Source organism: Leptonotus elevatus, chromosome 4 (assembly GCF_054856555.1).
Source record: "Leptonotus elevatus isolate MCC_2025b chromosome 4, RoL_Lele_1.0, whole genome shotgun sequence".
Lineage (NCBI taxonomy): Eukaryota > Metazoa > Chordata > Actinopteri > Syngnathiformes > Syngnathidae > Leptonotus > Leptonotus elevatus.
Window position 1 is genome coordinate 29,047,345 of NC_141242.1, and position 72,089 is coordinate 29,119,433.

Consider the following 72,089-nt stretch of genomic DNA (forward strand, 5'->3'; position numbering starts at 1 on the left):
CACAATGAAATTAATGCTGGAATCATCTTCAAGTTGCTAAAATACACTAATGACAGCAACAAGTTTGAGTCTACAACATTTAGTTAAGGTGTGAGAGCCTAAATGAACTTTGTATTGCTTTAAATGCATTTTCAGCCCGATTGTACACTTCAGGTAAAACTGTCAAAATCTTCAAAATGAGCAAAAGCACAATGAAATTAATGCTGGAATCATCTTCAAGTTGCTAAAATACACTAATGACAGCAAAAAGTTTGAGTCTACAACATTTAGTTAAGGTGTGAGAGCCAAAATGAACTTTGTATTGCTGTAAACGCGTTTTCAGCACCTGATTGTACACTTCAGGTGAAACTGTCAAATTCTTCAAAATGAGCAAAAGCACAATGAAATTAATGCTGGAAAGATCTTCAAGTTGCTAAAATACACTAATGACAGCAACAAGTTTGAGTCTACAACATTTAGTTAAGGTGTGAGAGCCAAAATGAACTTTGTATTTCTTTAAATGCATTTTCAGCCCGATTGGACACTTCAGGTGAAACTGTCAAAATCTTCAAAATGAGCAAAAGCACAATGAAATTAATGCTGGAATCATCTTCAAGTTGCTAAAATACACTAATGACAGTAAAAAGTTTGAGTCTACAACATTTAGTTAAGGTGTGAGAGCCAAAATGAACTTTGTATTGCTTTAAATGCATTTTCAGCCCGAATGTACACTTCAGGTGAAACTGTCAAATTCTTCAAAATGAGCAACAGCACAATGAAATTAATGCTGGAAACATCTTCAAGTTGCTAAAATACACTAATGACAGCAACAAGTTTGAGTCTACAACATTTAGTTAAGGTGTGAGAGCCAAAATTAACTTTTTATTGCTTTAAATGCATTTTCAGCCCGATTGTACACTTCAGGTGAAACTGTCAAAATCTTCAAAATGAGCAAAAGCACAATGAAATTAATGCTGGAATCATCTTCAAGTTTCTAAAATACTCTAATGACAGCAAAAAGTTTGAGTCTACAACATTTAGTTAAGGTGTGAGAGCCAAAATGAACTTTGTATTGCTGTAAACGCGTTTTCAGCACCTGATTGTACACTTCAGGTGAAACTGTCAAAATCTTCAAAATGAGCAAAAGCACAATGAAATTAATGCTGGAATCATCTTCAAGTTGCTAAAATACTCTAATGACAGCAAAAAGTTTGAGTTTACAACATTTAGTTAAGGTGTGAGAGCCTAAATGAACTTTGTATTGCATTAAACGCGTTTTCAACCCCTGATTGTACACTTCAGGTGAAACTGTCAAAATCTTCAAAATGAGCAAAAGCACAATGAAATTAATGCTGGAATCATCTTCAAGTTGCTAAAATACACTAATGACAGCAAAGAGTTTGAGTCTACAACATTTAGTTAAGGTGTGAGAGCCAAAAGGAACTTTTTATTGCTGTAAACGCGTTTTCAGCACCTGAATGTACACTTCAGGTGAAACTGTCAAAATCTTCAAAATGAGCAAAAGCACAATGAAATTAATGCTGGAATCATCTTCAAGTTGCTAAAATACACTATTGACAGCAAAAAGTTTGAGTCTACAACATTTAGTTAAGGTGTGAGAGCAAAAATTAACTTTGTATTGCTTTAAATGCATTTTCAGCCCGATAGTACACTTCAGGTGAAACTGTCAAAATCTTCAAAATGAGCAAAAGCACAATGAAATTAATGCTGGAATCATCTTCAAGTTGCTAAAATACACTAATGACAGCAAAAAGTTTGAGTCTACAACATTTAGTTAAGGTGTGAGAGCAAAAATTAACTTTGTATTGCTTTAAATGCATTTTCAGCCCGATAGTACACTTCAGGTGAAACTGTCAAAATCTTCAAAATGAGCAAAAGCACAATGAAATTAATGCTGGAATCATCTTCAAGTTGCTAAAATACACTAATGACAGCAAAAAGTTTGTGTCTACAACATTTAGTTAAGGTGTGAGAGCCAAAATGAACTTTTTATTGCTGTAAACGCGTTTTCAGCACTTGAATGTACACTTCAGGTGAAACTGTCAAAATCTTCAAAATGAGCAAAAGCACAATGAAATTAATGCTGGAATCATCTTCAAGTTGCTAAAATACACTAATGACAGCAAAAGGTTTGAGTCTACAACATTTAGTTAAGGTGTGAGAGCAAAAATTAACTTTGTATTGCTGTAAACGCGTTTTCAGCACTTGAATGTACACTTCAGGTGAAACTGTCAAAATCTTCAAAATGAGCAAAAGCACAATGAAATTAATGCTGGAATCATCTTCAGGTTGCTAAAATACACTAATGACAGCAAAAAGTTTTAGTCTACAACATTTAGTTAAGGTGTGAGAGCCAAAATGAACTTTGTATTGCTGTAAACACGTTTTCAGCACCTGATTGTACACTTCAGGTGAAAATGTCAAAATCTTCAAAATGAGCAAAAGCACAATGAAATTAATGCTGGAATCATCTTCAAGTTGCTAAAATACACTAATGACAGCAACAAGTTTGAGTCTACAACATTTAGTTAAGGTGTGAGAGCCAAAATTAACTTTGTATTGCTTTAAAATTCATTTTCAGCCCGATTGTACACTTCAGGTGAAACTGTCAAAATCTTCAAAATGAGCAAAAGCACAATGAAATGAATGCTGGAATCATCTTCAAGTTGCTAAAATACACTAATGAAAGCAAAAAGTTTGAGTCTACAACATTTAGTTAAGGTGTGAGAGCCTAAATGAACTTTTCATTGCTTTAAACGCGTTTTCAGCCCTTGATTGTACAATTCAGGTGAAACTGTCAAAATCTTCAAAATGAGCAAAAGCACAATGAAATTAATGCTGGAATCATCTTCAAGTTGCTAAAATACACTAATGACAGCAACAAGTTTGAGTCTACAACATTTAGTTAAGGTGTGAGATTCTAAATTAACTTTGTATTGCTGTAAACGCGTTTTCAGCCCCTGATTGTACACTTCAGGTGAAACTGTCAAAATCATCAAAATGAGCAAAAGCACAATGAAATTAATGCTGGAATCATCTTCAAGTTGCTAAAATACACTAATGACAGTAAAAAGTTTGAGTGTACAACATTTAGTTAAGGTGTTAGAGCCAAAAATGAACGTTGTATTGCTTTAAATGCATTTTCAGCCCGAATGTACACTTCAGGTGAAACTGTCAAATTCTTCAAAATGAGCAAAAGCACAATGAAATTAATGCTGGAAACATCTTCAAGTTGCTAAAATACACTAATGACAGCAAAAAGTTTGAGTCTACAACATTTAGTTAAGGTGTGAGAGCCAAAATGAACTTTGTATTGCTTTAAATGCATTTTCAGCCCGATAGTACACTTCAGGTGAAACTGTCAAAATCTTCAAAATGAGCAAAAGCACAATGAAATTAATGATGGAATCATCTTCAGGTTGCTAAAATACACTAATGACAGCAAAAAGTTTTAGTCTACAACATTTAGTTAAGGTGTGAGAGCCAAAATGAACTTTGTATTGCTGTAAACGCGTTTTCAGCACCTGATTGTACACTTCAGGTGAAACTGTCAAAATCTTCAAAATTAGCAAAAGCACAATGAAATTAATGCTGGAATCATCTTCAATATGCTAAAATACAATAATGACAGCAAAAAGTTTGAGTCTACAACATTTAGTTAAGGTGTGAGAGCCAAAATTAACTTTGTATTGCTTTAAAATTCATTTTCAGCCCGATTATACAATTCAGGTGAAACTGTCAAAATCTTCAAAATGAGCAAAAGCACAATGAAATTAATGCTGGAATCATCTTCAAGTTGCTAAAATACACTAATGACAGAAACAAGTTTGAGTCTACAACATTTAGTTAAGGTGTGAGAGCCTAAATTAACTTTTTATGGCTTTAAATGCATTTTCAGCACCTGATTGTACACTTCAGGTGAAACTGTCAAAATCTTCAAAATGAGCAAAAGCACAATGAAATTAATGCTGGAATCATCTTCAAGTTGCTAAAATACACTAATGACAGCAAAAAGTTTGAGTCTACAATATTTAGTTAAGGTGTGAGAGCCAAAATGAACTTTGTATTGCTTTAAAATTCATTTTCAGCCCGATTGTACACTTCAGGTGAAACTGTCAAAATCTTCAAAATGAGCAAAAGCACAATGAAATTAATGTTGGAATCATCTTCAAGTTGCTAAAATACACTAATGACAGCAAAAAGTTTGAGTCTACAACATTTAGTTGAGGTGTGAGAGCCTAAATGAACTTTGTATTGCTTTAAATGCATTTTCAGCCCGATTGTACACTTCAGGTAAAACTGTCAAAATCTTCAAAATGAGCAAAAGCACAATGAAATTAATGCTGGAATCATCTTCAAGTTGCTAAAATACACTAATGACAGCAACAAGTTTGAGTCTACAACATTTAGTTAAGGTGTGAGAGCCTAAATGAACTTTGTATTGCTTTAAATGCATTTTCAGCCCGATTGTACACTTCAGGTAAAACTGTCAAAATCTTCAAAATGAGCAAAAGCACAATGAAATTAATGCTGGAATCATCTTCAAGTTGCTAAAATACACTAATGACAGCAAAAAGTTTGTGTCTACAACATTTAGTTAAGGTGTGAGAGCCAAAATGAACTTTTTATTGCTGTAAACGCGTTTTCAGCCCTTGATTGTACAATTCAGGTGAAACTGTCAAAATCTTCAAAATGAGCAAAAGCACAATGAAATTAATGCTGGAATCATCTTCAAGTTGCTAAAATACACTAATGACAGCAACAAGTTTGAGTCTACAACATTTAGTTAAGGTGTGAGATTCTAAATTAACTTTGTATTGCTGTAAACGCGTTTTCAGCCCCTGATTGTACACTTCAGGTGAAACTGTCAAAATCATCAAAATGAGCAAAAGCACAATGAAATTAATGCTGGAATCATCTTCGAGTTGCTAAAATACACTAATGACAGTAAAAAGTTTGAGTGTACAACATTTAGTTAAGGTGTTAGAGCCAAAAATGAACGTTGTATTGCTTTAAATGCATTTTCAGCCCGAATGTACACTTCAGGTGAAACTGTCAAATTCTTCAAAATGAGCAAAAGCACAATGAAATTAATGCTGGAAACATCTTCAAGTTGCTAAAATACACTAATGACAGCAAAAAGTTTGAGTCTACAACATTTAGTTAAGGTGTGAGAGCCAAAATGAACTTTGTATTGCTTTAAATGCATTTTCAGCCCGATAGTACACTTCAGGTGAAACTGTCAAAATCTTCAAAATGAGCAAAAGCACAATGAAATTAATGATGGAATCATCTTCAGGTTGCTAAAATACACTAATGACAGCAAAAAGTTTTAGTCTACAACATTTAGTTAAGGTGTGAGAGCCAAAATGAACTTTGTATTGCTGTAAACGCGTTTTCAGCACCTGATTGTACACTTCAGGTGAAACTGTCAAAATCTTCAAAATTAGCAAAAGCACAATGAAATTAATGCTGGAATCATCTTCAATATGCTAAAATACAATAATGACAGCAAAAAGTTTGAGTCTACAACATTTAGTTAAGGTGTGAGAGCCAAAATTAACTTTGTATTGCTTTAAAATTCATTTTCAGCCCGATTATACAATTCAGGTGAAACTGTCAAAATCTTCAAAATGAGCAAAAGCACAATGAAATTAATGCTGGAATCATCTTCAAGTTGCTAAAATACACTAATGACAGAAACAAGTTTGAGTCTACAACATTTAGTTAAGGTGTGAGAGCCTAAATTAACTTTTTATGGCTTTAAATGCATTTTCAGCACCTGATTGTACACTTCAGGTGAAACTGTCAAAATCTTCAAAATGAGCAAAAGCACAATGAAATTAATGCTGGAATCATCTTCAAGTTGCTAAAATACACTAATGACAGCAAAAAGTTTGAGTCTACAATATTTAGTTAAGGTGTGAGAGCCAAAATGAACTTTGTATTGCTTTAAAATTCATTTTCAGCCCGATTGTACACTTCAGGTGAAACTGTCAAAATCTTCAAAATGAGCAAAAGCACAATGAAATTAATGTTGGAATCATCTTCAAGTTGCTAAAATACACTAATGACAGCAAAAAGTTTGAGTCTACAACATTTAGTTGAGGTGTGAGAGCCTAAATGAACTTTGTATTGCTTTAAATGCATTTTCAGCCCGATTGTACACTTCAGGTAAAACTGTCAAAATCTTCAAAATGAGCAAAAGCACAATGAAATTAATGCTGGAATCATCTTCAAGTTGCTAAAATACACTAATGACAGCAACAAGTTTGAGTCTACAACATTTAGTTAAGGTGTGAGAGCCTAAATGAACTTTGTATTGCTTTAAATGCATTTTCAGCCCGATTGTACACTTCAGGTAAAACTGTCAAAATCTTCAAAATGAGCAAAAGCACAATGAAATTAATGCTGGAATCATCTTCAAGTTGCTAAAATACACTAATGACAGCAAAAAGTTTGTGTCTACAACATTTAGTTAAGGTGTGAGAGCCAAAATGAACTTTTTATTGCTGTAAACGCGTTTTCAGCACCTGAATGTACACTTCAGGTGAAACTGTCAAAATCTTCAAAATGAGCAAAAGCACAATGAAATTAATGCTGGAATCATCTTCAAGTTGCTAAAATACACTAATGACAGCATAAGGTTTGAGTCTACAACATTTAGTTAAGGTGTGAGAGCAAAAATTAACTTTGTATTGCTTTAAATGCATTTTCAGCCCGATAGTACACTTCAGGTGAAACTGTCAAAATCTTCAAAATGAGCAAAAGCACAATGAAATTAATGCTGGAATCATCTTCAGGTTGCTAAAATACACTAATGACAGCAAAAAGTTTTAGTCTACAACATTTAGTTAAGGTGTGAGAGCCAAAATGAACTTTGTATTGCTGTAAACACGTTTTCAGCACCTGATTGTACACTTCAGGTGAAAATGTGGAAAATCTTCAAAATGAGCAAAAGCACAATGAAATTAATGCTGGAATCATCTTCAAGTTGCTAAAATACACTAATGACAGCAAAAAGTTTGAGTCTACAACATTTAGTTAAGGTGTGAGAGCCAAAATTAACTTTGTATTGCTGTAAACGCGTTTTCAGCACCTGATTGTACACTTCAGGTGAAACTGTCAAAATCTTCAAAATTAGCAAAAGCACAATGAAATTAATGCTGGAATCATCTTCAATATGCTAAAATACAATAATGACAGCAAAAAGTTTGAGTCTACAACATTTAGTTAAGGTGTGAGAGCCAAAATTAACTTTGTATTGCTTTAAAATTCATTTTCAGCCCGATTATACAATTCAGGTGAAACTGTCAAAATCTTCAAAATGAGCAAAAGCACAATGAAATTAATGCTGGAATCATCTTCAAGTTGCTAAAATACACTAATGACAGAAACAAGTTTGAGTCTACAACATTTAGTTAAGGTGTGAGAGCCTAAATTAACTTTTTATGGCTTTAAATGCATTTTCAGCACCTGATTGTACACTTCAGGTGAAACTGTCAAAATCTTCAAAATGAGCAAAAGCACAATGAAATTAATGCTGGAATCATCTTCAAGTTGCTAAAATACACTAATGACAGCAAAAAGTTTGAGTCTACAATATTTAGTTAAGGTGTGAGAGCCAAAATGAACTTTGTATTGCTTTAAAATTCATTTTCAGCCCGATTGTACACTTCAGGTGAAACTGTCAAAATCTTCAAAATGAGCAAAAGCACAATGAAATTAATGTTGGAATCATCTTCAAGTTGCTAAAATACACTAATGACAGCAAAAAGTTTGAGTCTACAACATTTAGTTGAGGTGTGAGAGCCTAAATGAACTTTGTATTGCTTTAAATGCATTTTCAGCCCGATTGTACACTTCAGGTAAAACTGTCAAAATCTTCAAAATGAGCAAAAGCACAATGAAATTAATGCTGGAATCATCTTCAAGTTGCTAAAATACACTAATGACAGCAACAAGTTTGAGTCTACAACATTTAGTTAAGGTGTGAGAGCCTAAATGAACTTTGTATTGCTTTAAATGCATTTTCAGCCCGATTGTACACTTCAGGTAAAACTGTCAAAATCTTCAAAATGAGCAAAAGCACAATGAAATTAATGCTGGAATCATCTTCAAGTTGCTAAAATACACTAATGACAGCAAAAAGTTTGTGTCTACAACATTTAGTTAAGGTGTGAGAGCCAAAATGAACTTTTTATTGCTGTAAACGCGTTTTCAGCACCTGAATGTACACTTCAGGTGAAACTGTCAAAATCTTCAAAATGAGCAAAAGCACAATGAAATTAATGCTGGAATCATCTTCAAGTTGCTAAAATACACTAATGACAGCATAAGGTTTGAGTCTACAACATTTAGTTAAGGTGTGAGAGCAAAAATTAACTTTGTATTGCTTTAAATGCATTTTCAGCCCGATAGTACACTTCAGGTGAAACTGTCAAAATCTTCAAAATGAGCAAAAGCACAATGAAATTAATGCTGGAATCATCTTCAGGTTGCTAAAATACACTAATGACAGCAAAAAGTTTTAGTCTACAACATTTAGTTAAGGTGTGAGAGCCAAAATGAACTTTGTATTGCTGTAAACACGTTTTCAGCACCTGATTGTACACTTCAGGTGAAAATGTGGAAAATCTTCAAAATGAGCAAAAGCACAATGAAATTAATGCTGGAATCATCTTCAAGTTGCTAAAATACACTAATGACAGCAAAAAGTTTGAGTCTACAACATTTAGTTAAGGTGTGAGAGCCAAAATTAACTTTTTTATTGCTTTAAAATTCATTTTCAGCCCGATTGTACACTTCAGGTGAAACTGTCAAAATCTTCAAAATGAGCAAAAGCACAATGAAATGAATGCTGGAATCATCTTCAAGTTGCTAAAATACACTAATGAAAGCAAAAAGTTTGAGTCTACAACATTTAGTTAAGGTGTGAGAGCCAAAATTAACTTTGTATTGCTTTAAAATTCATTTTCAGCCCGATTGTACACTTCAGGTGAAACTGTCAAAATCTTCAAAATGAGCAAAAGCACAATGAAATTAATGCTGGAATCATCTTCAGGTTGCTAAAATACACTAATGACAGCAAAAAGTTTTAGTCTACAACATTTAGTTAAGGAGTGAGAGCCAAAATGAACTTTGTATTGCTGTAAACGCGTTTTCAGCACCTGATTGTACACTTCAGGTGAAACTGTCAAAATCTACAAAATTAGCAAAAGCACAATGAAATTAATGCTGGAATCATCTTCAAGTTGCTAAAATACACTAATGACAGCAAAAAGTTTGAGTCTACAACATTTAGTTAAGGTGTGAGAGCCAAAATTAACTTTGTATTGCTTTAAATGCATTTTCAGCCCGATAGTACACTTCAGGTGAAACTGTCAAAATCTTCAAAATGAGCAAAAGCACAATGAAATTAATGCTGGAATCATCTTCAGGTTGCTAAAATACACTAATGACAGCAAAAAGTTTTAGTCTACAACATTTAGTTAAGGTGTGAGAGCCAAAATGAACTTTGTATTGCTGTAAACGCGTTTTCAGCACCTGATTGTACAATTCAGGTGAAACTGTCAAAATCTTCAAAATGAGCAAAAGCACAATGAAATTAATGCTGGAATCATCTTCAAGTTGCTAAAATACACTAATGACAGCAAAAAGTTTGAGTCTACAACATTTAGTTAAGGTGTGAGAGCCAAAATTAACTTTGTATTGCTTTAAATGCATTTTCAGCCCGATTGGACACTTCAGGTGAAAGTGTCAAAATCTTCAAAATGAGAAAAAGCACAATGAAATTAATGCTGGAATCATCTTCAATATGCTAAAATACAATAATGACAGCAAAAAGTTTGAGTCTACAACATTTAGTTAAGGTGTGAGAGCCAAAATGAACTTTGTATTGCTTTAAATGCATTATCAGGCCGATTGTACACTTCAGGTGAAACTGTCAAAATCTTCAAAATGAGCAAAAGCACAATGAAATGAATGCTGGAATCATCTTCAAGTTGCTAAAATACACTAATGACAGCAAAAAGTTTGTGTCTACAACATTTAGTTAAGGTGTGAGAGCCAAAAGGAACTTTTTATTGCTGTAAACGCGTTTTCAGCACCTGAATGTACACTTCAGGTGAAACTGTCAAAATCTTCAAAATGAGCAAAAGCACAATGAAATTAATGCTGGAATCATCTTCAAGTTGCTAAAATACACTAATGACAGTAAAAAGTTTGAGTCTACAACATTTAGTTAAGGTGTGAGAGCCAAAATTAACTTTGTATTGCTTTAAAATTCATTTTCAGCCCGATTGTACACTTCAGGTGAAACTGTCAAAATCTTCAAAATGAGCAAAAGCACAATGAAATGAACGCTGGAATCATCTTCAAGTTGCTAAAATACACTAATGACAGCAAAAGGTTTGAGTCTACAACATTTAGTTAAGGTGTGAGAGCCTAAATGAACTTTTCATTGCTTTAAACGCGTTTTCAGCCCGATTGTACACTTCAGGTAAAACTGTCAAAATCTTCAAAATGAGCAAAAGCACAATGAAATAAATGCTGGAATCATCTTCAAGTTGCTAAAATACACTAATGACAGCAAAAAGTTTGTGTCTACAACATTTAGTTAAGGTGTGAGACTCAAAATGAACTTTTTATTGCTGTAAACGCGTTTTCAGCACCTGAATGTACACTTCAGGTGAAACTGTCAAAATCTTCAAAATGAGCAAAAGCACAATGAAATTAATGCTGGAATCATCTTCAAGTTGCTAAAATACACTAATGACAGCAAAAAGTTTGAGTCTACAACATTTAGTTAAGGTGTGAGAGCAAAAATTAACTTTGTATTGCTTTAAATGCATTTTCAGCCCGATAGTACACTTCAGGTGAAACTGTCAAAATCTTCAAAATGAGCAAAAGCACAATGAAATTAATGCTGGAATCATCTTCAGGTTGCTAAAATACACTAATGACAGCAAAAAGTTTTAGTCTACAACATTTAGTTAAGGTGTGAGAGCCAAAATGAACTTTGTATTGCTGTAAACGCGTTTTCAGCACCTGATTGTACAATTCAGGTGAAACTGTCAAAATCTTCAAAATGAGCAAAAGCACAATGAAATTAATGCTGGAATCATCTTCAAGTTGCTAAAATACACTAATGACAGCAAAAAGTTTGAGTCTACAACATTTAGTTAAGGTGTGAGAGCCAAAATTAACTTTGTATTGCTTTAAATGCATTTTCAGCCCGATTGGACACTTCAGGTGAAAGTGTCAAAATCTTCAAAATGAGAAAAAGCACAATGAAATTAATGCTGGAATCATCTTCAATATGCTAAAATACAATAATGACAGCAAAAAGTTTGAGTCTACAACATTTAGTTAAGGTGTGAGAGCCAAAATGAACTTTGTATTGCTTTAAATGCATTATCAGGCCGATTGTACACTTCAGGTGAAACTGTCAAAATCTTCAAAATGAGCAAAAGCACAATGAAATGAATGCTGGAATCATCTTCAAGTTGCTAAAATACACTAATGACAGCAAAAAGTTTGTGTCTACAACATTTAGTTAAGGTGTGAGAGCCAAAAGGAACTTTTTATTGCTGTAAACGCGTTTTCAGCACCTGAATGTACACTTCAGGTGAAACTGTCAAAATCTTCAAAATGAGCAAAAGCACAATGAAATTAATGCTGGAATCATCTTCAAGTTGCTAAAATACACTAATGACAGTAAAAAGTTTGAGTCTACAACATTTAGTTAAGGTGTGAGAGCCAAAATTAACTTTGTATTGCTTTAAAATTCATTTTCAGCCCGATTGTACACTTCAGGTGAAACTGTCAAAATCTTCAAAATGAGCAAAAGCACAATGAAATGAACGCTGGAATCATCTTCAAGTTGCTAAAATACACTAATGACAGCAAAAGGTTTGAGTCTACAACATTTAGTTAAGGTGTGAGAGCCTAAATGAACTTTTCATTGCTTTAAACGCGTTTTCAGCCCGATTGTACACTTCAGGTAAAACTGTCAAAATCTTCAAAATGAGCAAAAGCACAATGAAATAAATGCTGGAATCATCTTCAAGTTGCTAAAATACACTAATGACAGCAAAAAGTTTGTGTCTACAACATTTAGTTAAGGTGTGAGACTCAAAATGAACTTTTTATTGCTGTAAACGCGTTTTCAGCACCTGAATGTACACTTCAGGTGAAACTGTCAAAATCTTCAAAATGAGCAAAAGCACAATGAAATTAATGCTGGAATCATCTTCAAGTTGCTAAAATACACTAATGACAGCAAAAAGTTTGAGTCTACAACATTTAGTTAAGGTGTGAGAGCAAAAATTAACTTTGTATTGCTTTAAATGCATTTTCAGCCCGATAGTACACTTCAGGTGAAACTGTCAAAATCTTCAAAATGAGCAAAAGCACAATGAAATTAATGCTGGAATCATCTTCAGGTTGCTAAAATACACTAATGACAGCAAAAAGTTTTAGTCTACAACATTTAGTTAAGGTGTGAGAGCCAAAATGAACTTTGTATTGCTGTAAACGTGTTTTCAGCACCTGATTGTACACTTCAGGTGAAAATGTCAAAATCTTCAAAATTAGCAAAAGCACAATGAAATTAATGCTGGAATCATCTTCAAGTTGCTAAAATACACTAATGACAGCAAAAAGTTTGAGTCTACAACATTTAGTTAAGGTGTGAGAGCCAAAATTAACTTTGTATTGCTTTAAATGCATTTTCAGCCCGATTGGACACTTCAGGTGAAAGTGTCAAAATCTTCAAAATGAGAAAAAGCACAATGAAATTAATGCTGGAATCATCTTCAATATGCTAAAATACAATAATGACAGCAAAAAGTTTGAGTCTACAACATTTAGTTAAGGTGTGAGAGCCAAAATGAACTTTGTATTGCTTTAAATGCATTATCAGGCCGATTGTACACTTCAGGTGAAACTGTCAAAATCTTCAAAATGAACAAAAGCACAATGAAATGAATGCTGGAATCATCTTCAAGTTGCTAAAATACACTAATGACAGCAAAAAGTTTGAGTCAACAACATTTAGTTAAGGTGTGAGAGCCAAAATGAACTTTGTATTGCTGTAAACGCGTTTTCAGCACCTGATTGTACACTTCAGGTGAAACTGTCAAAATCTTCAAAATGAGCAAAAGCACAATGAAATTAATGCTGGAATCATCTTCAAGTTGCTAAAATACACTAATGACAGCAAAAAGTTTGAGTCTACAACATTTAGTTAAGGTGTGAGAGCCAAAATTAACTTTGTATTGCTTTAAAATTCATTTTCAGCCCGATTGTACACTTCAGGTGAAACTGTCAAAATCTTCAAAATGAGCAAAAGCACAATGAAATGAATGCTGGAATCATCTTCAAGTTGCTAAAATACACTAATGAAAGCAAAAAGTTTGAGTCTACAACATTTAGTTAAGGTGTGAGAGCCTAAATGAACTTTTCATTGCTTTAAACGCGTTTTCAGCCCTTGATTGTACAATTCAGGTGAAACTGTCAAAATCTTCAAAATGAGCAAAAGCACAATGAAATTAATGCTGGAATCATCTTCAAGTTGCTAAAATACACTAATGACAGCAACAAGTTTGAGTCTACAACATTTAGTTAAGGTGTGAGATTCTAAATTAACTTTGTATTGCTGTAAACGCGTTTTCAGCCCCTGATTGTACACTTCAGGTGAAACTGTCAAAATCATCAAAATGAACAAAAGCACAATGAAATTAATGCTGGAATCATCTTCAAGTTGCTAAAATACACTAATGACAGTAAAAAGTTTGAGTCTACAACATTTAGTTAAGGTGTTAGAGCCAAAATGAACGTTGTATTGCTTTAAATGCATTTTCAGCCCGAATGTACACTTCAGGTGAAACTGTCAAATTCTTCAAAATGAGCAAAATCACAATGAAATTAATGCTGGAAACATCTTCAAGTTGCTAAAATACACTAATGACAGCAAAAAGTTTGAGTCTACAACATTTAGTTAAGGTGTGAGAGCCAAAATGAACTTTGTATTGCTTTAAACACGTTTTCAGCCCCTGATTGTACACTTCAGTTGAAACTGTCAAAATCTTCAAAATGAGCAAAAGCACAATGAAATTAATGCTGGAATCATCTTCATTTTGCTAAAATACACTAATGACAGCAAAAAGTTTGAGTCTACAACATTTAGTTAAGGTGTGAGAGCCTAAATTAACTTTGTATTGCTTTAAACACGTTTTCAGCCCCTGATTGTACACTTCAGTTGAAACTGTCAAAATCTTCAAAATGAGCAAAAACACTATGAAATTAATGCTGGAATCATCTTCAAGTTGCTAAAATACACTAATGACAGCAACAAGTTTGAGTCTACAACATTTAGTTAAGGTGTGAGAGCCTAAATGAACTTTGTATTGCTTTAAACACGTTTTCAGGTGATTGTACACTTCAGGTGAAACTGTCAAAATCTTCAAAATGAGCAAAAGCACAATGAAATTAATGCTGGAATCATCTTCAAGTTGCTAAAATACACTAATGACAGCAACAAGTTTGAGTCTACAACATTTAGTTAAGGTGTCAGAGCCTAAATGAACTTTGTATTGCTTTAAACACGTTTTCAGCCCCTGATTGTACACTTCAGGTGAAACTGTCAAAATCTTCAAAATGAGCAAAAGCACAATGAAATGAATGCTAAAAATCATCTTCAAGTTGCTAAAATACACTAATGACAGCAAAAAGTTTGAGTCTACAACATTTAGTTAAGGTGTGAGAGCCTAAATGAACTTTGTATTGCTTTAAATGCATTTTCAGCACGATTGTACACTTCAGGTGAAACTGTCAAAATCTTCAAAATGAGCAAAAGCACAATGAAATTAATGCTGGACTCATCTTCAAGTTGCTAAAATACACTAATGACAGCAAAAAGTTTGAGTCTAAAACATTTTGTTAAGATGTGAGAGCCAAAATGAATTTTTTATTGCTTTAAATGCATTTTCAGCCCGATTGTACACTTCAGGTGAAACTGTCAAAATCTTCAAAATCAACATAAGCACAATGAAATTAAGGCTGGAATCATCTTCAGGATGCTAAAATACACTAATGACAGCAAAAAGTTTGAGTCTACAACATTTAGTTAAGGTGTGAGAGCCAAAATGAAATTTGTATTGCTTTAAATGCATTCTCAGACCGAATGTACACTTCAGGTGAACCTGTCAAAATCTTCAAAATGAGCAAAATTACAATGAAATTAATGCTGGAATCATCTTCAAGTTGCTAAAATACACTAATGACAGCAAAAAGTTTGAGTCTACAACATGTAGTTAAGGTGTGAGAGCCTAAATGAACTTTGTATTGCTTTAAATGCATTTTCAGCCCGATTGTACACTTCATGTAAAACTGTCAAAATCTTCAAAATGAGCAAAAGCACAATGAAATTAATGCTGGAATCATCTTCAAGTTGCTAAAATAAACTAATGAGAGCAAAAAGTTTTAGTCTACAACATTTAGTTAAGGTGTGAGAGCCAAAATGAACTTTGTATTGCTTTAAATGCATTTTTAGCCCAAATGTACACTTCAGGTGAAACAGTCAAAATCTTCAAAATGAGCAAAAGCACAATGAAATTAATGCTGGACTCATCTTCAAGTTGCTAAAATACACTAATGACAGCAAAAAGTTTGAGTCTACAACATTTAGTTAAGGTGTGAGAGCCTAAATGAACTTTGTATTGCTTTAAATGCATTTTCAGCACGATTGTACACTTCAGGTGAAACTGTCAAAATCTTCAAAATGAGCAAAAGCACAATGAAATTAATGCTGGACTCATCTTCAAGTTGCTAAAATACACTAATGACAGCAAAAAGTTTGAGTCTACAACATTTTGTTAAGATGTGAGAGCCAAAATGAATTTTTTATTGCTTTAAATGCATTTTCAGCCCGATTGTACACTTCAGGTGAAACTGTCAAAATCTTCAAAATCAACATAAGCACAATGAAATTAAGGCTGGAACCATCTTCAGGATGCTAAAATACACTAATGACAGCAAAAAGTTTGAGTCTACAACATTTAGTTAAGGTGTGAGAGCCAAAATGAAATTTGTATTGCTTTAAACGCATTCTCAGACCGAATGTACACTTCAGGTGAACCTGTCAAAATCTTCAAAAAGAGCAAAAGCACAATGAAATTAATGCTGGAATCATCTTCAAGTTGCTAAAATACACTAATGACAGCAAAAAGTTTGAGTCTACAACATTTAATTAAGGTGTGAGAGCCTAAATGAACTTTGTATTGCTTTAAACACGTTTTCAGCCCCTGATTGTACACTTCAGTTGAAACTGTCAAAATCTTCAAAATGAGCAAAAGCACAATGAAATTAATGCTGGAATCATCTTCAAGTTGCTAAAATACACTAATGACAGCAAAAAGTTTGAGTCTACAACATTTAGTTAAGGTGTGAGAGCCAAAATGAACTTTGTATTGCTTTAAATGCATTTTCAGCCCGATTGTACTTTTCAGGTGAAACTGTCAAAATCTTCAAAATGGGCAAAAGCACAATGATATTAATGCTGGAATCATCTTCAAGTTGCTAAAATGCACTAGTGACAACAAAAAGTTTGAGTCTACAACATTTAGTTAAGGTGTGAGAGCCTAAATGAACTTTGTATTGCTTTAAACACGTTTTCAGCCCCTGATTGTACACTTCAGTTGAAACTGTCAAAATCTTCAAAATGAGCAAAAGCACAATGAAATTAATGCTGGAATCATCTTCAAGTTGCTAAAATACACTAATGACAGCAACAAGTTTGAGTCTACAACATTTAGTTAAGGTGTCAGAGCCTAAATGAACTTTGTATTGCTTTAAACACGTTTTCAGCCCCTGATTGTACACTTCAGGTGAAACTGTCAAAATCTTCAAAATGAGCAAAAGCACAATGAAATTAATGCTGGAATCATCTTCAAGTTGCTAAAATACACTAATGACAGAAACAAGTTTGAGTCTACAACATTTAGTTAAGGTGTGAGAGCCTAAATTAACTTTTTATGGCTTTAAATGCATTTTCAGCACCTGATTGTACACTTCAGGTGAAACTGTCAAAATCTTCAAAATGAGCAAAAGCACAATGAAATTAATGCTGGAATCATCTTCAAGTTGCTAAAATACACTAATGACAGCAAAAAGTTTGAGTCTACAATATTTAGTTAAGGTGTGAGAGCCAAAATGAACTTTGTATTGCTTTAAAATTCATTTTCAGCCCGATTGTACACTTCAGGTGAAACTGTCAAAATCTTCAAAATGAGCAAAAGCACAATGAAATTAATGTTGGAATCATCTTCAAGTTGCTAAAATACACTAATGACAGCAAAAAGTTTGAGTCTACAACATTTAGTTGAGGTGTGAGAGCCTAAATGAACTTTGTATTGCTTTAAATGCATTTTCAGCCCGATTGTACACTTCAGGTAAAACTGTCAAAATCTTCAAAATGAGCAAAAGCACAATGAAATTAATGCTGGAATCATCTTCAAGTTGCTAAAATACACTAATGACAGCAACAAGTTTGAGTCTACAACATTTAGTTAAGGTGTGAGAGCCTAAATGAACTTTGTATTGCTTTAAATGCATTTTCAGCCCGATTGTACACTTCAGGTAAAACTGTCAAAATCTTCAAAATGAGCAAAAGCACAATGAAATTAATGCTGGAATCATCTTCAAGTTGCTAAAATACACTAATGACAGCAAAAAGTTTGTGTCTACAACATTTAGTTAAGGTGTGAGAGCCAAAATGAACTTTTTATTGCTGTAAACGCGTTTTCAGCACCTGAATGTACACTTCAGGTGAAACTGTCAAAATCTTCAAAATGAGCAAAAGCACAATGAAATTAATGCTGGAATCATCTTCAAGTTGCTAAAATACACTAATGACAGCATAAGGTTTGAGTCTACAACATTTAGTTAAGGTGTGAGAGCAAAAATTAACTTTGTATTGCTTTAAATGCATTTTCAGCCCGATAGTACACTTCAGGTGAAACTGTCAAAATCTTCAAAATGAGCAAAAGCACAATGAAATTAATGCTGGAATCATCTTCAGGTTGCTAAAATACACTAATGACAGCAAAAAGTTTTAGTCTACAACATTTAGTTAAGGTGTGAGAGCCAAAATGAACTTTGTATTGCTGTAAACACGTTTTCAGCACCTGATTGTACACTTCAGGTGAAAATGTGGAAAATCTTCAAAATGAGCAAAAGCACAATGAAATTAATGCTGGAATCATCTTCAAGTTGCTAAAATACACTAATGACAGCAAAAAGTTTGAGTCTACAACATTTAGTTAAGGTGTGAGAGCCAAAATTAACTTTGTATTGCTGTAAACGCGTTTTCAGCACCTGATTGTACACTTCAGGTGAAACTGTCAAAATCTTCAAAATTAGCAAAAGCACAATGAAATTAATGCTGGAATCATCTTCAATATGCTAAAATACAATAATGACAGCAAAAAGTTTGAGTCTACAACATTTAGTTAAGGTGTGAGAGCCAAAATTAACTTTGTATTGCTTTAAAATTCATTTTCAGCCCGATTATACAATTCAGGTGAAACTGTCAAAATCTTCAAAATGAGCAAAAGCACAATGAAATTAATGCTGGAATCATCTTCAAGTTGCTAAAATACACTAATGACAGAAACAAGTTTGAGTCTACAACATTTAGTTAAGGTGTGAGAGCCTAAATTAACTTTTTATGGCTTTAAATGCATTTTCAGCACCTGATTGTACACTTCAGGTGAAACTGTCAAAATCTTCAAAATGAGCAAAAGCACAATGAAATTAATGCTGGAATCATCTTCAAGTTGCTAAAATACACTAATGACAGCAAAAAGTTTGAGTCTACAATATTTAGTTAAGGTGTGAGAGCCAAAATGAACTTTGTATTGCTTTAAAATTCATTTTCAGCCCGATTGTACACTTCAGGTGAAACTGTCAAAATCTTCAAAATGAGCAAAAGCACAATGAAATTAATGTTGGAATCATCTTCAAGTTGCTAAAATACACTAATGACAGCAAAAAGTTTGAGTCTACAACATTTAGTTGAGGTGTGAGAGCCTAAATGAACTTTGTATTGCTTTAAATGCATTTTCAGCCCGATTGTACACTTCAGGTAAAACTGTCAAAATCTTCAAAATGAGCAAAAGCACAATGAAATTAATGCTGGAATCATCTTCAAGTTGCTAAAATACACTAATGACAGCAACAAGTTTGAGTCTACAACATTTAGTTAAGGTGTGAGAGCCTAAATGAACTTTGTATTGCTTTAAATGCATTTTCAGCCCGATTGTACACTTCAGGTAAAACTGTCAAAATCTTCAAAATGAGCAAAAGCACAATGAAATTAATGCTGGAATCATCTTCAAGTTGCTAAAATACACTAATGACAGCAAAAAGTTTGTGTCTACAACATTTAGTTAAGGTGTGAGAGCCAAAATGAACTTTTTATTGCTGTAAACGCGTTTTCAGCACCTGAATGTACACTTCAGGTGAAACTGTCAAAATCTTCAAAATGAGCAAAAGCACAATGAAATTAATGCTGGAATCATCTTCAAGTTGCTAAAATACACTAATGACAGCATAAGGTTTGAGTCTACAACATTTAGTTAAGGTGTGAGAGCAAAAATTAACTTTGTATTGCTTTAAATGCATTTTCAGCCCGATAGTACACTTCAGGTGAAACTGTCAAAATCTTCAAAATGAGCAAAAGCACAATGAAATTAATGCTGGAATCATCTTCAGGTTGCTAAAATACACTAATGACAGCAAAAAGTTTTAGTCTACAACATTTAGTTAAGGTGTGAGAGCCAAAATGAACTTTGTATTGCTGTAAACACGTTTTCAGCACCTGATTGTACACTTCAGGTGAAAATGTGGAAAATCTTCAAAATGAGCAAAAGCACAATGAAATTAATGCTGGAATCATCTTCAAGTTGCTAAAATACACTAATGACAGCAAAAAGTTTGAGTCTACAACATTTAGTTAAGGTGTGAGAGCCAAAATTAACTTTTTTATTGCTTTAAAATTCATTTTCAGCCCGATTGTACACTTCAGGTGAAACTGTCAAAATCTTCAAAATGAGCAAAAGCACAATGAAATGAATGCTGGAATCATCTTCAAGTTGCTAAAATACACTAATGAAAGCAAAAAGTTTGAGTCTACAACATTTAGTTAAGGTGTGAGAGCCTAAATGAACTTTTCATTGCTTTAAACGCGTTTTCAGCCCTTGATTGTACAATTCAGGTGAAACTGTCAAAATCTTCAAAATGAGCAAAAGCACAATGAAATTAATGCTGGAATCATCTTCAAGTTGCTAAAATACACTAATGACAGCAACAAGTTTGAGTCTACAACATTTAGTTAAGGTGTGAGATTCTAAATTAACTTTGTATTGCTGTAAACGCGTTTTCAGCCCCTGATTGTACACTTCAGGTGAAACTGTCAAAATCATCAAAATGAGCAAAAGCACAATGAAATTAATGCTGGAATCATCTTCAAGTTGCTAAAATACACTAATGACAGTAAAAAGTTTGAGTCTACAACATTTAGTTAAGGTGTGAGAGCCAAAATTAACTTTGTATTGCTTTAAAATTCATTTTCAGCCCGATTGTACACTTCAGGTGAAACTGTCAAAATCTTCAAAATGAGCAAAAGCACAATGAAATTAATGCTGGAATCATCTTCAGGTTGCTAAAATACACTAATGACAGCAAAAAGTTTTAGTCTACAACATTTAGTTAAGGAGTGAGAGCCAAAATGAACTTTGTATTGCTGTAAACGCGTTTTCAGCACCTGATTGTACACTTCAGGTGAAACTGTCAAAATCTACAAAATTAGCAAAAGCACAATGAAATTAATGCTGGAATCATCTTCAAGTTGCTAAAATACACTAATGACAGCAAAAAGTTTGAGTCTACAACATTTAGTTAAGGTGTGAGAGCCAAAATTAACTTTGTATTGCTTTAAATGCATTTTCAGCCCGATAGTACACTTCAGGTGAAACTGTCAAAATCTTCAAAATGAGCAAAAGCACAATGAAATTAATGCTGGAATCATCTTCAGGTTGCTAAAATACACTAATGACAGCAAAAAGTTTTAGTCTACAACATTTAGTTAAGGTGTGAGAGCCAAAATGAACTTTGTATTGCTGTAAACGCGTTTTCAGCACCTGATTGTACAATTCAGGTGAAACTGTCAAAATCTTCAAAATGAGCAAAAGCACAATGAAATTAATGCTGGAATCATCTTCAAGTTGCTAAAATACACTAATGACAGCAAAAAGTTTGAGTCTACAACATTTAGTTAAGGTGTGAGAGCCAAAATTAACTTTGTATTGCTTTAAATGCATTTTCAGCCCGATTGGACACTTCAGGTGAAAGTGTCAAAATCTTCAAAATGAGAAAAAGCACAATGAAATTAATGCTGGAATCATCTTCAATATGCTAAAATACAATAATGACAGCAAAAAGTTTGAGTCTACAACATTTAGTTAAGGTGTGAGAGCCAAAATGAACTTTGTATTGCTTTAAATGCATTATCAGGCCGATTGTACACTTCAGGTGAAACTGTCAAAATCTTCAAAATGAGCAAAAGCACAATGAAATGAATGCTGGAATCATCTTCAAGTTGCTAAAATACACTAATGACAGCAAAAAGTTTGTGTCTACAACATTTAGTTAAGGTGTGAGAGCCAAAAGGAACTTTTTATTGCTGTAAACGCGTTTTCAGCACCTGAATGTACACTTCAGGTGAAACTGTCAAAATCTTCAAAATGAGCAAAAGCACAATGAAATTAATGCTGGAATCATCTTCAAGTTGCTAAAATACACTAATGACAGTAAAAAGTTTGAGTCTACAACATTTAGTTAAGGTGTGAGAGCCAAAATTAACTTTGTATTGCTTTAAAATTCATTTTCAGCCCGATTGTACACTTCAGGTGAAACTGTCAAAATCTTCAAAATGAGCAAAAGCACAATGAAATGAACGCTGGAATCATCTTCAAGTTGCTAAAATACACTAATGACAGCAAAAGGTTTGAGTCTACAACATTTAGTTAAGGTGTGAGAGCCTAAATGAACTTTTCATTGCTTTAAACGCGTTTTCAGCCCGATTGTACACTTCAGGTAAAACTGTCAAAATCTTCAAAATGAGCAAAAGCACAATGAAATAAATGCTGGAATCATCTTCAAGTTGCTAAAATACACTAATGACAGCAAAAAGTTTGTGTCTACAACATTTAGTTAAGGTGTGAGACTCAAAATGAACTTTTTATTGCTGTAAACGCGTTTTCAGCACCTGAATGTACACTTCAGGTGAAACTGTCAAAATCTTCAAAATGAGCAAAAGCACAATGAAATTAATGCTGGAATCATCTTCAAGTTGCTAAAATACACTAATGACAGCAAAAAGTTTGAGTCTACAACATTTAGTTAAGGTGTGAGAGCAAAAATTAACTTTGTATTGCTTTAAATGCATTTTCAGCCCGATAGTACACTTCAGGTGAAACTGTCAAAATCTTCAAAATGAGCAAAAGCACAATGAAATTAATGCTGGAATCATCTTCAGGTTGCTAAAATACACTAATGACAGCAAAAAGTTTTAGTCTACAACATTTAGTTAAGGTGTGAGAGCCAAAATGAACTTTGTATTGCTGTAAACGTGTTTTCAGCACCTGATTGTACACTTCAGGTGAAAATGTCAAAATCTTCAAAATTAGCAAAAGCACAATGAAATTAATGCTGGAATCATCTTCAAGTTGCTAAAATACACTAATGACAGCAAAAAGTTTGAGTCTACAACATTTAGTTAAGGTGTGAGAGCCAAAATTAACTTTGTATTGCTTTAAATGCATTTTCAGCCCGATTGGACACTTCAGGTGAAAGTGTCAAAATCTTCAAAATGAGAAAAAGCACAATGAAATTAATGCTGGAATCATCTTCAATATGCTAAAATACAATAATGACAGCAAAAAGTTTGAGTCTACAACATTTAGTTAAGGTGTGAGAGCCAAAATGAACTTTGTATTGCTTTAAATGCATTATCAGGCCGATTGTACACTTCAGGTGAAACTGTCAAAATCTTCAAAATGAACAAAAGCACAATGAAATGAATGCTGGAATCATCTTCAAGTTGCTAAAATACACTAATGACAGCAAAAAGTTTGAGTCAACAACATTTAGTTAAGGTGTGAGAGCCAAAATGAACTTTGTATTGCTGTAAACGCTGATTGTACACTTCAGGTGAAACTGTCAAAATCTTCAAAATGAGCAAAAGCACAATGAAATTAATGCTGGAATCATCTTCAAGTTGCTAAAATACACTAATGACAGCAAAAAGTTTGAGTCTACAACATTTAGTTAAGGTGTGAGAGCCAAAATTAACTTTGTATTGCTTTAAAATTCATTTTCAGCCCGATTGTACACTTCAGGTGAAACTGTCAAAATCTTCAAAATGAGCAAAAGCACAATGAAATGAATGCTGGAATCATCTTCAAGTTGCTAAAATACACTAATGAAAGCAAAAAGTTTGAGTCTACAACATTTAGTTAAGGTGTGAGAGCCTAAATGAACTTTTCATTGCTTTAAACGCGTTTTCAGCCCTTGATTGTACAATTCAGGTGAAACTGTCAAAATCTTCAAAATGAGCAAAAGCACAATGAAATTAATGCTGGAATCATCTTCAAGTTGCTAAAATACACTAATGACAGCAACAAGTTTGAGTCTACAACATTTAGTTAAGGTGTGAGATTCTAAATTAACTTTGTATTGCTGTAAACGCGTTTTCAGCCCCTGATTGTACACTTCAGGTGAAACTGTCAAAATCATCAAAATGAACAAAAGCACAATGAAATTAATGCTGGAATCATCTTCAAGTTGCTAAAATACACTAATGACAGTAAAAAGTTTGAGTCTACAACATTTAGTTAAGGTGTTAGAGCCAAAATGAACGTTGTATTGCTTTAAATGCATTTTCAGCCCGAATGTACACTTCAGGTGAAACTGTCAAATTCTTCAAAATGAGCAAAATCACAATGAAATTAATGCTGGAAACATCTTCAAGTTGCTAAAATACACTAATGACAGCAAAAAGTTTGAGTCTACAACATTTAGTTAAGGTGTGAGAGCCAAAATGAACTTTGTATTGCTTTAAACACGTTTTCAGCCCCTGATTGTACACTTCAGTTGAAACTGTCAAAATCTTCAAAATGAGCAAAAGCACAATGAAATTAATGCTGGAATCATCTTCATTTTGCTAAAATACACTAATGACAGCAAAAAGTTTGAGTCTACAACATTTAGTTAAGGTGTGAGAGCCTAAATTAACTTTGTATTGCTTTAAACACGTTTTCAGCCCCTGATTGTACACTTCAGTTGAAACTGTCAAAATCTTCAAAATGAGCAAAAACACTATGAAATTAATGCTGGAATCATCTTCAAGTTGCTAAAATACACTAATGACAGCAACAAGTTTGAGTCTACAACATTTAGTTAAGGTGTGAGAGCCTAAATGAACTTTGTATTGCTTTAAACACGTTTTCAGGTGATTGTACACTTCAGGTGAAACTGTCAAAATCTTCAAAATGAGCAAAAGCACAATGAAATTAATGCTGGAATCATCTTCAAGTTGCTAAAATACACTAATGACAGCAACAAGTTTGAGTCTACAACATTTAGTTAAGGTGTCAGAGCCTAAATGAACTTTGTATTGCTTTAAACACGTTTTCAGCCCCTGATTGTACACTTCAGGTGAAACTGTCAAAATCTTCAAAATGAGCAAAAGCACAATGAAATGAATGCTAAAAATCATCTTCAAGTTGCTAAAATACACTAATGACAGCAAAAAGTTTGAGTCTACAACATTTAGTTAAGGTGTGAGAGCCTAAATGAACTTTGTATTGCTTTAAATGCATTTTCAGCACGATTGTACACTTCAGGTGAAACTGTCAAAATCTTCAAAATGAGCAAAAGCACAATGAAATTAATGCTGGACTCATCTTCAAGTTGCTAAAATACACTAATGACAGCAAAAAGTTTGAGTCTAAAACATTTTGTTAAGATGTGAGAGCCAAAATGAATTTTTTATTGCTTTAAATGCATTTTCAGCCCGATTGTACACTTCAGGTGAAACTGTCAAAATCTTCAAAATCAACATAAGCACAATGAAATTAAGGCTGGAATCATCTTCAGGATGCTAAAATACACTAATGACAGCAAAAAGTTTGAGTCTACAACATTTAGTTAAGGTGTGAGAGCCAAAATGAAATTTGTATTGCTTTAAATGCATTCTCAGACCGAATGTACACTTCAGGTGAACCTGTCAAAATCTTCAAAATGAGCAAAATTACAATGAAATTAATGCTGGAATCATCTTCAAGTTGCTAAAATACACTAATGACAGCAAAAAGTTTGAGTCTACAACATTTAGTTAAGGTGTGAGAGCCTAAATGAACTTTGTATTGCTTTAAATGCATTTTCAGCCCGATTGTACACTTCATGTAAAACTGTCAAAATCTTCAAAATGAGCAAAAGCACAATGAAATTAATGCTGGAATCATCTTCAAGTTGCTAAAATAAACTAATGAGAGCAAAAAGTTTTAGTCTACAACATTTAGTTAAGGTGTGAGAGCCAAAATGAACTTTGTATTGCTTTAAATGCATTTTTAGCCCAAATGTACACTTCAGGTGAAACTGTCAAAATCTTCAAAATGAGCAAAAGCACAATGAAATTAATGCTGGACTCATCTTCAAGTTGCTAAAATACACTAATGACAGCAAAAAGTTTGAGTCTACAACATTTAGTTAAGGTGTGAGAGCCTAAATGAACTTTGTATTGCTTTAAATGCATTTTCAGCACGATTGTACACTTCAGGTGAAACTGTCAAAATCTTCAAAATGAGCAAAAGCACAATGAAATTAATGCTGGACTCATCTTCAAGTTGCTAAAATACACTAATGACAGCAAAAAGTTTGAGTCTACAACATTTTGTTAAGATGTGAGAGCCAAAATGAATTTTTTATTGCTTTAAATGCATTTTCAGCCCGATTGTACACTTCAGGTGAAACTGTCAAAATCTTCAAAATCAACATAAGCACAATGAAATTAAGGCTGGAACCATCTTCAGGATGCTAAAATACACTAATGACAGCAAAAAGTTTGAGTCTACAACATTTAGTTAAGGTGTGAGAGCCAAAATGAAATTTGTATTGCTTTAAACGCATTCTCAGACCGAATGTACACTTCAGGTGAACCTGTCAAAATCTTCAAAAAGAGCAAAAGCACAATGAAATTAATGCTGGAATCATCTTCAAGTTGCTAAAATACACTAATGACAGCAAAAAGTTTGAGTCTACAACATTTAATTAAGGTGTGAGAGCCAAAATGAACTTTGTATTGCTTTAAATGCATTTTCAGCCCGATTGTACTTTTCAGGTGAAACTGTCAAAATCTTCAAAATGGGCAAAAGCACAATGATATTAATGCTGGAATCATCTTCAAGTTGCTAAAATGCACTAGTGACAACAAAAAGTTTGAGTCTACAACATTTAGTTAAGGTGTGAGAGCCTAAATGAACTTTGTATTGCTTTAAACACGTTTTCAGCCCCTGATTGTACACTTCAGTTGAAACTGTCAAAATCTTCAAAATGAGCAAAAGCACAATGAAATTAATGCTGGAATCATCTTCAAGTTGCTAAAATACACTAATGACAGCAACAAGTTTGAGTCTACAACATTTAGTTAAGGTGTCAGAGCCTAAATGAACTTTGTATTGCTTTAAACACGTTTTCAGCCCCTGATTGTACACTTCAGGTGAAACTGTCAAAATCTTCAAAATGAGCAAAAGCACAATGAAATTAATGCTGGAATCATCTTCAAGTTGCTAAAATACTCTAATGACAGCAAAAAGTTTGAGTTTACAACATTTAGTTAAGGTGTGAGAGCCTAAATGAACTTTGTATTGCATTAAACGCGTTTTCAGCCCCTGATTGTACACTTCAGGTGAAACTGTCAAAATCTTCAAAATGAGCAAAAGCACAATGAAATTAATGCTGGAATCATCTTCAAGTTGCTAAAATACACTAATGACAGCAAAGAGTTTGAGTCTACAACATTTAGTTAAGTTGTGAGAGCCAAAAGGAACTTTTTATTGCTGTAAACGCGTTTTCAGCACCTGAATGTACACTTCAGGTGAAACTGTCAAAATCTTCAAAATGAGCAAAAGCACAATGAAATTAATGCTGGAATCATCTTCAAGTTGCTAAAATACACTATTGACAGCAAAAAGTTTGAGTCTACAACATTTAGTTAAGGTGTGAGAGCAAAAATTAACTTTGTATTGCTTTAAATGCATTTTCAGCCCGATAGTACACTTCAGGTGAAACTGTCAAAATCTTCAAAATGAGCAAAAGCACAATGAAATTAATGCTGGAATCATCTTCAAGTTGCTAAAATACACTAATGACAGCAAAAAGTTTGAGTCTACAACATTTAGTTAAGGTGTGAGAGCAAAAATTAACTTTGTATTGCTTTAAATGCATTTTCAGCCCGATAGTACACTTCAGGTGAAACTGTCAAAATCTTCAAAATGAGCAAAAGCACAATGAAATTAATGCTGGAATCATCTTCAAGTTGCTAAAATACACTAATGACAGCAAAAAGTTTGTGTCTACAACATTTAGTTAAGGTGTGAGAGCCAAAATGAACTTTTTATTGCTGTAAACGCGTTTTCAGCACTTGAATGTACACTTCAGGTGAAACTGTCAAAATCTTCAAAATGAGCAAAAGCACAATGAAATTAATGCTGGAATCATCTTCAAGTTGCTAAAATACACTAATGACAGCAAAAGGTTTGAGTCTACAACATTTAGTTAAGGTGTGAGAGCAAAAATTAACTTTGTATTGCTGTAAACGCGTTTTCAGCACTTGAATGTACACTTAAGGTGAAACTGTCAAAATCTTCAAAATGAGCAAAAGCACAATGAAATTAATGCTGGAATCATCTTCAGGTTGCTAAAATACACTAATGACAGCAAAAAGTTTTAGTCTACAACATTTAGTTAAGGTGTGAGAGCCAAAATGAACTTTGTATTGCTGTAAACACGTTTTCAGCACCTGATTGTACACTTCAGGTGAAAATGTCAAAATCTTCAAAATGAGCAAAAGCACAATGAAATTAATGCTGGAATCATCTTCAAGTTGCTAAAATACACTAATGACAGCAACAAGTTTGAGTCTACAACATTTAGTTAAGGTGTGAGAGCCAAAATTAACTTTGTATTGCTTTAAAATTCATTTTCAGCCCGATTGTACACTTCAGGTGAAACTGTCAAAATCTTCAAAATGAGCAAAAGCACAATGAAATGAATGCTGGAATCATCTTCAAGTTGCTAAAATACACTAATGAAAGCAAAAAGTTTGAGTCTACAACATTTAGTTAAGGTGTGAGAGCCTAAATGAACTTTTCATTGCTTTAAACGCGTTTTCAGCCCTTGATTGTACAATTCAGGTGAAACTGTCAAAATCTTCAAAATGAGCAAAAGCACAATGAAATTAATGCTGGAATCATCTTCAAGTTGCTAAAATACACTAATGACAGCAACAAGTTTGAGTCTACAACATTTAGTTAAGGTGTGAGATTCTAAATTAACTTTGTATTGCTGTAAACGCGTTTTCAGCCCCTGATTGTACACTTCAGGTGAAACTGTCAAAATCATCAAAATGAGCAAAAGCACAATGAAATTAATGCTGGAATCATCTTCAAGTTGCTAAAATACACTAATGACAGTAAAAAGTTTGAGTGTACAACATTTAGTTAAGGTGTTAGAGCCAAAAATGAACGTTGTATTGCTTTAAAATTCATTTTCAGCCCGATTGTACACTTCAGGTGAAACTGTCAAAATCTTCAAAATGAGCAAAAGCACAATGAAATTAATGTTGGAATCATCTTCAAGTTGCTAAAATACACTAATGACAGCAAAAAGTTTGAGTCTACAACATTTAGTTGAGGTGTGAGAGCCTAAATGAACTTTGTATTGCTTTAAATGCATTTTCAGCCCGATTGTACACTTCAGGTAAAACTGTCAAAATCTTCAAAATGAGCAAAAGCACAATGAAATTAATGCTGGAATCATCTTCAAGTTGCTAAAATACACTAATGACAGCAACAAGTTTGAGTCTACAACATTTAGTTAAGGTGTGAGAGCCTAAATGAACTTTGTATTGCTTTAAATGCATTTTCAGCCCGATTGTACACTTCAGGTAAAACTGTCAAAATCTTCAAAATGAGCAAAAGCACAATGAAATTAATGCTGGAATCATCTTCAAGTTGCTAAAATACACTAATGACAGCAAAAAGTTTGTGTCTACAACATTTAGTTAAGGTGTGAGAGCCAAAATGAACTTTTTATTGCTGTAAACGCGTTTTCAGCACCTGAATGTACACTTCAGGTGAAACTGTCAAAATCTTCAAAATGAGCAAAAGCACAATGAAATTAATGCTGGAATCATCTTCAAGTTGCTAAAATACACTAATGACAGCAAAAGGTTTGAGTCTACAACATTTAGTTAAGGTGTGAGAGCAAAAATTAACTTTGTATTGCTTTAAATGCATTTTCAGCCCGATAGTACACTTCAGGTGAAACTGTCAAAATCTTCAAAATGAGCAAAAGCACAATGAAATTAATGCTGGAATCATCTTCAGGTTGCTAAAATACACTAATGACAGCAAAAAGTTTTAGTCTACAACATTTAGTTAAGGTGTGAGAGCCAAAATGAACTTTGTATTGCTGTAAACACGTTTTCAGCACCTGATTGTACACTTCAGGTGAAAATGTGGAAAATCTTCAAAATGAGCAAAAGCACAATGAAATTAATGCTGGAATCATCTTCAAGTTGCTAAAATACACTAATGACAGCAAAAAGTTTGAGTCTACAACATTTAGTTAAGGTGTGAGAGCCAAAATTAACTTTTTTATTGCTTTAAAATTCATTTTCAGCCCGATTGTACACTTCAGGTGAAACTGTCAAAATCTTCAAAATGAGCAAAAGCACAATGAAATGAATGCTGGAATCATCTTCAAGTTGCTAAAATACACTAATGAAAGCAAAAAGTTTGAGTCTACAACATTTAGTTAAGGTGTGAGAGCCTAAATGAACTTTTCATTGCTTTAAACGCGTTTTCAGCCCTTGATTGTACAATTCAGGTGAAACTGTCAAAATCTTCAAAATGAGCAAAAGCACAATGAAATTAATGCTGGAATCATCTTCAAGTTGCTAAAATACACTAATGACAGAAAAAGTTTGAGTCTACAACATTTAGTTAAGGTGTGAGAGCCTAAATGAACTTTGTATTGCTTTAAATGCATTTTCAGCACGATTGTACACTTCAGGTGAAACTGTCAAAATCTTCAAAATGAGCAAAAGCACAATGAAATTAATGCTGGACTCATCTTCAAGTTGCTAAAATACACTAATGACAGCAAAAAGTTTGAGTCTAAAACATTTTGTTAAGATGTGAGAGCCAAAATGAATTTTTTATTGCTTTAAATGCATTTTCAGCCCGATTGTACACTTCAGGTGAAACTGTCAAAATCTTCAAAATCAACATAAGCACAATGAAATTAAGGCTGGAATCATCTTCAGGATGCTAAAATACACTAATGACAGCAAAAAGTTTGAGTCTACAACATTTAGTTAAGGTGTGAGAGCCAAAATGAAATTTGTATTGCTTTAAATGCATTCTCAGACCGAATGTACACTTCAGGTGAACCTGTCAAAATCTTCAAAATGAGCAAAATTACAATGAAATTAATGCTGGAATCATCTTCAAGTTGCTAAAATACACTAATGACAGCAAAAAGTTTGAGTCTACAACATTTAGTTAAGGTGTGAGAGCCTAAATGAACTTTGTATTGCTTTAAATGCATTTTCAGCCCGATTGTACACTTCATGTAAAACTGTCAAAATCTTCAAAATGAGCAAAAGCACAATGAAATTAATGCTGGAATCATCTTCAAGTTGCTAAAATAAACTAATGAGAGCAAAAAGTTTTAGTCTACAACATTTAGTTAAGGTGTGAGAGCCAAAATGAACTTTGTATTGCTTTAAATGCATTTTTAGCCCAAATGTACACTTCAGGTGAAACTGTCAAAATCTTCAAAATGAGCAAAAGCACAATGAAATTAATGCTGGACTCATCTTCAAGTTGCTAAAATACACTAATGACAGCAAAAAGTTTGAGTCTACAACATTTAGTTAAGGTGTGAGAGCCTAAATGAACTTTGTATTGCTTTAAATGCATTTTCAGCACGATTGTACACTTCAGGTGAAACTGTCAAAATCTTCAAAATGAGCAAAAGCACAATGAAATTAATGCTGGACTCATCTTCAAGTTGCTAAAATACACTAATGACAGCAAAAAGTTTGAGTCTACAACATTTTGTTAAGATGTGAGAGCCAAAATGAATTTTTTATTGCTTTAAATGCATTTTCAGCCCGATTGTACACTTCAGGTGAAACTGTCAAAATCTTCAAAATCAACATAAGCACAATGAAATTAAGGCTGGAACCATCTTCAGGATGCTAAAATACACTAATGACAGCAAAAAGTTTGAGTCTACAACATTTAGTTAAGGTGTGAGAGCCAAAATGAAATTTGTATTGCTTTAAACGCATTCTCAGACCGAATGTACACTTCAGGTGAACCTGTCAAAATCTTCAAAATGAGCAAAAGCACAATGAAATTAATGCTGGAATCATCTTCAAGTTGCTAAAATACACTAATGACAGCAAAAAGTTTGAGTCTACAACATTTAATTAAGGTGTGAGAGCCAAAATGAACTTTGTATTGCTTTAAATGCATTTTCAGCCCGATTGTACTTTTCAGGTGAAACTGTCAAAATCTTCAAAATGGGCAAAAGCACAATGATATTAATGCTGGAATCATCTTCAAGTTGCTAAAATGCACTAGTGACAACAAAAAGTTTGAGTCTACAACATTTAGTTAAGGTGTGAGAGCCTAAATTAACTTTGTATTGCTTTAAACACGTTTTCAGCCCCTGATTGTACACTTCAGTTGAAACTGTCAAAATCTTCAAAATGAGCAAAAGCACAATGAAATTAATGCTGGAATCATCTTCAAGTTGCTAAAATACACTAATGACAGCAACAAGTTTGAGTCTACAACATTTAGTTAAGGTGTCAGAGCCTAAATGAACTTTGTATTGCTTTAAACACGTTTTCAGCCCCTGATTGTACACTTCAGGTGAAAATGTGGAAAATCTTCAAAATGAGCAAAAGCACAATGAAATTAATGCTGGAATCATCTTCAAGTTGCTAAAATACACTAATGACAGCAAAAAGTTTGAGTCTACAACATTTAGTTAAGGTGTGAGAGCCAAAATTAACTTTGTATTGCTGTAAACGCGTTTTCAGCACCTGATTGTACACTTCAGGTGAAACTGTCAAAATCTTCAAAATTAGCAAAAGCACAATGAAATTAATGCTGGAATCATCTTCAATATGCTAAAATACAATAATGACAGCAAAAAGTTTGAGTCTACAACATTTAGTTAAGGTGTGAGAGCCAAAATTAACTTTGTATTGCTTTAAAATTCATTTTCAGCCCGATTATACAATTCAGGTGAAACTGTCAAAATCTTCAAAATGAGCAAAAGCACAATGAAATTAATGCTGGAATCATCTTCAAGTTGCTAAAATACACTAATGACAGAAACAAGTTTGAGTCTACAACATTTAGTTAAGGTGTGAGAGCCTAAATTAACTTTTTATGGCTTTAAATGCATTTTCAGCACCTGATTGTACACTTCAGGTGAAACTGTCAAAATCTTCAAAATGAGCAAAAGCACAATGAAATTAATGCTGGAATCATCTTCAAGTTGCTAAAATACACTAATGACAGCAAAAAGTTTGAGTCTACAATATTTAGTTAAGGTGTGAGAGCCAAAATGAACTTTGTATTGCTTTAAAATTCATTTTCAGCCCGATTGTACACTTCAGGTGAAACTGTCAAAATCTTCAAAATGAGCAAAAGCACAATGAAATTAATGTTGGAATCATCTTCAAGTTGCTAAAATACACTAATGACAGCAAAAAGTTTGAGTCTACAACATTTAGTTGAGGTGTGAGAGCCTAAATGAACTTTGTATTGCTTTAAATGCATTTTCAGCCCGATTGTACACTTCAGGTAAAACTGTCAAAATCTTCAAAATGAGCAAAAGCACAATGAAATTAATGCTGGAATCATCTTCAAGTTGCTAAAATACACTAATGACAGCAACAAGTTTGAGTCTACAACATTTAGTTAAGGTGTGAGAGCCTAAATGAACTTTGTATTGCTTTAAATGCATTTTCAGCCCGATTGTACACTTCAGGTAAAACTGTCAAAATCTTCAAAATGAGCAAAAGCACAATGAAATTAATGCTGGAATCATCTTCAAGTTGCTAAAATACACTAATGACAGCAAAAAGTTTGTGTCTACAACATTTAGTTAAGGTGTGAGAGCCAAAATGAACTTTTTATTGCTGTAAACGCGTTTTCAGCACCTGAATGTACACTTCAGGTGAAACTGTCAAAATCTTCAAAATGAGCAAAAGCACAATGAAATTAATGCTGGAATCATCTTCAAGTTGCTAAAATACACTAATGACAGCATAAGGTTTGAGTCTACAACATTTAGTTAAGGTGTGAGAGCAAAAATTAACTTTGTATTGCTTTAAATGCATTTTCAGCCCGATAGTACACTTCAGGTGAAACTGTCAAAATCTTCAAAATGAGCAAAAGCACAATGAAATTAATGCTGGAATCATCTTCAGGTTGCTAAAATACACTAATGACAGCAAAAAGTTTTAGTCTACAACATTTAGTTAAGGTGTGAGAGCCAAAATGAACTTTGTATTGCTGTAAACACGTTTTCAGCACCTGATTGTACACTTCAGGTGAAAATGTGGAAAATCTTCAAAATGAGCAAAAGCACAATGAAATTAATGCTGGAATCATCTTCAAGTTGCTAAAATACACGAATGACAGCAAAAAGTTTGAGTCTACAACATTTAGTTAAGGTGTGAGAGCCAAAATTAACTTTTTTATTGCTTTAAAATTCATTTTCAGCCCGATTGTACACTTCAGGTGAAACTGTCAAAATCTTCAAAATGAGCAAAAGCACAATGAAATGAATGCTGGAATCATCTTCAAGTTGCTAAAATACACTAATGAAAGCAAAAAGTTTGAGTCTACAACATTTAGTTAAGGTGTGAGAGCCTAAATGAACTTTTCATTGCTTTAAACGCGTTTTCAGCCCTTGATTGTACAATTCAGGTGAAACTGTCAAAATCTTCAAAATGAGCAAAAGCACAATGAAATTAATGCTGGAATCATCTTCAAGTTGCTAAAATACACTAATGACAGCAACAAGTTTGAGTCTACAACATTTAGTTAAGGTGTGAGATTCTAAATTAACTTTGTATTGCTGTAAACGCGTTTTCAGCCCCTGATTGTACACTTCAGGTGAAACTGTCAAAATCATCAAAATGAGCAAAAGCACAATGAAATTAATGCTGGAATCATCTTCAAGTTGCTAAAATACACTAATGACAGTAAAAAGTTTGAGTCTACAACATTTAGTTAAGGTGTGAGAGCCAAAATTAACTTTGTATTGCTTTAAAATTCATTTTCAGCCCGATTGTACACTTCAGGTGAAACTGTCAAAATCTTCAAAATGAGCAAAAGCACAATGAAATTAATGCTGGAATCATCTTCAGGTTGCTAAAATACACTAATGACAGCAAAAAGTTTTAGTCTACAACATTTAGTTAAGGAGTGAGAGCCAAAATGAACTTTGTATTGCTGTAAACGCGTTTTCAGCACCTGATTGTACACTTCAGGTGAAACTGTCAAAATCTACAAAATTAGCAAAAGCACAATGAAATTAATGCTGGAATCATCTTCAAGTTGCTAAAATACACTAATGACAGCAAAAAGTTTGAGTCTACAACATTTAGTTAAGGTGTGAGAGCCAAAATTAACTTTGTATTGCTTTAAATGCATTTTCAGCCCGATAGTACACTTCAGGTGAAACTGTCAAAATCTTCAAAATGAGCAAAAGCACAATGAAATTAATGCTGGAATCATCTTCAGGTTGCTAAAATACACTAATGACAGCAAAAAGTTTTAGTCTACAACATTTAGTTAAGGTGTGAGAGCCAAAATGAACTTTGTATTGCTGTAAACGCGTTTTCAGCACCTGATTGTACAATTCAGGTGAAACTGTCAAAATCTTCAAAATGAGCAAAAGCACAATGAAATTAATGCTGGAATCATCTTCAAGTTGCTAAAATACACTAATGACAGCAAAAAGTTTGAGTCTACAACATTTAGTTAAGGTGTGAGAGCCAAAATTAACTTTGTATTGCTTTAAATGCATTTTCAGCCCGATTGGACACTTCAGGTGAAAGTGTCAAAATCTTCAAAATGAGAAAAAGCACAATGAAATTAATGCTGGAATCATCTTCAATATGCTAAAATACAATAATGACAGCAAAAAGTTTGAGTCTACAACATTTAGTTAAGGTGTGAGAGCCAAAATGAACTTTGTATTGCTTTAAATGCATTATCAGGCCGATTGTACACTTCAGGTGAAACTGTCAAAATCTTCAAAATGAGCAAAAGCACAATGAAATGAATGCTGGAATCATCTTCAAGTTGCTAAAATACACTAATGACAGCAAAAAGTTTGTGTCTACAACATTTAGTTAAGGTGTGAGAGCCAAAAGGAACTTTTTATTGCTGTAAACGCGTTTTCAGCACCTGAATGTACACTTCAGGTGAAACTGTCAAAATCTTCAAAATGAGCAAAAGCACAATGAAATTAATGCTGGAATCATCTTCAAGTTGCTAAAATACACTAATGACAGTAAAAAGTTTGAGTCTACAACATTTAGTTAAGGTGTGAGAGCCAAAATTAACTTTGTATTGCTTTAAAATTCATTTTCAGCCCGATTGTACACTTCAGGTGAAACTGTCAAAATCTTCAAAATGAGCAAAAGCACAATGAAATGAACGCTGGAATCATCTTCAAGTTGCTAAAATACACTAATGACAGCAAAAGGTTTGAGTCTACAACATTTAGTTAAGGTGTGAGAGCCTAAATGAACTTTTCATTGCTTTAAACGCGTTTTCAGCCCGATTGTACACTTCAGGTAAAACTGTCAAAATCTTCAAAATGAGCAAAAGCACAATGAAATAAATGCTGGAATCATCTTCAAGTTGCTAAAATACACTAATGACAGCAAAAAGTTTGTGTCTACAACATTTAGTTAAGGTGTGAGACTCAAAATGAACTTTTTATTGCTGTAAACGCGTTTTCAGCACCTGAATGTACACTTCAGGTGAAACTGTCAAAATCTTCAAAATGAGCAAAAGCACAATGAAATTAATGCTGGAATCATCTTCAAGTTGCTAAAATACACTAATGACAGCAAAAAGTTTGAGTCTACAACATTTAGTTAAGGTGTGAGAGCAAAAATTAACTTTGTATTGCTTTAAATGCATTTTCAGCCCGATAGTACACTTCAGGTGAAACTGTCAAAATCTTCAAAATGAGCAAAAGCACAATGAAATTAATGCTGGAATCATCTTCAGGTTGCTAAAATACACTAATGACAGCAAAAAGTTTTAGTCTACAACATTTAGTTAAGGTGTGAGAGCCAAAATGAACTTTGTATTGCTGTAAACGTGTTTTCAGCACCTGATTGTACACTTCAGGTGAAAATGTCAAAATCTTCAAAATTAGCAAAAGCACAATGAAATTAATGCTGGAATCATCTTCAAGTTGCTAAAATACACTAATGACAGCAAAAAGTTTGAGTCTACAACATTTAGTTAAGGTGTGAGAGCCAAAATTAACTTTGTATTGCTTTAAATGCATTTTCAGCCCGATTGGACACTTCAGGTGAAAGTGTCAAAATCTTCAAAATGAGAAAAAGCACAATGAAATTAATGCTGGAATCATCTTCAATATGCTAAAATACAATAATGACAGCAAAAAGTTTGAGTCTACAACATTTAGTTAAGGTGTGAGAGCCAAAATGAACTTTGTATTGCTTTAAATGCATTATCAGGCCGATTGTACACTTCAGGTGAAACTGTCAAAATCTTCAAAATGAACAAAAGCACAATGAAATGAATGCTGGAATCATCTTCAAGTTGCTAAAATACACTAATGACAGCAAAAAGTTTGAGTCAACAACATTTAGTTAAGGTGTGAGAGCCAAAATGAACTTTGTATTGCTGTAAACGCTGATTGTACACTTCAGGTGAAACTGTCAAAATCTTCAAAATGAGCAAAAGCACAATGAAATTAATGCTGGAATCATCTTCAAGTTGCTAAAATACACTAATGACAGCAAAAAGTTTGAGTCTACAACATTTAGTTAAGGTGTGAGAGCCAAAATTAACTTTGTATTGCTTTAAAATTCATTTTCAGCCCGATTGTACACTTCAGGTGAAACTGTCAAAATCTTCAAAATGAGCAAAAGCACAATGAAATGAATGCTGGAATCATCTTCAAGTTGCTAAAATACACTAATGAAAGCAAAAAGTTTGAGTCTACAACATTTAGTTAAGGTGTGAGAGCCTAAATGAACTTTTCATTGCTTTAAACGCGTTTTCAGCCCTTGATTGTACAATTCAGGTGAAACTGTCAAAATCTTCAAAATGAGCAAAAGCACAATGAAATTAATGCTGGAATCATCTTCAAGTTGCTAAAATACACTAATGACAGCAACAAGTTTGAGTCTACAACATTTAGTTAAGGTGTGAGATTCTAAATTAACTTTGTATTGCTGTAAACGCGTTTTCAGCCCCTGATTGTACACTTCAGGTGAAACTGTCAAAATCATCAAAATGAACAAAAGCACAATGAAATTAATGCTGGAATCATCTTCAAGTTGCTAAAATACACTAATGACAGTAAAAAGTTTGAGTCTACAACATTTAGTTAAGGTGTTAGAGCCAAAATGAACGTTGTATTGCTTTAAATGCATTTTCAGCCCGAATGTACACTTCAGGTGAAACTGTCAAATTCTTCAAAATGAGCAAAATCACAATGAAATTAATGCTGGAAACATCTTCAAGTTGCTAAAATACACTAATGACAGCAAAAAGTTTGAGTCTACAACATTTAGTTAAGGTGTGAGAGCCAAAATGAACTTTGTATTGCTTTAAACACGTTTTCAGCCCCTGATTGTACACTTCAGTTGAAACTGTCAAAATCTTCAAAATGAGCAAAAGCACAATGAAATTAATGCTGGAATCATCTTCATTTTGCTAAAATACACTAATGACAGCAAAAAGTTTGAGTCTACAACATTTAGTTAAGGTGTGAGAGCCTAAATTAACTTTGTATTGCTTTAAACACGTTTTCAGCCCCTGATTGTACACTTCAGTTGAAACTGTCAAAATCTTCAAAATGAGCAAAAACACTATGAAATTAATGCTGGAATCATCTTCAAGTTGCTAAAATACACTAATGACAGCAACAAGTTTGAGTCTACAACATTTAGTTAAGGTGTGAGAGCCTAAATGAACTTTGTATTGCTTTAAACACGTTTTCAGGTGATTGTACACTTCAGGTGAAACTGTCAAAATCTTCAAAATGAGCAAAAGCACAATGAAATTAATGCTGGAATCATCTTCAAGTTGCTAAAATACACTAATGACAGCAACAAGTTTGAGTCTACAACATTTAGTTAAGGTGTCAGAGCCTAAATGAACTTTGTATTGCTTTAAACACGTTTTCAGCCCCTGATTGTACACTTCAGGTGAAACTGTCAAAATCTTCAAAATGAGCAAAAGCACAATGAAATGAATGCTAAAAATCATCTTCAAGTTGCTAAAATACACTAATGACAGCAAAAAGTTTGAGTCTACAACATTTAGTTAAGGTGTGAGAGCCTAAATGAACTTTGTATTGCTTTAAATGCATTTTCAGCACGATTGTACACTTCAGGTGAAACTGTCAAAATCTTCAAAATGAGCAAAAGCACAATGAAATTAATGCTGGACTCATCTTCAAGTTGCTAAAATACACTAATGACAGCAAAAAGTTTGAGTCTAAAACATTTTGTTAAGATGTGAGAGCCAAAATGAATTTTTTATTGCTTTAAATGCATTTTCAGCCCGATTGTACACTTCAGGTGAAACTGTCAAAATCTTCAAAATCAACATAAGCACAATGAAATTAAGGCTGGAATCATCTTCAGGATGCTAAAATACACTAATGACAGCAAAAAGTTTGAGTCTACAACATTTAGTTAAGGTGTGAGAGCCAAAATGAAATTTGTATTGCTTTAAATGCATTCTCAGACCGAATGTACACTTCAGGTGAACCTGTCAAAATCTTCAAAATGAGCAAAATTACAATGAAATTAATGCTGGAATCATCTTCAAGTTGCTAAAATACACTAATGACAGCAAAAAGTTTGAGTCTACAACATTTAGTTAAGGTGTGAGAGCCTAAATGAACTTTGTATTGCTTTAAATGCATTTTCAGCCCGATTGTACACTTCATGTAAAACTGTCAAAATCTTCAAAATGAGCAAAAGCACAATGAAATTAATGCTGGAATCATCTTCAAGTTGCTAAAATAAACTAATGAGAGCAAAAAGTTTTAGTCTACAACATTTAGTTAAGGTGTGAGAGCCAAAATGAACTTTGTATTGCTTTAAATGCATTTTTAGCCCAAATGTACACTTCAGGTGAAACTGTCAAAATCTTCAAAATGAGCAAAAGCACAATGAAATTAATGCTGGACTCATCTTCAAGTTGCTAAAATACACTAATGACAGCAAAAAGTTTGAGTCTACAACATTTAGTTAAGGTGTGAGAGCCTAAATGAACTTTGTATTGCTTTAAATGCATTTTCAGCACGATTGTACACTTCAGGTGAAACTGTCAAAATCTTCAAAATGAGCAAAAGCACAATGAAATTAATGCTGGACTCATCTTCAAGTTGCTAAAATACACTAATGACAGCAAAAAGTTTGAGTCTACAACATTTTGTTAAGATGTGAGAGCCAAAATGAATTTTTTATTGCTTTAAATGCATTTTCAGCCCGATTGTACACTTCAGGTGAAACTGTCAAAATCTTCAAAATCAACATAAGCACAATGAAATTAAGGCTGGAACCATCTTCAGGATGCTAAAATACACTAATGACAGCAAAAAGTTTGAGTCTACAACATTTAGTTAAGGTGTGAGAGCCAAAATGAAATTTGTATTGCTTTAAACGCATTCTCAGACCGAATGTACACTTCAGGTGAACCTGTCAAAATCTTCAAAAAGAGCAAAAGCACAATGAAATTAATGCTGGAATCATCTTCAAGTTGCTAAAATACACTAATGACAGCAAAAAGTTTGAGTCTACAACATTTAATTAAGGTGTGAGAGCCAAAATGAACTTTGTATTGCTTTAAATGCATTTTCAGCCCGATTGTACTTTTCAGGTGAAACTGTCAAAATCTTCAAAATGGGCAAAAGCACAATGATATTAATGCTGGAATCATCTTCAAGTTGCTAAAATGCACTAGTGACAACAAAAAGTTTGAGTCTACAACATTTAGTTAAGGTGTGAGAGCCTAAATGAACTTTGTATTGCTTTAAACACGTTTTCAGCCCCTGATTGTACACTTCAGTTGAAACTGTCAAAATCTTCAAAATGAGCAAAAGCACAATGAAATTAATGCTGGAATCATCTTCAAGTTGCTAAAATACACTAATGACAGCAACAAGTTTGAGTCTACAACATTTAGTTAAGGTGTCAGAGCCTAAATGAACTTTGTATTGCTTTAAACACGTTTTCAGCCCCTGATTGTACACTTCAGGTGAAACTGTCAAAATCTTCAAAATGAGCAAAAGCACAATGAAATTAATGCTGGAATCATCTTCAAGTTGCTAAAATACTCTAATGACAGCAAAAAGTTTGAGTTTACAACATTTAGTTAAGGTGTGAGAGCCTAAATGAACTTTGTATTGCATTAAACGCGTTTTCAGCCCCTGATTGTACACTTCAGGTGAAACTGTCAAAATCTTCAAAATGAGCAAAAGCACAATGAAATTAATGCTGGAATCATCTTCAAGTTGCTAAAATACACTAATGACAGCAAAGAGTTTGAGTCTACAACATTTAGTTAAGTTGTGAGAGCCAAAAGGAACTTTTTATTGCTGTAAACGCGTTTTCAGCACCTGAATGTACACTTCAGGTGAAACTGTCAAAATCTTCAAAATGAGCAAAAGCACAATGAAATTAATGCTGGAATCATCTTCAAGTTGCTAAAATACACTATTGACAGCAAAAAGTTTGAGTCTACAACATTTAGTTAAGGTGTGAGAGCAAAAATTAACTTTGTATTGCTTTAAATGCATTTTCAGCCCGATAGTACACTTCAGGTGAAACTGTCAAAATCTTCAAAATGAGCAAAAGCACAATGAAATTAATGCTGGAATCATCTTCAAGTTGCTAAAATACACTAATGACAGCAAAAAGTTTGAGTCTACAACATTTAGTTAAGGTGTGAGAGCAAAAATTAACTTTGTATTGCTTTAAATGCATTTTCAGCCCGATAGTACACTTCAGGTGAAACTGTCAAAATCTTCAAAATGAGCAAAAGCACAATGAAATTAATGCTGGAATCATCTTCAAGTTGCTAAAATACACTAATGACAGCAAAAAGTTTGTGTCTACAACATTTAGTTAAGGTGTGAGAGCCAAAATGAACTTTTTATTGCTGTAAACGCGTTTTCAGCACTTGAATGTACACTTCAGGTGAAACTGTCAAAATCTTCAAAATGAGCAAAAGCACAATGAAATTAATGCTGGAATCATCTTCAAGTTGCTAAAATACACTAATGACAGCAAAAGGTTTGAGTCTACAACATTTAGTTAAGGTGTGAGAGCAAAAATTAACTTTGTATTGCTGTAAACGCGTTTTCAGCACTTGAATGTACACTTAAGGTGAAACTGTCAAAATCTTCAAAATGAGCAAAAGCACAATGAAATTAATGCTGGAATCATCTTCAGGTTGCTAAAATACACTAATGACAGCAAAAAGTTTTAGTCTACAACATTTAGTTAAGGTGTGAGAGCCAAAATGAACTTTGTATTGCTGTAAACACGTTTTCAGCACCTGATTGTACACTTCAGGTGAAAATGTCAAAATCTTCAAAATGAGCAAAAGCACAATGAAATTAATGCTGGAATCATCTTCAAGTTGCTAAAATACACTAATGACAGCAACAAGTTTGAGTCTACAACATTTAGTTAAGGTGTGAGAGCCAAAATTAACTTTGTATTGCTTTAAAATTCATTTTCAGCCCGATTGTACACTTCAGGTGAAACTGTCAAAATCTTCAAAATGAGCAAAAGCACAATGAAATGAATGCTGGAATCATCTTCAAGTTGCTAAAATACACTAATGAAAGCAAAAAGTTTGAGTCTACAACATTTAGTTAAGGTGTGAGAGCCTAAATGAACTTTTCATTGCTTTAAACGCGTTTTCAGCCCTTGATTGTACAATTCAGGTGAAACTGTCAAAATCTTCAAAATGAGCAAAAGCACAATGAAATTAATGCTGGAATCATCTTCAAGTTGCTAAAATACACTAATGACAGCAACAAGTTTGAGTCTACAACATTTAGTTAAGGTGTGAGATTCTAAATTAACTTTGTATTGCTGTAAACGCGTTTTCAGCCCCTGATTGTACACTTCAGGTGAAACTGTCAAAATCATCAAAATGAGCAAAAGCACAATGAAATTAATGCTGGAATCATCTTCAAGTTGCTAAAATACACTAATGACAGTAAAAAGTTTGAGTGTACAACATTTAGTTAAGGTGTTAGAGCCAAAAATGAACGTTGTATTGCTTTAAAATTCATTTTCAGCCCGATTGTACACTTCAGGTGAAACTGTCAAAATCTTCAAAATGAGCAAAAGCACAATGAAATTAATGTTGGAATCATCTTCAAGTTGCTAAAATACACTAATGACAGCAAAAAGTTTGAGTCTACAACATTTAGTTGAGGTGTGAGAGCCTAAATGAACTTTGTATTGCTTTAAATGCATTTTCAGCCCGATTGTACACTTCAGGTAAAACTGTCAAAATCTTCAAAATGAGCAAAAGCACAATGAAATTAATGCTGGAATCATCTTCAAGTTGCTAAAATACACTAATGACAGCAACAAGTTTGAGTCTACAACATTTAGTTAAGGTGTGAGAGCCTAAATGAACTTTGTATTGCTTTAAATGCATTTTCAGCCCGATTGTACACTTCAGGTAAAACTGTCAAAATCTTCAAAATGAGCAAAAGCACAATGAAATTAATGCTGGAATCATCTTCAAGTTGCTAAAATACACTAATGACAGCAAAAAGTTTGTGTCTACAACATTTAGTTAAGGTGTGAGAGCCAAAATGAACTTTTTATTGCTGTAAACGCGTTTTCAGCACCTGAATGTACACTTCAGGTGAAACTGTCAAAATCTTCAAAATGAGCAAAAGCACAATGAAATTAATGCTGGAATCATCTTCAAGTTGCTAAAATACACTAATGACAGCAAAAGGTTTGAGTCTACAACATTTAGTTAAGGTGTGAGAGCAAAAATTAACTTTGTATTGCTTTAAATGCATTTTCAGCCCGATAGTACACTTCAGGTGAAACTGTCAAAATCTTCAAAATGAGCAAAAGCACAATGAAATTAATGCTGGAATCATCTTCAGGTTGCTAAAATACACTAATGACAGCAAAAAGTTTTAGTCTACAACATTTAGTTAAGGTGTGAGAGCCAAAATGAACTTTGTATTGCTGTAAACACGTTTTCAGCACCTGATTGTACACTTCAGGTGAAAATGTGGAAAATCTTCAAAATGAGCAAAAGCACAATGAAATTAATGCTGGAATCATCTTCAAGTTGCTAAAATACACTAATGACAGCAAAAAGTTTGAGTCTACAACATTTAGTTAAGGTGTGAGAGCCAAAATTAACTTTTTTATTGCTTTAAAATTCATTTTCAGCCCGATTGTACACTTCAGGTGAAACTGTCAAAATCTTCAAAATGAGCAAAAGCACAATGAAATGAATGCTGGAATCATCTTCAAGTTGCTAAAATACACTAATGAAAGCAAAAAGTTTGAGTCTACAACATTTAGTTAAGGTGTGAGAGCCTAAATGAACTTTTCATTGCTTTAAACGCGTTTTCAGCCCTTGATTGTACAATTCAGGTGAAACTGTCAAAATCTTCAAAATGAGCAAAAGCACAATGAAATTAATGCTGGAATCATCTTCAAGTTGCTAAAATACACTAATGACAGAAAAAGTTTGAGTCTACAACATTTAGTTAAGGTGTGAGAGCCTAAATGAACTTTGTATTGCTTTAAATGCATTTTCAGCACGATTGTACACTTCAGGTGAAACTGTCAAAATCTTCAAAATGAGCAAAAGCACAATGAAATTAATGCTGGACTCATCTTCAAGTTGCTAAAATACACTAATGACAGCAAAAAGTTTGAGTCTAAAACATTTTGTTAAGATGTGAGAGCCAAAATGAATTTTTTATTGCTTTAAATGCATTTTCAGCCCGATTGTACACTTCAGGTGAAACTGTCAAAATCTTCAAAATCAACATAAGCACAATGAAATTAAGGCTGGAATCATCTTCAGGATGCTAAAATACACTAATGACAGCAAAAAGTTTGAGTCTACAACATTTAGTTAAGGTGTGAGAGCCAAAATGAAATTTGTATTGCTTTAAATGCATTCTCAGACCGAATGTACACTTCAGGTGAACCTGTCAAAATCTTCAAAATGAGCAAAATTACAATGAAATTAATGCTGGAATCATCTTCAAGTTGCTAAAATACACTAATGACAGCAAAAAGTTTGAGTCTACAACATTTAGTTAAGGTGTGAGAGCCTAAATGAACTTTGTATTGCTTTAAATGCATTTTCAGCCCGATTGTACACTTCATGTAAAACTGTCAAAATCTTCAAAATGAGCAAAAGCACAATGAAATTAATGCTGGAATCATCTTCAAGTTGCTAAAATAAACTAATGAGAGCAAAAAGTTTTAGTCTACAACATTTAGTTAAGGTGTGAGAGCCAAAATGAACTTTGTATTGCTTTAAATGCATTTTTAGCCCAAATGTACACTTCAGGTGAAACTGTCAAAATCTTCAAAATGAGCAAAAGCACAATGAAATTAATGCTGGACTCATCTTCAAGTTGCTAAAATACACTAATGACAGCAAAAAGTTTGAGTCTACAACATTTAGTTAAGGTGTGAGAGCCTAAATGAACTTTGTATTGCTTTAAATGCATTTTCAGCACGATTGTACACTTCAGGTGAAACTGTCAAAATCTTCAAAATGAGCAAAAGCACAATGAAATTAATGCTGGACTCATCTTCAAGTTGCTAAAATACACTAATGACAGCAAAAAGTTTGAGTCTACAACATTTTGTTAAGATGTGAGAGCCAAAATGAATTTTTTATTGCTTTAAATGCATTTTCAGCCCGATTGTACACTTCAGGTGAAACTGTCAAAATCTTCAAAATCAACATAAGCACAATGAAATTAAGGCTGGAACCATCTTCAGGATGCTAAAATACACTAATGACAGCAAAAAGTTTGAGTCTACAACATTTAGTTAAGGTGTGAGAGCCAAAATGAAATTTGTATTGCTTTAAACGCATTCTCAGACCGAATGTACACTTCAGGTGAACCTGTCAAAATCTTCAAAATGAGCAAAAGCACAATGAAATTAATGCTGGAATCATCTTCAAGTTGCTAAAATACACTAATGACAGCAAAAAGTTTGAGTCTACAACATTTAATTAAGGTGTGAGAGCCAAAATGAACTTTGTATTGCTTTAAATGCATTTTCAGCCCGATTGTACTTTTCAGGTGAAACTGTCAAAATCTTCAAAATGGGCAAAAGCACAATGATATTAATGCTGGAATCATCTTCAAGTTGCTAAAATGCACTAGTGACAACAAAAAGTTTGAGTCTACAACATTTAGTTAAGGTGTGAGAGCCTAAATGAACTTTGTATTGCTTTAAACACGTTTTCAGCCCCTGATTGTACACTTCAGTTGAAACTGTCAAAATCTTCAAAATGAGCAAAAGCACAATGAAATTAATGCTGGAATCATCTTCAAGTTGCTAAAATACACTAATGACAGCAACAAGTTTGAGTCTACAACATTTAGTTAAGGTGTCAGAGCCTAAATGAACTTTGTATTGCTTTAAACACGTTTTCAGCCCCTGATTGTACACTTCAGGTGAAAATGTGGAAAATCTTCAAAATGAGCAAAAGCACAATGAAATTAATGCTGGAATCATCTTCAAGTTGCTAAAATACACTAATGACAGCAAAAAGTTTGAGTCTACAACATTTAGTTAAGGTGTGAGAGCCAAAATTAACTTTGTATTGCTGTAAACGCGTTTTCAGCACCTGATTGTACACTTCAGGTGAAACTGTCAAAATCTTCAAAATTAGCAAAAGCACAATGAAATTAATGCTGGAATCATCTTCAATATGCTAAAATACAATAATGACAGCAAAAAGTTTGAGTCTACAACATTTAGTTAAGGTGTGAGAGCCAAAATTAACTTTGTATTGCTTTAAAATTCATTTTCAGCCCGATTATACAATTCAGGTGAAACTGTCAAAATCTTCAAAATGAGCAAAAGCACAATGAAATTAATGCTGGAATCATCTTCAAGTTGCTAAAATACACTAATGACAGAAACAAGTTTGAGTCTACAACATTTAGTTAAGGTGTGAGAGCCTAAATTAACTTTTTATGGCTTTAAATGCATTTTCAGCACCTGATTGTACACTTCAGGTGAAACTGTCAAAATCTTCAAAATGAGCAAAAGCACAATGAAATTAATGCTGGAATCATCTTCAAGTTGCTAAAATACACTAATGACAGCAAAAAGTTTGAGTCTACAATATTTAGTTAAGGTGTGAGAGCCAAAATGAACTTTGTATTGCTTTAAAATTCATTTTCAGCCCGATTGTACACTTCAGGTGAAACTGTCAAAATCTTCAAAATGAGCAAAAGCACAATGAAATTAATGTTGGAATCATCTTCAAGTTGCTAAAATACACTAATGACAGCAAAAAGTTTGAGTCTACAACATTTAGTTGAGGTGTGAGAGCCTAAATGAACTTTGTATTGCTTTAAATGCATTTTCAGCCCGATTGTACACTTCAGGTAAAACTGTCAAAATCTTCAAAATGAGCAAAAGCACAATGAAATTAATGCTGGAATCATCTTCAAGTTGCTAAAATACACTAATGACAGCAACAAGTTTGAGTCTACAACATTTAGTTAAGGTGTGAGAGCCTAAATGAACTTTGTATTGCTTTAAATGCATTTTCAGCCCGATTGTACACTTCAGGTAAAACTGTCAAAATCTTCAAAATGAGCAAAAGCACAATGAAATTAATGCTGGAATCATCTTCAAGTTGCTAAAATACACTAATGACAGCAAAAAGTTTGTGTCTACAACATTTAGTTAAGGTGTGAGAGCCAAAATGAACTTTTTATTGCTGTAAACGCGTTTTCAGCACCTGAATGTACACTTCAGGTGAAACTGTCAAAATCTTCAAAATGAGCAAAAGCACAATGAAATTAATGCTGGAATCATCTTCAAGTTGCTAAAATACACTAATGACAGCATAAGGTTTGAGTCTACAACATTTAGTTAAGGTGTGAGAGCAAAAATTAACTTTGTATTGCTTTAAATGCATTTTCAGCCCGATAGTACACTTCAGGTGAAACTGTCAAAATCTTCAAAATGAGCAAAAGCACAATGAAATTAATGCTGGAATCATCTTCAGGTTGCTAAAATACACTAATGACAGCAAAAAGTTTTAGTCTACAACATTTAGTTAAGGTGTGAGAGCCAAAATGAACTTTGTATTGCTGTAAACACGTTTTCAGCACCTGATTGTACACTTCAGGTGAAAATGTGGAAAATCTTCAAAATGAGCAAAAGCACAATGAAATTAATGCTGGAATCATCTTCAAGTTGCTAAAATACACTAATGACAGCAAAAAGTTTGAGTCTACAACATTTAGTTAAGGTGTGAGAGCCAAAATTAACTTTTTTATTGCTTTAAAATTCATTTTCAGCCCGATTGTACACTTCAGGTGAAACTGTCAAAATCTTCAAAATGAGCAAAAGCACAATGAAATGAATGCTGGAATCATCTTCAAGTTGCTAAAATACACTAATGAAAGCAAAAAGTTTGAGTCTACAACATTTAGTTAAGGTGTGAGAGCCTAAATGAACTTTTCATTGCTTTAAACGCGTTTTCAGCCCTTGATTGTACAATTCAGGTGAAACTGTCAAAATCTTCAAAATGAGCAAAAGCACAATGAAATTAATGCTGGAATCATCTTCAAGTTGCTAAAATACACTAATGACAGCAACAAGTTTGAGTCTACAACATTTAGTTAAGGTGTGAGATTCTAAATTAACTTTGTATTGCTGTAAACGCGTTTTCAGCCCCTGATTGTACACTTCAGGTGAAACTGTCAAAATCATCAAAATGAACAAAAGCACAATGAAATTAATGCTGGAATCATCTTCAAGTTGCTAAAATACACTAATGACAGTAAAAAGTTTGAGTCTACAACATTTAGTTAAGGTGTTAGAGCCAAAATGAACGTTGTATTGCTTTAAATGCATTTTCAGCCCGAATGTACACTTCAGGTGAAACTGTCAAATTCTTCAAAATGAGCAAAATCACAATGAAATTAATGCTGGAAACATCTTCAAGTTGCTAAAATACACTAATGACAGCAAAAAGTTTGAGTCTACAACATTTAGTTAAGGTGTGAGAGCCAAAATGAACTTTGTATTGCTTTAAACACGTTTTCAGCCCCTGATTGTACACTTCAGTTGAAACTGTCAAAATCTTCAAAATGAGCAAAAGCACAATGAAATTAATGCTGGAATCATCTTCATTTTGCTAAAATACACTAATGACAGCAAAAAGTTTGAGTCTACAACATTTAGTTAAGGTGTGAGAGCCTAAATTAACTTTGTATTGCTTTAAACACGTTTTCAGCCCCTGATTGTACACTTCAGTTGAAACTGTCAAAATCTTCAAAATGAGCAAAAACACTATGAAATTAATGCTGGAATCATCTTCAAGTTGCTAAAATACACTAATGACAGCAACAAGTTTGAGTCTACAACATTTAGTTAAGGTGTGAGAGCCTAAATGAACTTTGTATTGCTTTAAACACGTTTTCAGGTGATTGTACACTTCAGGTGAAACTGTCAAAATCTTCAAAATGAGCAAAAGCACAATGAAATTAATGCTGGAATCATCTTCAAGTTGCTAAAATACACTAATGACAGCAACAAGTTTGAGTCTACAACATTTAGTTAAGGTGTCAGAGCCTAAATGAACTTTGTATTGCTTTAAACACGTTTTCAGCCCCTGATTGTACACTTCAGGTGAAACTGTCAAAATCTTCAAAATGAGCAAAAGCACAATGAAATGAATGCTAAAAATCATCTTCAAGTTGCTAAAATACACTAATGACAGCAAAAAGTTTGAGTCTACAACATTTAGTTAAGGTGTGAGAGCCTAAATGAACTTTGTATTGCTTTAAATGCATTTTCAGCACGATTGTACACTTCAGGTGAAACTGTCAAAATCTTCAAAATGAGCAAAAGCACAATGAAATTAATGCTGGACTCATCTTCAAGTTGCTAAAATACACTAATGACAGCAAAAAGTTTGAGTCTAAAACATTTTGTTAAGATGTGAGAGCCAAAATGAATTTTTTATTGCTTTAAATGCATTTTCAGCCCGATTGTACACTTCAGGTGAAACTGTCAAAATCTTCAAAATCAACATAAGCACAATGAAATTAAGGCTGGAATCATCTTCAGGATGCTAAAATACACTAATGACAGCAAAAAGTTTGAGTCTACAACATTTAGTTAAGGTGTGAGAGCCAAAATGAAATTTGTATTGCTTTAAATGCATTCTCAGACCGAATGTACACTTCAGGTGAACCTGTCAAAATCTTCAAAATGAGCAAAATTACAATGAAATTAATGCTGGAATCATCTTCAAGTTGCTAAAATACACTAATGACAGCAAAAAGTTTGAGTCTACAACATTTAGTTAAGGTGTGAGAGCCTAAATGAACTTTGTATTGCTTTAAATGCATTTTCAGCCCGATTGTACACTTCATGTAAAACTGTCAAAATCTTCAAAATGAGCAAAAGCACAATGAAATTAATGCTGGAATCATCTTCAAGTTGCTAAAATAAACTAATGAGAGCAAAAAGTTTTAGTCTACAACATTTAGTTAAGGTGTGAGAGCCAAAATGAACTTTGTATTGCTTTAAATGCATTTTTAGCCCAAATGTACACTTCAGGTGAAACTGTCAAAATCTTCAAAATGAGCAAAAGCACAATGAAATTAATGCTGGACTCATCTTCAAGTTGCTAAAATACACTAATGACAGCAAAAAGTTTGAGTCTACAACATTTAGTTAAGGTGTGAGAGCCTAAATGAACTTTGTATTGCTTTAAATGCATTTTCAGCACGATTGTACACTTCAGGTGAAACTGTCAAAATCTTCAAAATGAGCAAAAGCACAATGAAATTAATGCTGGACTCATCTTCAAGTTGCTAAAATACACTAATGACAGCAAAAAGTTTGAGTCTACAACATTTTGTTAAGATGTGAGAGCCAAAATGAATTTTTTATTGCTTTAAATGCATTTTCAGCCCGATTGTACACTTCAGGTGAAACTGTCAAAATCTTCAAAATCAACATAAGCACAATGAAATTAAGGCTGGAACCATCTTCAGGATGCTAAAATACACTAATGACAGCAAAAAGTTTGAGTCTACAACATTTAGTTAAGGTGTGAGAGCCAAAATGAAATTTGTATTGCTTTAAACGCATTCTCAGACCGAATGTACACTTCAGGTGAACCTGTCAAAATCTTCAAAAAGAGCAAAAGCACAATGAAATTAATGCTGGAATCATCTTCAAGTTGCTAAAATACACTAATGACAGCAAAAAGTTTGAGTCTACAACATTTAATTAAGGTGTGAGAGCCAAAATGAACTTTGTATTGCTTTAAATGCATTTTCAGCCCGATTGTACTTTTCAGGTGAAACTGTCAAAATCTTCAAAATGGGCAAAAGCACAATGATATTAATGCTGGAATCATCTTCAAGTTGCTAAAATGCACTAGTGACAACAAAAAGTTTGAGTCTACAACATTTAGTTAAGGTGTGAGAGCCTAAATGAACTTTGTATTGCTTTAAACACGTTTTCAGCCCCTGATTGTACACTTCAGTTGAAACTGTCAAAATCTTCAAAATGAGCAAAAGCACAATGAAATTAATGCTGGAATCATCTTCAAGTTGCTAAAATACACTAATGACAGCAACAAGTTTGAGTCTACAACATTTAGTTAAGGTGTCAGAGCCTAAATGAACTTTGTATTGCTTTAAACACGTTTTCAGCCCCTGATTGTACACTTCAGGTGAAACTGTCAAAATCTTCAAAATGAGCAAAAGCACAATGAAATTAATGCTGGAATCATCTTCAAGTTGCTAAAATACTCTAATGACAGCAAAAAGTTTGAGTTTACAACATTTAGTTAAGGTGTGAGAGCCTAAATGAACTTTGTATTGCATTAAACGCGTTTTCAGCCCCTGATTGTACACTTCAGGTGAAACTGTCAAAATCTTCAAAATGAGCAAAAGCACAATGAAATTAATGCTGGAATCATCTTCAAGTTGCTAAAATACACTAATGACAGCAAAGAGTTTGAGTCTACAACATTTAGTTAAGTTGTGAGAGCCAAAAGGAACTTTTTATTGCTGTAAACGCGTTTTCAGCACCTGAATGTACACTTCAGGTGAAACTGTCAAAATCTTCAAAATGAGCAAAAGCACAATGAAATTAATGCTGGAATCATCTTCAAGTTGCTAAAATACACTATTGACAGCAAAAAGTTTGAGTCTACAACATTTAGTTAAGGTGTGAGAGCAAAAATTAACTTTGTATTGCTTTAAATGCATTTTCAGCCCGATAGTACACTTCAGGTGAAACTGTCAAAATCTTCAAAATGAGCAAAAGCACAATGAAATTAATGCTGGAATCATCTTCAAGTTGCTAAAATACACTAATGACAGCAAAAAGTTTGAGTCTACAACATTTAGTTAAGGTGTGAGAGCAAAAATTAACTTTGTATTGCTTTAAATGCATTTTCAGCCCGATAGTACACTTCAGGTGAAACTGTCAAAATCTTCAAAATGAGCAAAAGCACAATGAAATTAATGCTGGAATCATCTTCAAGTTGCTAAAATACACTAATGACAGCAAAAAGTTTGTGTCTACAACATTTAGTTAAGGTGTGAGAGCCAAAATGAACTTTTTATTGCTGTAAACGCGTTTTCAGCACTTGAATGTACACTTCAGGTGAAACTGTCAAAATCTTCAAAATGAGCAAAAGCACAATGAAATTAATGCTGGAATCATCTTCAAGTTGCTAAAATACACTAATGACAGCAAAAGGTTTGAGTCTACAACATTTAGTTAAGGTGTGAGAGCAAAAATTAACTTTGTATTGCTGTAAACGCGTTTTCAGCACTTGAATGTACACTTAAGGTGAAACTGTCAAAATCTTCAAAATGAGCAAAAGCACAATGAAATTAATGCTGGAATCATCTTCAGGTTGCTAAAATACACTAATGACAGCAAAAAGTTTTAGTCTACAACATTTAGTTAAGGTGTGAGAGCCAAAATGAACTTTGTATTGCTGTAAACACGTTTTCAGCACCTGATTGTACACTTCAGGTGAAAATGTCAAAATCTTCAAAATGAGCAAAAGCACAATGAAATTAATGCTGGAATCATCTTCAAGTTGCTAAAATACACTAATGACAGCAACAAGTTTGAGTCTACAACATTTAGTTAAGGTGTGAGAGCCAAAATTAACTTTGTATTGCTTTAAAATTCATTTTCAGCCCGATTGTACACTTCAGGTGAAACTGTCAAAATCTTCAAAATGAGCAAAAGCACAATGAAATGAATGCTGGAATCATCTTCAAGTTGCTAAAATACACTAATGAAAGCAAAAAGTTTGAGTCTACAACATTTAGTTAAGGTGTGAGAGCCTAAATGAACTTTTCATTGCTTTAAACGCGTTTTCAGCCCTTGATTGTACAATTCAGGTGAAACTGTCAAAATCTTCAAAATGAGCAAAAGCACAATGAAATTAATGCTGGAATCATCTTCAAGTTGCTAAAATACACTAATGACAGCAACAAGTTTGAGTCTACAACATTTAGTTAAGGTGTGAGATTCTAAATTAACTTTGTATTGCTGTAAACGCGTTTTCAGCCCCTGATTGTACACTTCAGGTGAAACTGTCAAAATCATCAAAATGAGCAAAAGCACAATGAAATTAATGCTGGAATCATCTTCAAGTTGCTAAAATACACTAATGACAGTAAAAAGTTTGAGTGTACAACATTTAGTTAAGGTGTTAGAGCCAAAAATGAACGTTGTATTGCTTTAAAATTCATTTTCAGCCCGATTGTACACTTCAGGTGAAACTGTCAAAATCTTCAAAATGAGCAAAAGCACAATGAAATTAATGTTGGAATCATCTTCAAGTTGCTAAAATACACTAATGACAGCAAAAAGTTTGAGTCTACAACATTTAGTTGAGGTGTGAGAGCCTAAATGAACTTTGTATTGCTTTAAATGCATTTTCAGCCCGATTGTACACTTCAGGTAAAACTGTCAAAATCTTCAAAATGAGCAAAAGCACAATGAAATTAATGCTGGAATCATCTTCAAGTTGCTAAAATACACTAATGACAGCAACAAGTTTGAGTCTACAACATTTAGTTAAGGTGTGAGAGCCTAAATGAACTTTGTATTGCTTTAAATGCATTTTCAGCCCGATTGTACACTTCAGGTAAAACTGTCAAAATCTTCAAAATGAGCAAAAGCACAATGAAATTAATGCTGGAATCATCTTCAAGTTGCTAAAATACACTAATGACAGCAAAAAGTTTGTGTCTACAACATTTAGTTAAGGTGTGAGAGCCAAAATGAACTTTTTATTGCTGTAAACGCGTTTTCAGCACCTGAATGTACACTTCAGGTGAAACTGTCAAAATCTTCAAAATGAGCAAAAGCACAATGAAATTAATGCTGGAATCATCTTCAAGTTGCTAAAATACACTAATGACAGCAAAAGGTTTGAGTCTACAACATTTAGTTAAGGTGTGAGAGCAAAAATTAACTTTGTATTGCTTTAAATGCATTTTCAGCCCGATAGTACACTTCAGGTGAAACTGTCAAAATCTTCAAAATGAGCAAAAGCACAATGAAATTAATGCTGGAATCATCTTCAGGTTGCTAAAATACACTAATGACAGCAAAAAGTTTTAGTCTACAACATTTAGTTAAGGTGTGAGAGCCAAAATGAACTTTGTATTGCTGTAAACACGTTTTCAGCACCTGATTGTACACTTCAGGTGAAAATGTGGAAAATCTTCAAAATGAGCAAAAGCACAATGAAATTAATGCTGGAATCATCTTCAAGTTGCTAAAATACACTAATGACAGCAAAAAGTTTGAGTCTACAACATTTAGTTAAGGTGTGAGAGCCAAAATTAACTTTTTTATTGCTTTAAAATTCATTTTCAGCCCGATTGTACACTTCAGGTGAAACTGTCAAAATCTTCAAAATGAGCAAAAGCACAATGAAATGAATGCTGGAATCATCTTCAAGTTGCTAAAATACACTAATGAAAGCAAAAAGTTTGAGTCTACAACATTTAGTTAAGGTGTGAGAGCCTAAATGAACTTTTCATTGCTTTAAACGCGTTTTCAGCCCTTGATTGTACAATTCAGGTGAAACTGTCAAAATCTTCAAAATGAGCAAAAGCACAATGAAATTAATGCTGGAATCATCTTCAAGTTGCTAAAATACACTAATGACAGAAAAAGTTTGAGTCTACAACATTTAGTTAAGGTGTGAGAGCCTAAATGAACTTTGTATTGCTTTAAATGCATTTTCAGCACGATTGTACACTTCAGGTGAAACTGTCAAAATCTTCAAAATGAGCAAAAGCACAATGAAATTAATGCTGGACTCATCTTCAAGTTGCTAAAATACACTAATGACAGCAAAAAGTTTGAGTCTAAAACATTTTGTTAAGATGTGAGAGCCAAAATGAATTTTTTATTGCTTTAAATGCATTTTCAGCCCGATTGTACACTTCAGGTGAAACTGTCAAAATCTTCAAAATCAACATAAGCACAATGAAATTAAGGCTGGAATCATCTTCAGGATGCTAAAATACACTAATGACAGCAAAAAGTTTGAGTCTACAACATTTAGTTAAGGTGTGAGAGCCAAAATGAAATTTGTATTGCTTTAAATGCATTCTCAGACCGAATGTACACTTCAGGTGAACCTGTCAAAATCTTCAAAATGAGCAAAATTACAATGAAATTAATGCTGGAATCATCTTCAAGTTGCTAAAATACACTAATGACAGCAAAAAGTTTGAGTCTACAACATTTAGTTAAGGTGTGAGAGCCTAAATGAACTTTGTATTGCTTTAAATGCATTTTCAGCCCGATTGTACACTTCATGTAAAACTGTCAAAATCTTCAAAATGAGCAAAAGCACAATGAAATTAATGCTGGAATCATCTTCAAGTTGCTAAAATAAACTAATGAGAGCAAAAAGTTTTAGTCTACAACATTTAGTTAAGGTGTGAGAGCCAAAATGAACTTTGTATTGCTTTAAATGCATTTTTAGCCCAAATGTACACTTCAGGTGAAACTGTCAAAATCTTCAAAATGAGCAAAAGCACAATGAAATTAATGCTGGACTCATCTTCAAGTTGCTAAAATACACTAATGACAGCAAAAAGTTTGAGTCTACAACATTTAGTTAAGGTGTGAGAGCCTAAATGAACTTTGTATTGCTTTAAATGCATTTTCAGCACGATTGTACACTTCAGGTGAAACTGTCAAAATCTTCAAAATGAGCAAAAGCACAATGAAATTAATGCTGGACTCATCTTCAAGTTGCTAAAATACACTAATGACAGCAAAAAGTTTGAGTCTACAACATTTTGTTAAGATGTGAGAGCCAAAATGAATTTTTTATTGCTTTAAATGCATTTTCAGCCCGATTGTACACTTCAGGTGAAACTGTCAAAATCTTCAAAATCAACATAAGCACAATGAAATTAAGGCTGGAACCATCTTCAGGATGCTAAAATACACTAATGACAGCAAAAAGTTTGAGTCTACAACATTTAGTTAAGGTGTGAGAGCCAAAATGAAATTTGTATTGCTTTAAACGCATTCTCAGACCGAATGTACACTTCAGGTGAACCTGTCAAAATCTTCAAAATGAGCAAAAGCACAATGAAATTAATGCTGGAATCATCTTCAAGTTGCTAAAATACACTAATGACAGCAAAAAGTTTGAGTCTACAACATTTAATTAAGGTGTGAGAGCCAAAATGAACTTTGTATTGCTTTAAATGCATTTTCAGCCCGATTGTACTTTTCAGGTGAAACTGTCAAAATCTTCAAAATGGGCAAAAGCACAATGATATTAATGCTGGAATCATCTTCAAGTTGCTAAAATGCACTAGTGACAACAAAAAGTTTGAGTCTACAACATTTAGTTAAGGTGTGAGAGCCTAAATGAACTTTGTATTGCTTTAAACACGTTTTCAGCCCCTGATTGTACACTTCAGTTGAAACTGTCAAAATCTTCAAAATGAGCAAAAGCACAATGAAATTAATGCTGGAATCATCTTCAAGTTGCTAAAATACACTAATGACAGCAACAAGTTTGAGTCTACAACATTTAGTTAAGGTGTCAGAGCCTAAATGAACTTTGTATTGCTTTAAACACGTTTTCAGCCCCTGATTGTACACTTCAGGTGAAAATGTGGAAAATCTTCAAAATGAGCAAAAGCACAATGAAATTAATGCTGGAATCATCTTCAAGTTGCTAAAATACACTAATGACAGCAAAAAGTTTGAGTCTACAACATTTAGTTAAGGTGTGAGAGCCAAAATTAACTTTGTATTGCTGTAAACGCGTTTTCAGCACCTGATTGTACACTTCAGGTGAAACTGTCAAAATCTTCAAAATTAGCAAAAGCACAATGAAATTAATGCTGGAATCATCTTCAATATGCTAAAATACAATAATGACAGCAAAAAGTTTGAGTCTACAACATTTAGTTAAGGTGTGAGAGCCAAAATTAACTTTGTATTGCTTTAAAATTCATTTTCAGCCCGATTATACAATTCAGGTGAAACTGTCAAAATCTTCAAAATGAGCAAAAGCACAATGAAATTAATGCTGGAATCATCTTCAAGTTGCTAAAATACACTAATGACAGAAACAAGTTTGAGTCTACAACATTTAGTTAAGGTGTGAGAGCCTAAATTAACTTTTTATGGCTTTAAATGCATTTTCAGCACCTGATTGTACACTTCAGGTGAAACTGTCAAAATCTTCAAAATGAGCAAAAGCACAATGAAATTAATGCTGGAATCATCTTCAAGTTGCTAAAATACACTAATGACAGCAAAAAGTTTGAGTCTACAATATTTAGTTAAGGTGTGAGAGCCAAAATGAACTTTGTATTGCTTTAAAATTCATTTTCAGCCCGATTGTACACTTCAGGTGAAACTGTCAAAATCTTCAAAATGAGCAAAAGCACAATGAAATTAATGTTGGAATCATCTTCAAGTTGCTAAAATACACTAATGACAGCAAAAAGTTTGAGTCTACAACATTTAGTTGAGGTGTGAGAGCCTAAATGAACTTTGTATTGCTTTAAATGCATTTTCAGCCCGATTGTACACTTCAGGTAAAACTGTCAAAATCTTCAAAATGAGCAAAAGCACAATGAAATTAATGCTGGAATCATCTTCAAGTTGCTAAAATACACTAATGACAGCAACAAGTTTGAGTCTACAACATTTAGTTAAGGTGTGAGAGCCTAAATGAACTTTGTATTGCTTTAAATGCATTTTCAGCCCGATTGTACACTTCAGGTAAAACTGTCAAAATCTTCAAAATGAGCAAAAGCACAATGAAATTAATGCTGGAATCATCTTCAAGTTGCTAAAATACACTAATGACAGCAAAAAGTTTGTGTCTACAACATTTAGTTAAGGTGTGAGAGCCAAAATGAACTTTTTATTGCTGTAAACGCGTTTTCAGCACCTGAATGTACACTTCAGGTGAAACTGTCAAAATCTTCAAAATGAGCAAAAGCACAATGAAATTAATGCTGGAATCATCTTCAAGTTGCTAAAATACACTAATGACAGCATAAGGTTTGAGTCTACAACATTTAGTTAAGGTGTGAGAGCAAAAATTAACTTTGTATTGCTTTAAATGCATTTTCAGCCCGATAGTACACTTCAGGTGAAACTGTCAAAATCTTCAAAATGAGCAAAAGCACAATGAAATTAATGCTGGAATCATCTTCAGGTTGCTAAAATACACTAATGACAGCAAAAAGTTTTAGTCTACAACATTTAGTTAAGGTGTGAGAGCCAAAATGAACTTTGTATTGCTGTAAACACGTTTTCAGCACCTGATTGTACACTTCAGGTGAAAATGTGGAAAATCTTCAAAATGAGCAAAAGCACAATGAAATTAATGCTGGAATCATCTTCAAGTTGCTAAAATACACTAATGACAGCAAAAAGTTTGAGTCTACAACATTTAGTTAAGGTGTGAGAGCCAAAATTAACTTTTTTATTGCTTTAAAATTCATTTTCAGCCCGATTGTACACTTCAGGTGAAACTGTCAAAATCTTCAAAATGAGCAAAAGCACAATGAAATGAATGCTGGAATCATCTTCAAGTTGCTAAAATACACTAATGAAAGCAAAAAGTTTGAGTCTACAACATTTAGTTAAGGTGTGAGAGCCTAAATGAACTTTTCATTGCTTTAAACGCGTTTTCAGCCCTTGATTGTACAATTCAGGTGAAACTGTCAAAATCTTCAAAATGAGCAAAAGCACAATGAAATTAATGCTGGAATCATCTTCAAGTTGCTAAAATACACTAATGACAGCAACAAGTTTGAGTCTACAACATTTAGTTAAGGTGTGAGATTCTAAATTAACTTTGTATTGCTGTAAACGCGTTTTCAGCCCCTGATTGTACACTTCAGGTGAAACTGTCAAAATCATCAAAATGAGCAAAAGCACAATGAAATTAATGCTGGAATCATCTTCAAGTTGCTAAAATACACTAATGACAGTAAAAAGTTTGAGTCTACAACATTTAGTTAAGGTGTGAGAGCCAAAATTAACTTTGTATTGCTTTAAAATTCATTTTCAGCCCGATTGTACACTTCAGGTGAAACTGTCAAAATCTTCAAAATGAGCAAAAGCACAATGAAATTAATGCTGGAATCATCTTCAGGTTGCTAAAATACACTAATGACAGCAAAAAGTTTTAGTCTACAACATTTAGTTAAGGAGTGAGAGCCAAAATGAACTTTGTATTGCTGTAAACGCGTTTTCAGCACCTGATTGTACACTTCAGGTGAAACTGTCAAAATCTACAAAATTAGCAAAAGCACAATGAAATTAATGCTGGAATCATCTTCAAGTTGCTAAAATACACTAATGACAGCAAAAAGTTTGAGTCTACAACATTTAGTTAAGGTGTGAGAGCCAAAATTAACTTTGTATTGCTTTAAATGCATTTTCAGCCCGATAGTACACTTCAGGTGAAACTGTCAAAATCTTCAAAATGAGCAAAAGCACAATGAAATTAATGCTGGAATCATCTTCAGGTTGCTAAAATACACTAATGACAGCAAAAAGTTTTAGTCTACAACATTTAGTTAAGGTGTGAGAGCCAAAATGAACTTTGTATTGCTGTAAACGCGTTTTCAGCACCTGATTGTACAATTCAGGTGAAACTGTCAAAATCTTCAAAATGAGCAAAAGCACAATGAAATTAATGCTGGAATCATCTTCAAGTTGCTAAAATACACTAATGACAGCAAAAAGTTTGAGTCTACAACATTTAGTTAAGGTGTGAGAGCCAAAATTAACTTTGTATTGCTTTAAATGCATTTTCAGCCCGATTGGACACTTCAGGTGAAAGTGTCAAAATCTTCAAAATGAGAAAAAGCACAATGAAATTAATGCTGGAATCATCTTCAATATGCTAAAATACAATAATGACAGCAAAAAGTTTGAGTCTACAACATTTAGTTAAGGTGTGAGAGCCAAAATGAACTTTGTATTGCTTTAAATGCATTATCAGGCCGATTGTACACTTCAGGTGAAACTGTCAAAATCTTCAAAATGAGCAAAAGCACAATGAAATGAATGCTGGAATCATCTTCAAGTTGCTAAAATACACTAATGACAGCAAAAAGTTTGTGTCTACAACATTTAGTTAAGGTGTGAGAGCCAAAAGGAACTTTTTATTGCTGTAAACGCGTTTTCAGCACCTGAATGTACACTTCAGGTGAAACTGTCAAAATCTTCAAAATGAGCAAAAGCACAATGAAATTAATGCTGGAATCATCTTCAAGTTGCTAAAATACACTAATGACAGTAAAAAGTTTGAGTCTACAACATTTAGTTAAGGTGTGAGAGCCAAAATTAACTTTGTATTGCTTTAAAATTCATTTTCAGCCCGATTGTACACTTCAGGTGAAACTGTCAAAATCTTCAAAATGAGCAAAAGCACAATGAAATGAACGCTGGAATCATCTTCAAGTTGCTAAAATACACTAATGACAGCAAAAGGTTTGAGTCTACAACATTTAGTTAAGGTGTGAGAGCCTAAATGAACTTTTCATTGCTTTAAACGCGTTTTCAGCCCGATTGTACACTTCAGGTAAAACTGTCAAAATCTTCAAAATGAGCAAAAGCACAATGAAATAAATGCTGGAATCATCTTCAAGTTGCTAAAATACACTAATGACAGCAAAAAGTTTGTGTCTACAACATTTAGTTAAGGTGTGAGACTCAAAATGAACTTTTTATTGCTGTAAACGCGTTTTCAGCACCTGAATGTACACTTCAGGTGAAACTGTCAAAATCTTCAAAATGAGCAAAAGCACAATGAAATTAATGCTGGAATCATCTTCAAGTTGCTAAAATACACTAATGACAGCAAAAAGTTTGAGTCTACAACATTTAGTTAAGGTGTGAGAGCAAAAATTAACTTTGTATTGCTTTAAATGCATTTTCAGCCCGATAGTACACTTCAGGTGAAACTGTCAAAATCTTCAAAATGAGCAAAAGCACAATGAAATTAATGCTGGAATCATCTTCAGGTTGCTAAAATACACTAATGACAGCAAAAAGTTTTAGTCTACAACATTTAGTTAAGGTGTGAGAGCCAAAATGAACTTTGTATTGCTGTAAACGTGTTTTCAGCACCTGATTGTACACTTCAGGTGAAAATGTCAAAATCTTCAAAATTAGCAAAAGCACAATGAAATTAATGCTGGAATCATCTTCAAGTTGCTAAAATACACTAATGACAGCAAAAAGTTTGAGTCTACAACATTTAGTTAAGGTGTGAGAGCCAAAATTAACTTTGTATTGCTTTAAATGCATTTTCAGCCCGATTGGACACTTCAGGTGAAAGTGTCAAAATCTTCAAAATGAGAAAAAGCACAATGAAATTAATGCTGGAATCATCTTCAATATGCTAAAATACAATAATGACAGCAAAAAGTTTGAGTCTACAACATTTAGTTAAGGTGTGAGAGCCAAAATGAACTTTGTATTGCTTTAAATGCATTATCAGGCCGATTGTACACTTCAGGTGAAACTGTCAAAATCTTCAAAATGAACAAAAGCACAATGAAATGAATGCTGGAATCATCTTCAAGTTGCTAAAATACACTAATGACAGCAAAAAGTTTGAGTCAACAACATTTAGTTAAGGTGTGAGAGCCAAAATGAACTTTGTATTGCTGTAAACGCTGATTGTACACTTCAGGTGAAACTGTCAAAATCTTCAAAATGAGCAAAAGCACAATGAAATTAATGCTGGAATCATCTTCAAGTTGCTAAAATACACTAATGACAGCAAAAAGTTTGAGTCTACAACATTTAGTTAAGGTGTGAGAGCCAAAATTAACTTTGTATTGCTTTAAAATTCATTTTCAGCCCGATTGTACACTTCAGGTGAAACTGTCAAAATCTTCAAAATGAGCAAAAGCACAATGAAATGAATGCTGGAATCATCTTCAAGTTGCTAAAATACACTAATGAAAGCAAAAAGTTTGAGTCTACAACATTTAGTTAAGGTGTGAGAGCCTAAATGAACTTTTCATTGCTTTAAACGCGTTTTCAGCCCTTGATTGTACAATTCAGGTGAAACTGTCAAAATCTTCAAAATGAGCAAAAGCACAATGAAATTAATGCTGGAATCATCTTCAAGTTGCTAAAATACACTAATGACAGCAACAAGTTTGAGTCTACAACATTTAGTTAAGGTGTGAGATTCTAAATTAACTTTGTATTGCTGTAAACGCGTTTTCAGCCCCTGATTGTACACTTCAGGTGAAACTGTCAAAATCATCAAAATGAACAAAAGCACAATGAAATTAATGCTGGAATCATCTTCAAGTTGCTAAAATACACTAATGACAGTAAAAAGTTTGAGTCTACAACATTTAGTTAAGGTGTTAGAGCCAAAATGAACGTTGTATTGCTTTAAATGCATTTTCAGCCCGAATGTACACTTCAGGTGAAACTGTCAAATTCTTCAAAATGAGCAAAATCACAATGAAATTAATGCTGGAAACATCTTCAAGTTGCTAAAATACACTAATGACAGCAAAAAGTTTGAGTCTACAACATTTAGTTAAGGTGTGAGAGCCAAAATGAACTTTGTATTGCTTTAAACACGTTTTCAGCCCCTGATTGTACACTTCAGTTGAAACTGTCAAAATCTTCAAAATGAGCAAAAGCACAATGAAATTAATGCTGGAATCATCTTCATTTTGCTAAAATACACTAATGACAGCAAAAAGTTTGAGTCTACAACATTTAGTTAAGGTGTGAGAGCCTAAATTAACTTTGTATTGCTTTAAACACGTTTTCAGCCCCTGATTGTACACTTCAGTTGAAACTGTCAAAATCTTCAAAATGAGCAAAAACACTATGAAATTAATGCTGGAATCATCTTCAAGTTGCTAAAATACACTAATGACAGCAACAAGTTTGAGTCTACAACATTTAGTTAAGGTGTGAGAGCCTAAATGAACTTTGTATTGCTTTAAACACGTTTTCAGGTGATTGTACACTTCAGGTGAAACTGTCAAAATCTTCAAAATGAGCAAAAGCACAATGAAATTAATGCTGGAATCATCTTCAAGTTGCTAAAATACACTAATGACAGCAACAAGTTTGAGTCTACAACATTTAGTTAAGGTGTCAGAGCCTAAATGAACTTTGTATTGCTTTAAACACGTTTTCAGCCCCTGATTGTACACTTCAGGTGAAACTGTCAAAATCTTCAAAATGAGCAAAAGCACAATGAAATGAATGCTAAAAATCATCTTCAAGTTGCTAAAATACACTAATGACAGCAAAAAGTTTGAGTCTACAACATTTAGTTAAGGTGTGAGAGCCTAAATGAACTTTGTATTGCTTTAAATGCATTTTCAGCACGATTGTACACTTCAGGTGAAACTGTCAAAATCTTCAAAATGAGCAAAAGCACAATGAAATTAATGCTGGACTCATCTTCAAGTTGCTAAAATACACTAATGACAGCAAAAAGTTTGAGTCTAAAACATTTTGTTAAGATGTGAGAGCCAAAATGAATTTTTTATTGCTTTAAATGCATTTTCAGCCCGATTGTACACTTCAGGTGAAACTGTCAAAATCTTCAAAATCAACATAAGCACAATGAAATTAAGGCTGGAATCATCTTCAGGATGCTAAAATACACTAATGACAGCAAAAAGTTTGAGTCTACAACATTTAGTTAAGGTGTGAGAGCCAAAATGAAATTTGTATTGCTTTAAATGCATTCTCAGACCGAATGTACACTTCAGGTGAACCTGTCAAAATCTTCAAAATGAGCAAAATTACAATGAAATTAATGCTGGAATCATCTTCAAGTTGCTAAAATACACTAATGACAGCAAAAAGTTTGAGTCTACAACATTTAGTTAAGGTGTGAGAGCCTAAATGAACTTTGTATTGCTTTAAATGCATTTTCAGCCCGATTGTACACTTCATGTAAAACTGTCAAAATCTTCAAAATGAGCAAAAGCACAATGAAATTAATGCTGGAATCATCTTCAAGTTGCTAAAATAAACTAATGAGAGCAAAAAGTTTTAGTCTACAACATTTAGTTAAGGTGTGAGAGCCAAAATGAACTTTGTATTGCTTTAAATGCATTTTTAGCCCAAATGTACACTTCAGGTGAAACTGTCAAAATCTTCAAAATGAGCAAAAGCACAATGAAATTAATGCTGGACTCATCTTCAAGTTGCTAAAATACACTAATGACAGCGACAGCAAAAAGTTTGAGTCTACAACATTTTGTTAAGATGTGAGAGCCAAAATGAATTTTTTATTGCTTTAAATGCATTTTCAGCCCGATTGTACACTTCAGGTGAAACTGTCAAAATCTTCAAAATCAACATAAGCACAATGAAATTAAGGCTGGAACCATCTTCAGGATGCTAAAATACACTAATGACAGCAAAAAGTTTGAGTCTACAACATTTAGTTAAGGTGTGAGAGCCAAAATGAAATTTGTATTGCTTTAAACGCATTCTCAGACCGAATGTACACTTCAGGTGAACCTGTCAAAATCTTCAAAATGAGCAAAAGCACAATGAAATTAATGCTGGAATCATCTTCAAGTTGCTAAAATACACTAATGACAGCAAAAAGTTTGAGTCTACAACATTTAATTAAGGTGTGAGAGCCAAAATGAACTTTGTATTGCTTTAAATGCATTTTCAGCCCGATTGTACTTTTCAGGTGAAACTGTCAAAATCTTCAAAATGGGCAAAAGCACAATGATATTAATGCTGGAATCATCTTCAAGTTGCTAAAATGCACTAGTGACAACAAAAAGTTTGAGTCTACAACATTTAGTTAAGGTGTGAGAGCCTAAATGAACTTTGTATTGCTTTAAACACGTTTTCAGCCCCTGATTGTACACTTCAGTTGAAACTGTCAAAATCTTCAAAATGAGCAAAAGCACAATGAAATTAATGCTGGAATCATCTTCAAGTTGCTAAAATACACTAATGACAGCAACAAGTTTGAGTCTACAACATTTAGTTAAGGTGTCAGAGCCTAAATGAACTTTGTATTGCTTTAAACACGTTTTCAGCCCCTGATTGTACACTTCAGGTGAAACTGTCAAAATCTTCAAAATGAGCAAAAGCACAATGAAATTAATGCTGGAATCATCTTCAAGTTGCTAAAATACTCTAATGACAGCAAAAAGTTTGAGTTTACAACATTTAGTTAAGGTGTGAGAGCCTAAATGAACTTTGTATTGCATTAAACGCGTTTTCAGCCCCTGATTGTACACTTCAGGTGAAACTGTCAAAATCTTCAAAATGAGCAAAAGCACAATGAAATTAATGCTGGAATCATCTTCAAGTTGCTAAAATACACTAATGACAGCAAAGAGTTTGAGTCTACAACATTTAGTTAAGGTGTGAGAGCCAAAAGGAACTTTTTATTGCTGTAAACGCGTTTTCAGCACCTGAATGTACACTTCAGGTGAAACTGTCAAAATCTTCAAAATGAGCAAAAGCACAATGAAATTAATGCTGGAATCATCTTCAAGTTGCTAAAATACACTATTGACAGCAAAAAGTTTGAGTCTACAACATTTAGTTAAGGTGTGAGAGCAAAAATTAACTTTGTATTGCTTTAAATGCATTTTCAGCCCGATAGTACACTTCAGGTGAAACTGTCAAAATCTTCAAAATGAGCAAAAGCACAATGAAATTAATGCTGGAATCATCTTCAAGTTGCTAAAATACACTAATGACAGCAAAAAGTTTGAGTCTACAACATTTAGTTAAGGTGTGAGAGCAAAAATTAACTTTGTATTGCTTTAAATGCATTTTCAGCCCGATAGTACACTTCAGGTGAAACTGTCAAAATCTTCAAAATGAGCAAAAGCACAATGAAATTAATGCTGGAATCATCTTCAAGTTGCTAAAATACACTAATGACAGCAAAAAGTTTGTGTCTACAACATTTAGTTAAGGTGTGAGAGCCAAAATGAACTTTTTATTGCTGTAAACGCGTTTTCAGCACTTGAATGTACACTTCAGGTGAAACTGTCAAAATCTTCAAAATGAGCAAAAGCACAATGAAATTAATGCTGGGATCATCTTCAAGTTGCTAAAATACACTAATGACAGCAAAAGGTTTGAGTCTACAACATTTAGTTAAGGTGTGAGAGCAAAAATTAACTTTGTATTGCTGTAAACGCGTTTTCAGCACTTGAATGTACACTTCAGGTGAAACTGTCAAAATCTTCAAAATGAGCAAAAGCACAATGAAATTAATGCTGGAATCATCTTCAAGTTGCTAAAATACTCTAATGACAGCAAAAAGTTTGTGTTTACAACATTTAGTTAAGGTGTGAGAGCCTAAATGAACTTTGTATTGCATTAAACGCGTTTTCAGCCCCTGATTGTACACTTCAGGTGAAACTGTCAAAATCTTCAAAATGAGCAAAAGCACAATGAAATTAATGCTGGACTCATCTTCAAGTTGCTAAAATACACTAATGACAGCAAAAAGTTTGAGTCTAAAACATTTTGTTAAGATGTGAGAGCCAAAATGAATTTTTTATTGCTTTAAATGCATTTTCAGCCCGATTGTACACTTCAGGTGAAACTGTCAAAATCTTCAAAATCAACATAAGCACAATGAAATTAAGGCTGGAATCATCTTCAGGATGCTAAAATACACTAATGACAGCAAAAAGTTTGAGTCTACAACATTTAGTTAAGGTGTGAGAGCCTAAATGAACTTTGTATTGCTTTAAATGCATTCTCAGACCGAATGTACACTTCAGGTGAACCTGTCAAAATCTTCAAAATGAGCAAAATTACAATGAAATTAATGCTGGAATCATCTTCAAGTTGCTAAAATACACTAATGACAGCAAAAAGTTTGAGTCTACAACATTTAGTTAAGGTGTGAGAGCCTAAATGAACTTTGTATTGCTTTAAATGCATTTTCAGCCCGATTGTACACTTCATGTAAAACTGTCAAAATCTTCAAAATGAGCAAAAGCACAATGAAATTAATGCTGGAATCATCTTCAAGTTGCTAAAATAAACTAATGAGAGCAAAAAGTTTTAGTCTACAACATTTAGTTAAGGTGTGAGAGCCAAAATGAACTTTGTATTGCTTTAAATGCATTTTTAGCCCAAATGTACACTTCAGGTGAAACTGTCAAAATCTTCAAAATGAGCAAAAGCACAATGAAATTAATGCTGGACTCATCTTCAAGTTGCTAAAATACACTAATGACAGCAAAAAGTTTGAGTCTACAACATTTAGTTAAGGTGTGAGAGCCTAAATGAACTTTGTATTGCTTTAAATGCATTTTCAGCACGATTGTACACTTCAGGTGAAACTGTCAAAATCTTCAAAATGAGCAAAAGCACAATGAAATTAATGTTGGAATCATCTTCAAGTTGCTAAAATACACTAATGACAGCAAAAAGTTTGAGTCTACAACATTTAGTTGAGGTGTGAGAGCCTAAATGAACTTTGTATTGCTTTAAATGCATTTTCAGCCCGATTGTACACTTCAGGTAAAACTGTCAAAATCTTCAAAATGAGCAAAAGCACAATGAAATTAATGCTGGAATCATCTTCAAGTTGCTAAAATACACTAATGACAGCAACAAGTTTGAGTCTACAACATTTAGTTAAGGTGTGAGAGCCTAAATGAACTTTGTATTGCTTTAAATGCATTTTCAGCCCGATTGTACACTTCAGGTAAAACTGTCAAAATCTTCAAAATGAGCAAAAGCACAATGAAATTAATGCTGGAATCATCTTCAAGTTGCTAAAATACACTAATGACAGCAAAAAGTTTGTGTCTACAACATTTAGTTAAGGTGTGAGAGCCAAAATGAACTTTTTATTGCTGTAAACGCGTTTTCAGCACCTGAATGTACACTTCAGGTGAAACTGTCAAAATCTTCAAAATGAGCAAAAGCACAATGAAATTAATGCTGGAATCATCTTCAAGTTGCTAAAATACACTAATGACAGCAAAAGGTTTGAGTCTACAACATTTAGTTAAGGTGTGAGAGCAAAAATTAACTTTGTATTGCTTTAAATGCATTTTCAGCCCGATAGTACACTTCAGGTGAAACTGTCAAAATCTTCAAAATGAGCAAAAGCACAATGAAATTAATGCTGGAATCATCTTCAGGTTGCTAAAATACACTAATGACAGCAAAAAGTTTTAGTCTACAACATTTAGTTAAGGTGTGAGAGCCAAAATGAACTTTGTATTGCTGTAAACACGTTTTCAGCACCTGATTGTACACTTCAGGTGAAAATGTGGAAAATCTTCAAAATGAGCAAAAGCACAATGAAATTAATGCTGGAATCATCTTCAAGTTGCTAAAATACACTAATGACAGCAAAAAGTTTGAGTCTACAACATTTAGTTAAGGTGTGAGAGCCAAAATTAACTTTTTTATTGCTTTAAAATTCATTTTCAGCCCGATTGTACACTTCAGGTGAAACTGTCAAAATCTTCAAAATGAGCAAAAGCACAATGAAATGAATGCTGGAATCATCTTCAAGTTGCTAAAATACACTAATGAAAGCAAAAAGTTTGAGTCTACAACATTTAGTTAAGGTGTGAGAGCCTAAATGAACTTTTCATTGCTTTAAACGCGTTTTCAGCCCTTGATTGTACAATTCAGGTGAAACTGTCAAAATCTTCAAAATGAGCAAAAGCACAATGAAATTAATGCTGGAATCATCTTCAAGTTGCTAAAATACACTAATGACAGCAAAAAGTTTGAGTCTACAACATTTAGTTAAGGTGTGAGAGCCTAAATGAACTTTGTATTGCTTTAAATGCATTTTCAGCACGATTGTACACTTCAGGTGAAACTGTCAAAATCTTCAAAATGAGCAAAAGCACAATGAAATTAATGCTGGACTCATCTTCAAGTTGCTAAAATACACTAATGACAGCAAAAAGTTTGAGTCTAAAACATTTTGTTAAGATGTGAGAGCCAAAATGAATTTTTTATTGCTTTAAATGCATTTTCAGCCCGATTGTACACTTCAGGTGAAACTGTCAAAATCTTCAAAATCAACATAAGCACAATGAAATTAAGGCTGGAATCATCTTCAGGATGCTAAAATACACTAATGACAGCAAAAAGTTTGAGTCTACAACATTTAGTTAAGGTGTGAGAGCCAAAATGAAATTTGTATTGCTTTAAATGCATTCTCAGACCGAATGTACACTTCAGGTGAACCTGTCAAAATCTTCAAAATGAGCAAAATTACAATGAAATTAATGCTGGAATCATCTTCAAGTTGCTAAAATACACTAATGACAGCAAAAAGTTTGAGTCTACAACATTTAGTTAAGGTGTGAGAGCCTAAATGAACTTTGTATTGCTTTAAATGCATTTTCAGCCCGATTGTACACTTCATGTAAAACTGTCAAAATCTTCAAAATGAGCAAAAGCACAATGAAATTAATGCTGGAATCATCTTCAAGTTGCTAAAATAAACTAATGAGAGCAAAAAGTTTTAGTCTACAACATTTAGTTAAGGTGTGAGAGCCAAAATGAACTTTGTATTGCTTTAAATGCATTTTTAGCCCAAATGTACACTTCAGGTGAAACTGTCAAAATCTTCAAAATGAGCAAAAGCACAATGAAATTAATGCTGGACTCATCTTCAAGTTGCTAAAATACACTAATGACAGCAAAAAGTTTGAGTCTACAACATTTAGTTAAGGTGTGAGAGCCTAAATGAACTTTGTATTGCTTTAAATGCATTTTCAGCACGATTGTACACTTCAGGTGAAACTGTCAAAATCTTCAAAATGAGCAAAAGCACAATGAAATTAATGCTGGACTCATCTTCAAGTTGCTAAAATACACTAATGACAGCAAAAAGTTTGAGTCTACAACATTTTGTTAAGATGTGAGAGCCAAAATGAATTTTTTATTGCTTTAAATGCATTTTCAGCCCGATTGTACACTTCAGGTGAAACTGTCAAAATCTTCAAAATCAACATAAGCACAATGAAATTAAGGCTGGAACCATCTTCAGGATGCTAAAATACACTAATGACAGCAAAAAGTTTGAGTCTACAACATTTAGTTAAGGTGTGAGAGCCAAAATGAAATTTGTATTGCTTTAAACGCATTCTCAGACCGAATGTACACTTCAGGTGAACCTGTCAAAATCTTCAAAATGAGCAAAAGCACAATGAAATTAATGCTGGAATCATCTTCAAGTTGCTAAAATACACTAATGACAGCAAAAAGTTTGAGTCTACAACATTTAATTAAGGTGTGAGAGCCAAAATGAACTTTGTATTGCTTTAAATGCATTTTCAGCCCGATTGTACTTTTCAGGTGAAACTGTCAAAATCTTCAAAATGGGCAAAAGCACAATGATATTAATGCTGGAATCATCTTCAAGTTGCTAAAATGCACTAGTGACAACAAAAAGTTTGAGTCTACAACATTTAGTTAAGGTGTGAGAGCCTAAATGAACTTTGTATTGCTTTAAACACGTTTTCAGCCCCTGATTGTACACTTCAGTTGAAACTGTCAAAATCTTCAAAATGAGCAAAAGCACAATGAAATTAATGCTGGAATCATCTTCAAGTTGCTAAAATACACTAATGACAGCAACAAGTTTGAGTCTACAACATTTAGTTAAGGTGTCAGAGCCTAAATGAACTTTGTATTGCTTTAAACACGTTTTCAGCCCCTGATTGTACACTTCAGGTGAAACTGTCAAAATCTTCAAAATGAGCAAAAGCACAATGAAATTAATGCTGGAATCATCTTCAAGTTGCTAAAATACTCTAATGACAGCAAAAAGTTTGAGTTTACAACATTTAGTTAAGGTGTGAGAGCCTAAATGAACTTTGTATTGCATTAAACGCGTTTTCAGCCCCTGATTGTACACTTCAGGTGAAACTGTCAAAATCTTCAAAATGAGCAAAAGCACAATGAAATTAATGCTGGAATCATCTTCAAGTTGCTAAAATACACTAATGACAGCAAAGAGTTTGAGTCTACAACATTTAGTTAAGGTGTGAGAGCCAAAAGGAACTTTTTATTGCTGTAAACGCGTTTTCAGCACCTGAATGTACACTTCAGGTGAAACTGTCAAAATCTTCAAAATGAGCAAAAGCACAATGAAATTAATGCTGGAATCATCTTCAAGTTGCTAAAATACACTATTGACAGCAAAAAGTTTGAGTTTACAACATTTAGTTAAGGTGTGAGAGCCTAAATGAACTTTGTATTGCATTAAACGCGTTTTCAGCCCCTGATTGTACACTTCAGGTGAAACTGTCAAAATCTTCAAAATGAGCAAAAGCACAATGAAATTAATGCTGGACTCATCTTCAAGTTGCTAAAATACACTAATGACAGCAAAAAGTTTGAGTCTAAAACATTTTGTTAAGATGTGAGAGCCAAAATGAATTTTTTATTGCTTTAAATGCATTTTCAGCCCGATTGTACACTTCAGGTGAAACTGTCAAAATCTTCAAAATCAACATAAGCACAATGAAATTAAGGCTGGAATCATCTTCAGGATGCTAAAATACACTAATGACAGCAAAAAGTTTGAGTCTACAACATTTAGTTAAGGTGTGAGAGCCAAAATGAAATTTGT